Source organism: Scomber japonicus, chromosome 4 (assembly GCF_027409825.1).
Source record: "Scomber japonicus isolate fScoJap1 chromosome 4, fScoJap1.pri, whole genome shotgun sequence".
Taxonomy (NCBI): Eukaryota; Metazoa; Chordata; class Actinopteri; order Scombriformes; family Scombridae; genus Scomber; species Scomber japonicus.
The window spans coordinates 34,674,267-34,746,355 of NC_070581.1; the positions used below are offsets into that span (position 1 = coordinate 34,674,267).

Below are 72,089 nucleotides of genomic sequence, written 5' to 3' on the forward strand. Positions count from 1 at the left end.
ATCTCATGGGGGAGTTGTTTACAGCAGCGGCCTTGGCCAAGGCTGATGCTGCGGAAGGCCGAAATGCAGATTAGATTGTGATTGTTTGGGTTAAGGCGAGCAGTCGCATTTCAGTAGACAAGACTTACTCTCTTGTCCATTACTGGTCTTCAGATTGATCCCTTTGCCGTCAAAAGCCGAAAGCTTCTCCAAGATAATTCCCATCTTGCGATCTATGACCACATTCTGAGCACTAATAGCTCTGTCCATGTTTTCCATGTTGCGGTTCATAATTGCAGTCTGAGTGCTAACAGCTCTGCCCACTCCCTAACCCTATCATGTCGGGCAGCTTCGTGGAGATTTGCACTGCTGACACCGACCCCCGAATTTCCCGATACACCAGGGCAATGCCTAATCCAATCAGCAGATAGCCTGTTATCATGGTTCCGAATATGTAGACATCCTCGATGTCCTCAACGGAAAGAATCGCCAGGCACACGACCCTCCACCTCTCCCACGAGTCTATCGTGTAGCCAGCGGCGAATGTTCCATCAGGACAGACAGGTTCCCCCGAACCCAGGCTTCTCGTCGAGAAAATTCTGTCAATTGCGTTGAGAGACCAGTTGACCAATTCCATGATTTCAGATTTAGAGAGCAATGCAGAGAGAGGCTCCAAGTTGAGACAAGACAGCACGAGACGTGAGAAGAAGAGGAAGATAAGGGAGAGGGAGAGAGAGGGAGAGATGCGACCGCCTTCGTTGAGAGCAGAGAAGGACATGAAAGATAATGAAATACAGTGCTCACGTCCCGGTGATCATAAAATAAGAAATAAAATAATGAAAATCTACACAATAAGACATAATAAGTCAGTAAATAAATAAGCAGTCTGAGCAGAACAATGTGCTGGAAAACAATACAATCCTACAGACCAAAATGCACTGTATGCATGATAGCATATATAATAATATAGTTAAAATCACAGTACCTGACTGCAGTTCAGGATCAGTGTGGTGCAGAGTTTATCAGTCTTAGAGCAGCAGGAAAGAAACTGTTCTTCAGTCCGGTGGCTTTTGCCTGGAAAGTACACAACCTCCTGCCTGAGGGGAGGGGCACAAAGTTCATGCATCTCCTGATGTAAATGTCTCAGATGGTTGGTAGGCAGCAGCCAATGATTTTCTGTGCAAACTTCGGTGCAGAGCGTCTCCACTGCAGTCACCAGAGCTGATCACTGCCACTGATCCCACGGTGGAAATTACAGGTTAATCCCCTGTTGCAGTGCCTCTCTCCTTTCTTAACAATGCTGGCTGTGTTGCAGATTCAGGTGAGGTTGCTTGTGATGTGCACCCCCAGATATTTGAAGCAGGAGACAACGTCAGCTCTCCTTCAATGTAGAGTGTGTGTGAGGGTTGATGAGGTTGTTAGCACTTCCTGATTATTGGGATGAGTGCAGCTGGGTGATAATGCTGGTAGTCTTCAGAACTGATCGAACATATTTTATTTAAGATTAGATGAATTCATCACAAAACACAACATGCTATGTGAACAGCAGTATGGCTTCAGAACCAGCAGGACCACTTCATGCACTATTTGACTTTGTTAATGAGATAACAACGGCTATAGAAAATAAGGACTATGCCGTGAGGGTATTCCTTTTTTTTTTAAAGTATTTGATACAGTTAATCATGACTTGTTACTGTTGAAACTTAAATAAATATGGAATCAGAGGAATAGCACTTGAACGGCCACATGTTGAAATGAATCATATTAAATCACAGCTACTGAAGGTCAAGTGTGGGGTTCCCAGGGTTTCCCACAAATTTAATTTGCAGTGGGTATTACTTGGAGCAACTCTTGGATACAGTAGGGAATGAACTATAAAAGCTAAAGAGATGGTTTGGTTTAAATAAATTGACACAAAAATTAAGCAAAACTTAATTCATAACATTTGGTAACTTATGCTGCTATAGGCTTAGACTGCCAGGGGACTCCCATGATGCACTGGTCTCCTCTCTCTTCCTCCCTCTCTCTCTCTATCCATCCATCTATATCCATTAACATTCATGTTCTATTAATGCATTCAATAAGCTAAACTTCTTCCCTGGAGTTGTCTGTGCTTTCTGGTCTCACAGGTAATCTGGGCCTGTAGACGTCCGGATGACAGATTCCAGTCCCGGACCTTCAATGTGCTTCTCTCTCCTCTCCTCTCCTTCCTCTCTCTCCTCTCCTTCCTCTCTCTCCTCTCTAATCCAACTGGTCCAGGCAGATGTTCTCCCACTCTGAGTCTGGTTCTGAGGGTTCTTCCTGTTAAAGGGAGTTTTTTCTCTCCACTGTCACCAAGTGCTGCTCATGTGGGAATGTTGGGTCTCTTTAAATGAAACCTGAAGAGTTTGGTTAGACCTGCTCTATGTGGAAAGAGTCTTCACATGACTCTGTTGTGATTTGGTGCTTTATAAATAAAGATTGACTGATTGAACACATGCAAGAAACTGGCAATAAATGACGTAGAAATAGAAAGAGTATCTGAAATTTTTGGTTTGCGGACTGCTGCTCGGAAGCCAATGGTTTCGGATCTAGGCAGCGCCATCTTGAAAATTTCAGGTGCATGCTGGGAAAAATAAAAGCATGGATTCTTCTTATATGGGCATGAGGCGGGGCCATGGGCGGAGTGGGGAGGTTGCTATGGTTACGAGGGCTGGATCTCCAGGACATTGGTCAATCAACCTGTCAATCAGGACGTAGCCACGCCCTAATGCATACCCTGCTTTATCGTCACATATAAAAGCAGGGAGGCCAAAATGTCCCAAATGAACATCATACTGCATTGAAGAAGGCTTTAAACTAGCGATTGAGACCATAAACACATTTTGAAAACGTTTACTGAGGTTAGAAATCAAGTGAGAAGTTGGAAAATTCTCCATTGACTAGTAGCCTTTTGATAGAATGCAGCTCTAAGTTACTTCTGCGTTGGCCTCATTTCAGAGGACTGGAACTCCCCGCCTGGTAAAAACAAGCTACTTATGGTTTACATGTCTCTCTCTCTCTCTCTCTCCCTTCCTAGCCGTCTCTGATGTCTCTTGTCGAGGTTACTTCTGGCCTCTGGTTGTGTGTGTTCCTGTGATTGTTGTGCTGGTTGCTGTTGTTCTGCTGTTCGTCTACAAACTGAAGATGAGGAGGACATTTAGTTTGAACACCAGAGAAACTTCAGACAGCAGAATCAAGGAGGTGACTTTCTTTACCTTTTTTAATTCTCATGTTTCAATGCAGACTCACAACAGTTCCTGAAATACTCCAATCAATAGATTTGTGTACGTGGACTCAAATTTTTCATATTTTTTTGTGACACACGTCTGACTGTTATCAGACCTCTCATCTGTTGAGTTATCATAAAATATCAGCAAATTATCGAAGAGGAACACAATCTGCTTACTGCTGTATTTTAGGTTTGATGTTATTCCTGTTTGATTTTCAGTTATGTGTCAGCTTTGTGAACCGTACTCCAGTGTCAACATGTGAAGACAACTTATACTCAAGCATGGATCCAGACCAAACCTACTCTGCACTTAGAGATACAACGAACATGTGACGGTGTTTGGATTTGGATCTGGATTCTGTACTGAGCAGGTTAACATGTGCTGCAAGGTTCCAGTTTGTTCCACTTTATTTCTTTATTCTTTGTTTAATCAGCAGATATTAACTATAAACATTGTTCACCTCTATGCCAATGATACATAACTGCTCATGTTTTGTCTTCAAATATATGGATTATTTGATATTGTTCTTCTACACTTTGAGTCAACTCTGTGTCCTACAATTGATGTTAATCTTTAACTAAATAACAGCGGATATTTTTGTTAGAAACGTAATGCTGCTGAATCACAATCTTCTCTCAGCATGATGAGAATATGTGATGATGTGATGTGGTGATTGTAAAGACATGATGTTACTCTGCTGCAGCTTTTGTTTCACACATGATTAAAAAAACTGTTTATTAATTAGAAATGGTTGGACTACTCTATAAATAAGAAATGTGCAATACATTTAAAGCTCATGAGAAAGCTTGAGAAGTAAACTGATGCAAGCAAACACATTCTTTCATGTGGTAATCAATGAGTTAACCACCAGGACACTCTCATTCTGATGGCTGTCTGACCTATTTTAGAAATAAGGAAGTTTGCAGTCAGCAGTTTTGATACTGCTTTTATAGAAAGAGGAAAACACTCAGTTTCCTCACCAACGGTCAGGAACAGCCAAGATATATTTCACTGACAGAACTATTCTTTTGTTTCTTAAAAATGTGTCACTGAAAATGTTTTTATTGCTTCCTTTGTTTGATTTATGATTTTAAAATATATTAATAGCACTTGACGTTAACACCTTCCGCAAATCAAGCATTTACAAACAATATATCCATATTTAATAAGTTTTAACACACACACACGTGTTTGCTGCTGTATAAACAGACAATGACAATATAGTAATGTATTCATATTAAATAAAAATATGATGATAATAACAATAATAGTGATGATAATCAGTCATGTTAGTCAAAGAGGATTCACAGCAGCTTCATCATGAAACCACTGATACACATTAATATTATACTTATTGTGTTCATATAGTTGATGCTGTGTGTTTGTATTTAATCTTCATTGTTGGATATCTCCTGGGATATTATACACTATGTAAAGATTGTATGAGGTCAGAGACACACACAGAGAGAGAGAGAGAGAGAGAGAGAGAGAGAGAGAGAGAGAGAGAGAGAGAGAGAGGAAGAGGAAGTAATGTTAACTTAAGGCGTCTCCATCTTCCTGATTGATCAGACAGACACTTTGAGGCAGTTCTCTGACAGTTTGATGATTTTCTGCATCAGGATCAAACTCAGAATGAATATCCACCAGGTTCTGTTCTTCTGCTTCTTATCAGGTGAGGACTGATTACCTGACTGTGTCTGTAAAGCTGCAGCACACACTGCTTCTGGACATTCATTGTGGACATTTTAACTAATGTCACATTTGTATTATCTGCTGCTGCAACATCTCTATAATCTAATCTAACTAAACTAAATGTGATCTCATTTAACAAAATATATTGATTGATGGACTGTATTGTAATACAGTGTACACTACTTCGGCTCTCCCAAAGTACAGCAAAAGTACAAACACTACACATAGTACAATACGCCATTAAAAAGATACAAAATACACACATATATACAAGAGTGCAAACATGCAGAAAGCAGCAGATAGATTATAAAATAAAACCAGAGAACAAATCATTTAAAATAAGAAGTGTTTCCTGTTGCAGTCATTGTGTGATCAGTGTCTATGTGGTATAGGGAATAAAAGCCTTTGTGTATATGTAGTGGATGGCTCCTGGGACCCTGAATGGATGACAGGAGTGTAGTGGTGTAGTATAGACGTATCTGCAGTTATATGTTTAGTCTTTCTGTGTACAGCACTGTCTAATATATTGTAAAGTTGTTTTGTGACTTGAAAATCACCTTCCCTGCAACATGAACAGTTTTAGAGAGTTTGTTATGAATCTAATCCTAAAACAAGCACTGCAGGCCTGTAGCACTGCTCTAGATTGTCAGCAGTATTTCAATCTCTAAAGGTGAATCATTTTAGTCCCTAGTTCCACAAAAAAAGCTTCATTTAATCAATTCGTCCTTCAAAGTGCCATCTGAAACTAAGCCTGGGTCCATGAAATGTGAACATTAAAACTGTCATAGAGCTAAACAAAATATTGGAAATGTCTCAACCTGGAGAGACACATATGTCAGTATGAAGAGTCTACGTGGCTCTGGCTTTAAAATACTGACCTTTGAACCCTGAACTTGGGGCATATTTGAAAGTTTATAATTTGGCAATAAAAGGGGATATAGACATGGGACCAACTGTTATGGAGAGCTTTTGACCTCAACTATCATGTGAGTATATAAAATAAGGTTAAAATACATTTTCACTCATTTAAAAATTAGATATTTAAAATCTGATTACAGAAATGTGTTTAGCTCATCAGTGTACTCTCAACTTCCAATTCTATGAAAAAATTAAGTAAAACTACAATTCCCTGAAGCAGCACTATGCAGTTTGATACAGGTAGTTCTTCCCAGTTGCTAAATTGTGTTGAAATGATATATTTATTGAATATATGAAATATCTACTAGAGCCAAATTAATAATTGCATTGCATCTAGATGATCTGCGTTGAGAAGAAGTAAAGGTGTTGCTTTATTTCAGATATTATAGCCAAAAACATAACTAGCCTAACAATACTGGGTTGAGTCCTTAGCAACCACCATAGCAACCTGATGAGAAAAAATCTGAATGGGCTCGAGTAAAAATGACCTGCTCCATGTTGTGAAGAGGGCCGAAGACAAGTGGGAGGGAGTGAAGGAGACCGCTTCTGGTAACGCACTGGGAATTCCCACTGACCTAAATTTCTTGATTCACAGCCTTATCATTATCCTCATAGTGTATCTGAAGCGCAGAGACTGTAGACGACGATGAGCAGAAGATTTGAGATACAAACTTTTTTTCTCTTTTTATTCCTCACAAGTAACGGCTGCTGAGGATCATGGGTAGGCTAATATAGCCACTTTAACTATTGTCCTTAACTTCAAAAACAAAACCTATTTCTCACAATCGAAATCATCAGTGAATTATCCAGTCTTCATGGGACTGATAAAGGCACAACATGGATAAACTCTCATGGTTAAATGTTGAATAATATAGTGGTTTATTTATGGAATGGACATGAATCAAATGGATAAAGTTTCGTGGCTATTTTACAAACTGCTGTGAGACTTGGTTATGCAGGTGCACTGATCACTTCTTTGTATGATAACGTATGAAAAGTAGTGAACAGCATTTTAACAATATCATACGAATAGAGAATGAGAATAGCCTGCTTTCTGTGTTATTTAATCTTAACCCTTGCAAGTGTGCTTTAGTCTAGAACAGTTAGTATACACTAGAAAATTCCAGGGAAAGTTTGAGTGCCACGGGGCTGCTGCCGGGATGAGTACATGATTTATTTCCAGTGTTCAAAAGCCACCCTGATCATATTCTGGTTTCAAGAATTTCACTAACACTAACTAAGTAACTTTTACTGTGGCAGTATTAAGTACATCTTACTGGTCAGTATCAAGTGTAACAGTAGATGTAAGTAGAGAGTATATATTCATGTATATATATATATATATATATATAGAAAGAGAGAGTATCAATACTAGCTTGGTTAACTGGCAAAACACACAGACAGGAATTAGCCAATCACAAAAAAGTAGCTCAGTTTCTGCCCCGCGACAGGTTGCTAAGGCCCTACGGTTGCTTCCCTTCTGACAACTTTGAGAAAACCGTAACTCCTGTCCGAAAACACCGTGAGAGACACAGAAGCCGGCAGATTCTGACAGTGTTTATTTTATTCACATATTCCTTAAAATGAGCGAGTAAGCTCAGTGCGAACACAGAGTGAGATTCTTTTTTTCTTTTTTTTTAAGTATATTTTTTGGGCTTTTTTGCCTTTATTGTATAGGTTGGTAGAGATAGACAGGAAACAGGAGGCAGAGAGGGGGGAATGACATGCAGGATGAGACCGCTCGGTGCGGAATTCGAACCTAGGTCGCCTGCAGCGAGGACTGTATCCTCTACACATGGGGCGGGTGCTCTACCCACTGAGGTATGCTCAACCCCAAAAGAGTGAGATTCTTTTGGAAAAAAAAAAAGACGATTACATTAGGGTCAATGGGGAGCGAGACAGGTACTGCCGCCGGTCTCGGCCCCCCCGTTTAAATTTTGTGCAGACCCCGCCTGTCCAAGTCACATTTTATGAATCCCAACACCTATGTCTACATTTTGACCAAAAATTATTTGTCTCCTTTTTACGGTTTGGCCGTGAGGTCGAGTTAAAAATAAAAATTAAGGTTATTTTTTATTGCTTCTCACACTCAAGCTAACTGATACTTCCACTCTAACTTTGAAGAAAAAGTGATTTCCACTCCTCGTTTGACTGCTCATAGTTTTCCTCCGTTTTAAAGTTTGCATTACATTTCTATGTACAGGTATGAGAGAGCTAGGTGACTCAGAAAAAAAGTGAAATTTTGTGAGTTTAAAAAAAGAAATCCTGTTCATTCCAATGGAGAATTATTCACATTTTTTGGGAATAACTTTGGGAAAAAATTTCAACACCAAAAGTCATAGCACCTCTTTCCCGATCGAGCCACATGTTTTGATGTATATATTGTCGGGTTTTCTCAAAGCTGCGGGACAAGTTACCCTCCAAAATTTGGCGGAAGAAGAAGAAGTATGGAGAAGATTAATAGATGCTTCGCGACGAGGCACCTGTGGCACTAATAAGTATACAGTAAGTCTATAATACACAATGTATTGATTCACTGTTCATCTTTCCAACAGCACTGCAGGATGGAGACACTGGACTCACCAATGCAGTAGACCTTTATGCTGGAGCTGAAGGAGGAAGTGGTTCATTACAAAGCACCCTGACTTCATCTGGAAACACCAAGTTCTTCTGTAAAGGAGAATGTAAAGGAGAAAACATTCTCATTAAAACAGATGGTGTCACAGCTCAGAGCGGCAGATACAGCATCACATCTGAAGATGAATCCTCTGGAAGAAGAAAAGTGACTGTGACCATCACACAGCTGACCAAGTCGGACTCTGGACGGTACAGATATGGTTTGGGTCGATCTTTGGTTCCAGATGATTACAGTGACTTTGACCTCAGAGTTACAGATGGTGAGTTTCTACTGAAAGTCACAAAACCTGATATATTTACTATGTTCATCCCATTTAATGATTGTGAAGCATAAGAATAAATGAAGTCAGATAGAATGTAATTAAACTGTGTGAAGACTGTGAGACGTTTATGATATATTGACTCAGTGTATCCAGCAGTCAGACTGTGGTTGAACTGGGCAGCTCCCAGTGTGACTCTGTGGATCTGTGTCAATGTGAAGCAGGAAATATTGTGATCAGACTGCAGCATCTTACAGGAAGTACAGACACTAACTGTTGATTGTTCATCTTTTCAGAAGCAACGTTGGGGTTAAACACTCATTTCACCCGTGCAGTAACTGAGGGAGAAAGTGTCAGATATGGATGCTTTGGTACTGTCAATGGAAGAAGGAAGTTCTTCTGTAAGGGTGAATGTAAAAAAGAAGAAGACATCCTGGTTGAAACAGAAGGGAACAGAGCTCAGAGTGACAGATACACCATTGAATATATAGAAGGATCTGAACATGGACTGGAGGTGACCATCACACAGCTGAAGAAGTCGGACACAGGATGGTACAAGTGTGGTTACGGCAGACCTTCGTCTCCAGATTCATCCCAATCATTCCCGATCTTTGTTGTAGATGGTGAGTTTTATATTGAAAATCTTGAAAACATTTATTCTTAATTCATGTACCTTCTGGTGAGTCCATATGAGTTCTTAAAGAAAAATAATAATGGAATTATGTCTTTCTTTAATCTAAGAATCTAAAAAGTGAATTGTAATTTAAAATAGAAGTATGGAAATGACAAGATATAAACAAACAGTTCCAGCTAGTATTTGATTGGTGTGATCTAATGAATGGCAGTGAGAGGAGCACTAAGGTCAGAGTTATTAAAAAAGATACAGCTTACTTATTTAAACATTTGGAAATGATGCTGCATCCTGTAGATAAGTGAGATACTGTGAAACCACTGGTAGGATTGTATATCACATCACAAAGTAGCTACTTATGGTCAAAAGTCTAAACCTTACACTACATGTCTCTCTCTCTCTCTCTCTCTCTCTCTCTCTCTCTCTCTCTCTCTCTTCCTTCTCAGCTGCCTCCGATGTCTCTCGTCCACGTCACTTCTGGCCTCTGGTTGTATGTGTGCCTGTGATTGTTGTGCTGGTGGCTGTTTTTTGGCTGCTCTTCTACAAGTTGAAGATCAGGAGGAACACTAGTTTGAACACCAGAGAAACTTCAGACAGCAGAAACAAGGAGGTGATTTTACTTAACTCTGAGGACCCTGTTTTTATGATGTATAGCACATGGTCATCTCCCCTTCTCTTTAAAAGCAAGGAGCGCATACACTTTGGCAGATAATTGTCCTTTTATAATGGCAAATGCATTTCAAGAATAAAACAGTTACTTTTGCTGAAAAGAAAGTTACCTGATGAGCTTCTAACCCAACATGTAATTTATATAAAGGGAGAATATGGAGGTATAACTGGCCTGATGAGTGTAGAGGTGGTTGTACTGTAGCAGCCTGGTGTCATCAGCTGATTTAAGGAACAGTAAATTGCTGTGTGTGATGGCACTGCGCTCTGCTACAGTAGAGGCTACAGATTAATCAACATATCACGGAAGAAGAAACTTTTCATACAGTATAAACAGCTGTGATAAGAGACACTGATAGAAACACTACATTCATTAAAAGATCAATACAGATGCTTTACCACAGAAGCAAAGATGCTTCTCTTGTTGATGAAATCACTAAGTGGCAGCAAACAGGCATCGTGGTGCTCCTAACCCTTTAACCCGAGGCATTTTATTTTGTAATTAGGAAGCAACAATTTCATGTATGCGACTACGTCACTAGTATATACAAAACTATTATTAAATAAAATCATAATTACTATTATTAGACATCTGACCTGTTGAGTTGTTATCACTAAAATATCAGCAAACAATTATCTAAGAAGAACACAATATCTGTTCTGTTACACTGCTTACTGCTGTATTTTAGGTTTCATGTTATTCCTGTTTCATTTTCAGTTATCTGTCCACTATGAGAACCGTCCTCCTGTCCACTATGAGAACCGTCCTCCTGGCTCCATGAGTGAAAACCCTGACTACCAGAGTCTGGATGCAGCCGGCATGGATCCGGACCAAACCTACTCTACACTTAGAGAGACAGCAAACATGTGATGATGTTTGGATTTGGATTTGGATTCGGATTCTGTACTGAGCAAGGTTCCAGTTTGTTCCATTTTATTTCTTTATTCTTTGTTTAATCAGCAGATATTAACTATAAACTTGCTATTCTTCACTTCTATGCTGATGATACACATCAATTAATGTTTCTGAGAATGTTCAACAACTTATTTCTTTCTTATAGTGAAGTGTTCATTCTGTCTTCTAAACTGTAGATGTTGTTTGATATTGTTCTTCTACACTTTGAGTCGATTCCGTGTTTGAAACATAACACTGGTGAATCCCATTTTCTCTCAACATGATGAGGAAATGTTGTATACTGAAGGTATGAGTTAAATGTTCAAAGACAATGTACCTGGTTAGGGTTTTTTCACCAAAATATCTGATGAAATCAATTAGTTGGATTCTGATTCCCTAAAATCATCATCAGTGTTGTGATTATAGTTGTCTGGATCAAAATGTTCAGTGTCCTTATCTATAAACTCAAGCACTGTGAGGTCACTTCTGGTGAAGGTGAAAACAAGCTAGCACTGCGGTGGACCTGTGCATCATGTGCTTCAGTTTTCTCTGATTGAGAAGCAACAGCTGAACAACTGAACAGAGTCTGTTTCAGTGCTCAGCTGCTCAACATAAAGAGTGGAAATACTCCAATGAACTTATTAACTGTAGTGGAGTAGCTAAAATATGGGAGGAAAATGTGTTTAATTACTTCTCAGTAACAACAGTTAGCTTCTTTCAAGCAAAAGAGGAAGACTATGGTTTTGTGCTGGTGTATTGTACTTGAGCCTGCCAGCTGCAGATAACAGTACAGTTGTGGTTGTTACTGAACTGCTGGTACTGGGTAATTCTTAGTCTCGCATTTTGCCCTTAAAGTGTCACATATGATAAATAAAAGATGATAATAATAATAATAATAATACTATAATAAAAAAGTACAAATTCAATTCATTGAAGTACACAGATTACGGATATGTTTTATTTGTCTGTTCAGCAATTTGTGCTTCTTGTATCAAACTTTCACTACCTCTTTTAAAGCCATGTGCAAATGTCTCTGGTTTGGCAATCATTAGACAGTTCAAATACATGCCTCTTCTCATGAGCATTTATTTGATTACATCTTGTGTGTTTTCACTCTTACATAGAAACAGGCACATATTTGCCAATATTTGTGATAGGCATATCAGATCCCTCCTAAAGCTGAAAGGAATAATTATATTAAACAACACATTTATTAACAATCTTAACAGATGGAAAAACATTTCCCACAAAAGCCTCAATACTCAAAGTTAAACCAACATTTGTACATACATACAGGACGGGACATGAATAACAGGATATCACAATAAGCAGAACATGTCCCATTTAATTGTACTCAAGTGCAGCACTGGGGAAGTGCAGTGTACTTAGCTGCTTCCCACTAACACGAGACAACTTATTTCAAGAAAGAGGAACAGTGTAGTTTTGTGTTGTAATATATTTCAGAGGCTGCCAGCTGCAGGTCACAGTTCAGGCTCTGGTTCTGCCACTGCAGACGTTCATGAACAACACCAAAGACATTGGCAGTGTCTTTTAGTGTAGATGTACTGTGGGTTGCATCTGTGCTAGCTGATGCTGAGTGGTTTGTTTGCTGCAATCAGGGGAAGCTAATATGAAGCTTCAGCCGTCCAAATGAGTCAAATCTGAGAATCATGGTTGAGTAACAATACAAGGAATGTTTGTGATTTCTATATCTCAAAAGCTTTAAGATAATTTTGGCTTAAAACACAGGAGGGAGTTTTAGATGTATCTACAAATAAGGAGCTGCATAAAGAATGTAGTATCAAGGGAAAAAAGGAGAACACATCATATTTTGATTTGCTTGAGAGTGAACAATTACCATCAGTGGTTTCTGCCTGCAGACTTTGTCCCTCTCTGTTATGAAGAGTCGTAGGGCTGACTGACGTTTATCTGCTGAAAAGCTCTTGCAGGTTGATGACAGTTTAATAAGTTTCTGGAGAGATCTCAGCAATGGCCACACGTCACAATACTCAAACATGTCAAAAACAGGCTGAATGCAAAAAAGTAAAAAAAGAGTAAGAGTGACAAAAGTTGGAGTGTGTGAGGTGAAAAGAAGAAACAAAAAGCAAAGCCGGTTTCGGTGCAGCTGTTTTTTTTTTCCTGGGGAGGGCTCGTGTGTCAGCCAATCAGATTCATTACAGCTACTATAAGGATCTAATTTTCAACTTTCTACCGCAAAACTTTTCATCATCATCATTCATTCATTATTTAATCCTGATTATAAATGTGATACTATAACCTATTAACACAGAACACAGGATGCATCATTCTGGCATTGATATGACATCAGCTTGATTCATTAAAACCTGAAAATAATTAATATGATCAAACATAACACATTGTTATTCTACTTATTCCATGATAGATAATTGATTATCATCATAATGTAAACATAACATCAGTGTCACATTAAGTAAACACATTAAGTTCTCATACCAACATTTGTGTTTATGAAAGGAGAAAGTATAATGACAGTTCTTAAAATACTAGTTTATCTGTGATTGCTGTAACAAATGCAATAATGGAGGTTTTCTTTAGGTAATAGGTAATACCAATTACTTATATCAGAATATATAAGTAATTGGTATTGTGCTTAAACCCAAACTATTAACCAAGATGTATTTATGTATATGTTTAACACTCTAATTTTCTCACTGGAATTGAAAGCACTCATGTAGTTTTATTTCAGGTACCCTTTTCATGCTGTGGCATTTGTTGTCCACTAGGTGGCTATGTCCAATAAATAAAATGCATTTAGCTGATGTAGTAGAAACCATAGCTCTTATATACAGTCTGAAACACCTTCAAGGTTACTCAACATCCCTGTTCAGTTTCATTTAGTCTTCATTCACTAAATGATTATGATGATGATGAATATTATTACTGCTGTTTTGTCATGTTAATCACGGGTTTGAGAGGCTGTTTAAACTATTTAATGAAAAGAGTAAAACATGCAAGTTATGAAAAGGTGTTCTTGATAAATCATAGCTCTTTGCTTCATATCGAACAAATTGAGAGAATTATGGCATCACTGTTATAACTAAACAATATGTGTGAATATATTTGAATATCTTTAAATCTCTCTCTCTCTCTCTTTCTCTGTGTGTGTGTGTGTGTGTGTGTGTGTGTGTGTGTGTGTGTGTGTGTGTGTTGGTGGTTTACTGATAGCATCCTGATAATGTGATCTTTGTAAAATCATCAAGCTGAAGTTTTGATTGGCTATGAGTTGGTTTTTGTAAGTAAAGTTTTCTGTTGTGTGTTTCAGCTGATTCATTCTCTAATCAAATAAAAAAATAAAATACAGCCAGTGTTTCCTTCAGATACTGTGATGTACAGATGTGCACACATTAACTCACTTTATCTGGAACATTTTCAAGAAATTGTCATCACATTAAATTCTTCATATTTCATTATTTTTAAAATATATATTTTATACATTACACGTTTCATTTTTATATGATTAAAATTGGATGTTTTATTGTCATTAATCTTCTTTGTACTTTGCTAAATAATGAACATGAACATGACAAATAATTTTTATATTTTATTTGCATTTGCAGATTTGTGAGTAACAGACCTCAGATCAGGACAAATCTACTCATTAAAATAAAATGAAATGAATAATAAAAATGAAAGTCAGAGCAGCAGAGGCAGATCACCTGTTAACACAAACATGGACTCACATCTGAAACTACTCATCTCAGATTTGGAGGTGATTCTGCTGTTATGCAGCAACATCGACCCCCGGTGGCAGAGAGCTGAACTGCAGGCCAGAGACGATCAATGTTAATATATGTGCAATACTTTTCCTCCTCTTAACAAACAGAAATACATAAAGTTTCCTCCCTTTAATAAAGCTGCTGTCACATAAACACAACATTTGTGGTCATGTCAGAAGTGATTTGGTCTATTCACTCAGCTGCACCTGCAAAGCGTCGCATGTCTCTGTAAAAGACGTCACACAGCGTCTCATGGCGCCTTCTTACAAACAGTCACCGGAGTCAGAGGACGTGAGACGTGCCGGTGAAATAGTCCACAAACTGCGGTAAAGTTAGAGAGAAAGTCGAGGTAGCTTAGTCCCTCGTTCAGCTCAATTCTCCACAAGCGACGGACGTTAACGGGAAGGATTAAACTGGACGTGAGTGAGTTACAGATCGCTGGCTGGTTAACGAGTACTGTTCATCTCCTCACCACAACGGGAGATACGGCTCTGACGTCACATGACATGGGGGTTCAAATTATGTCTATATTAATGAAATGAGGTACACAGTTGATCAGGAGCATCAGTCATGCCGTCTGCTTTATTTACTTTCTGCTCTGCTCACACATACAGTCAAGCTACTTCCTTCTCTAGTTCTATCCAGTTCCTGTCCAGGTGCATTTCAAAGTAAAGGTCCTGCTGTAGCAGTACTAGTATTAAACACTACAAACATGACTATTCTATGTTTGCTGATGAACTGATAAAGTTACACCATAATTGTTTTATGTTATTTATTGACTGAGAAATGAACTCAGATACTGTTTAGCTTCATTTACAAACTGTAAAATAATTAATATCTTGTTGCAGTTAGTTCTTCTTTTGACAAGCAGATGTAAACCAGCAGTTAAAATACTTTACTTGTCCTGGACCAGCTCCTAGGCTCAACTTCTGACTATCCATGATGTATTTATAACGCTTTCTTGCTGTGTATTTCTCAGTCATGGTCACTCTTGTGGTCCAGTTCTTTCTCATCACTTCCAGTTTTGCAACTTAAATCAACTCCTATTTCAGTATTCCACAACTTTCACGACTGTATATTTAAAATTATAACTGCAATATATGCAGCCAATATTTTTCTGAAAGTGAGCACTTTTTAACTGCTACTTAAAAATCTCCAGTAATATCCTGTATTATGTATATTTGTGAATTTGTGATGAATCTGCTGACGGAAGCGCAACATAGCTGGAGCTGTTCGGTGAGGAAACAAGATAAATTGGAAACCAGTTGGGATGTAACGCTGGTGCCGGTGAGAAAATTCCCTTTGGATTTCAAGGCCTCACTCCGCCGCTGTTAACATTCATGTACTATTAATGCATTCAATAAGCTAAACTTCTTCCCCAGAGTTGTCTGTGCTTTCTGGTCTCACAGGTAATCTGGGCCTGGAGACGTCCGGATGACAGATTCCAGTCCTGGACCTTCAATGTGCTTCTCTCTCCTCTCCTTCTTCTCTCCTCCTCTCCTTCCTCTCTCTCTCCTCTTCCTCTCCTTCCTCTCTCTCCTCTCCTTCCTCTCTCTCCTCTCTACTCCAACCAGTCCAGGCAGATGTTCTCCCACTCTGAGTCTGGTTCTGAGGGTTCTTCCTGTTAAAAGATGTTCTCCCACTCTGAGTCTGGTTCTGAGGGTTCTTCCTGTTAAAAGATGTTCTCCCACTCTGAGTCTGGTTCTGAGGGTTCTTCCTGTTAAAGGGAGTTTTTTCTCTCCACTGTCACCAAGTGCTGCTCATGTGGGAATGTTGGGTCTCTTTAAATTAAACCTGAAGAGTTCGGTTTAGACCTGCTCTATGTGGAAAGAGCCTTCACATGACTTTGTTGTAATTTGGCGCTATACTAATAAAGACTGATTGATTGACAAGTTTTAAATCATACAATTAATATAAAGTGTCACATCTCCATTTTAATGGCAGAAGTGTTGATTGTCCACATTTGTCCAGTTTGTACTGTAACAAACCAGTTAAAGCAACAGGAAGCAGAACCCTGATGCAGACACTCAGACAGGCTGGTTGAGTCAAAGTCAGTTTTACTTTGAATTCAATTAACAGACTGTTTATTGAAGCAGGAAGTCAGGTGACCACACACACAGCAGGTCAAAGTGGATCAGCACAGCAGCTTTGCAGCACAGAGGATCTGGAGAAGTGATCATCATATTTATCAGTCTCCTCACTGATCTGTTGGCCTTGGTATTACTGTGGTGATTGGAAAGAGATAAAGTCACTCTGCTGCAGCTTTTGTTTTAAACACAAATAGAAAAACAGCTTCCTGTGGTTAACCATCACTGAACATAAATAAGTTCTCTGAAGTTTCAGTGGCAGCATTTAAACAGGTCATTGCTCATTCAGGCTCACTGCAGCGTTTCACATCTAATGTTTCTTAGTTTAGAAACAAATAAGAAATATGCAATACATTTGAAAGCTCATGAGAAACACTGAGAAGCAAATTGATGAGAGCAAACACATACTTTGACGTGATAAACAATGTGATAACCACCAGGACACTTTGATTCTGATGGTAGTTTGACCCATTTTAGAAATAAGGAAGTTTGCAGCCAGCATTACTTTCACACAAAGAGGAACACACTCTTTTTTTCTCTCATAGACTCAGAGGCTTCATTCCTGCCCTGTGTTTCCATTAACCTATTTCAATATATTCAATGCATTTCATATTTTAAGAAAATGTCTTCATACCTTCATCCATCCATACCCAGGTCAGTCTTCATGTGAAGGAGCAGCTCCAGCAGGCAGTAGAATGGAGAAATAGACATTACCAACCAACAGCAACTTCCCTTTTTGTTCTTGACTCTTGTCCACAGGAGAAGTCACCTCACAGGATGTCACAAAATTCAGGATGTCTGGGATCCAGTTGTCTATCGGGTGGTGAAAAACTTGGATCTAGAAGGAAGGGTCTACAAAATACACCTCAGAGATGGGGCTGGTTCAGAAAAGAGTCTTATTAGGTCAGAGCTCACAGTGTTACCAACAGCAACTACCAGCATGCCTATGACATAAAACCAACCTGTGTGTGACCCAGGCCTGACACACGAGTCACATCAACTGCTAAACACCAGCACAGCAGATGAGAGTGATTCAGAGGGAGTCATAATCACTATGGAGCTGGACCGGCGGTGAGTTCAGCCCCCCTCCCATACTCACATTGAGTCTTTTTATCAAACCATGAGCACCACATTACATACCCCTAGTACCTCACAGTCCATTTTGGATTATGAACAGGAAAATGACCTCAGTAACAATGTAAATGTAGAGGCAACATTGGAATCTAACTTAGTGCTAGGGCAGCCTAAAAGAAGTACAGCAGGACAGCACTTGAATCCCTTCTACTTTCCAAGGTGTGTAAATCAAACTCTTGCTACCTCACTTAGAAACCCACAGGTGTCTCAGGCTGAAAACAACCAAGTAGTCCAACATGTGTTTAGACCCTGCTGTAGTCTGTCACAGGGCCAATTGTAATGACGATGGCTTTAGGACCAAGGGGAAGACTATATAGGTAGGACAGAGGAGACACAACATGAGGGACACCAAACATTTGTTGGCAAGTTCAGAGAAATAGCAGTGATAATTATGGGATACTTTTACTGAGGTTTACCAAAACTACTTTACATCAGCCCTAACCCATTATGAAACTCACTAAGTCAGCTATTATTAGGTTTCACATCTCCATTTTAATAGCAGACGTATTGATTGTACACGTTTGTCCAGTTTGTACTGTAACAAACCAGTTAAAGCAACAGGAAGCAGAACCCTGATGCAGACGCTCAGACAGGCTGGTTGAGTCAAAGTCAGTTTTACTTTGAATTCAATTAACAGACTGTTTATTGAAGGGCAGTGGCGAAAAGAAAAAGAAGGGCACATACAGGTGACCGCCCCTACTGCCCCCCCCCGTGCACACCACTGCTGCAGCGTTTCACATCATTCCTAATTTAGAAATCGCTGCTACTCTACAAAACAGAAATGTGCAACACATTTGCAAGCTTCTCAGAAACCTTGAGAAGCAAACTGATGGGAGTGAACACATTTTGGGTGTGATACACAATGTGTTAACCACCAGGACAGTTTGGCCCATTCTAGAAATAAGGAAGTTTGCAGCCAGCATTACTTTTACACAAAGAGGAACACACTTTTTTTTCCCACCAAGGCTCAGTAAGTATCAAGATATCTCTCACCGTGTTTCTATCAACCTGTTTTAATGCTCACTTCAGGAGGATTTTGGAAATGTTTTAAAGACTTTATGTCCAAAATGGGTGATAGCTGAGAGAGAGAGAGAGAGAGAGAGAGAGAGAGAGAGAGAGAGAGAGAGAGAGAGAGAGAGAGAGAGAGAGAGAGAGAGAGAGAGAGACAGAGAGAGAGACAGAGAGAGAGACAGAGAGAGGAAGAGGAAGAGACAGAGAGACAGACAGAGGAAGAGGAAGAGAGGAAGAGGAAGTAATGTTAACTTAAGGCGTCTCCATCTTCCTGATTGATCAGACAGACACTTTGAGGCAGTTCTCTGACAGTTTGATGATTTTCTGCATCAGGATCAAACTCAGAATGAATATCCACCAGGTTCTGTTCTTCTGCTTCTTATCAGGTGAGGACTGATTACCTGACTGTGTCTGTAAAGCTGCAGCACACACTGCTTCTGGACATTCATTGTGGACATTTTAACTAATGTCACATTTCTATCACTTTAGTTTTTATGTTGCTGTCATGTTAATTAGTTATTCTGTTGTTCTCTAAATGATTCTGTTACTATTTGCTGATGCAACATCACAGTGTAATAGATTGTGTGTTACAGCTGATCTACTGAGAATAACTGTAAATGAAAACAGGAACAGACAGCAGTATTTAAATGAGGGTTTTGTGTCTTAATGTAAACTACTAAATGAACAGTGCGTATTATCTTACACATTTGAAAGATGCAAACCTCAGTGTGCTGCGTTAGTAGATCATCATTTTTTGGGTGATCAGGCTCAACATACAGTACAACATTATACAAACATGTATAAAACATGTTTAATTCACTTTTATTTTACTGATTCTGAATGTCCTTGCTTCCAACACTCAATGTGTCCTGTTGAATTCACACTGGACATCACAGAGTAGCAGAAAGACTCTTCACAAAGGGAGAAAATCATCTGGGCTGTTGCAGAGAAATGTTTTAAATGACAACTTACAGCCTCAGGCCTGTGAAACAGATGCTGAGTTTTCCAACCAAACTGTATTGTTTCAGCTTCCTGAACGCCCCACTCCAACCCACCTACTCCAATCTCACCCTCCCTGTTCTTCCTGCTGCACCCCTTGTCACACCTCGCTCTGTTAGTTAAGTTAGTTCTCCCAGTGTCTTGTCTTATGTTTCCTGTTTTATTTTGAAACTCACCTCACCGGTCTGATTTCAGGTCTTTTACTTCCTGCCTGTGTGATTAGCTGCTCTGCCCTAATGTGTTGCATCTGTGTCTCATTGTCTCCCATCTGTGACTACATGTACTGTTAATCGGTCAGTTGGGGCCTTTCCAACTAAATTTGTCCTATGTCGGTCATTCTGCTGACCGACATAGACCATCTGGCTCCTAGCCTGAGCCACTTGACCATATATAGAAATACATCTTAACAGATGAACAATGTGTTAACCACTAGGACACATTTACTCTGATGGTTATCTGACCCATTATAGAAATTAGGAAGTTTGCAGTCAGTGTTTTTACACAAAGAGGAACACTCTTTTTTTCCCACCAAGGCTCAATAAGAGTCAAGATATCTCTCACTGTGTTTCTATCAACCTGTTTTAATGCTCACTTCAGGAGGATTTTGAAAATGTTGTAAAAGACTTTATGTGCAAAATAGGTGATAGAAACACATTTGTTGAAATATTGATGCAGCGAGTGTGTCTCTGGATAGCATGAAGCATGACCAGTACTAGCTGACATGAAGGAACCAGAGGGAGAGAGAGAGAGAGGAAGAGGAAGTAATGTTAACTTAAAGGTTGAATATGTAGAATATTTATTAAAAGCTATATTTAAAAAAAAAAATAATACAGCCACGGGGCGTTTTGAGGGGTACAGAATGAAAGTATTGCTTTTCCATAAAAAAAAATATTTAGTCTGAATTAATATTTTTAAAATTTTTTGACGGGTTCGACAATGACGTTCTGACACGTTCTGTGTACACTGTACCAGCCAATTAGCGGCCAGAATTGCGGGTTGCCATGGTTGTCTGTTGTACCGGTGCAGCTACTGTAGGCTGGCACTGGGTGAAATGGAGTTGTAAACAAGTAGAGCCGTGTTGGACTTACTAAAACCAGCGTTTTTTGCTCTCAAGTACAACTTTTCATCACAAAACTTCGAAGGTAAGACAGAATATCTGTTAGTCGCTGTAAATAAGTGGTTGTTTAACTTTGTATTCTTCTGCTGGTTCACTGAGTTTTAAGCGCAATAATAGTGGTACTGTTGAACTCGCCAGGGTCTTAGCTTTCATATGAGATGCTATTTGTTTGTGTACCATGAAGTATCAAAACGGTAGCAATGGAAATGTGGAGACTGGGTTGACTTTCTGACGCTATTCGGATTTTGATATTTGATCATTAACCTCTTAACGCACGCTGTTCCGTTCACGGGACGGGACGGATGTTAGGAGGTAGCTACACGTTATTCTGAATGTTTTAAACACCAACCCTTAAACATATATACTCATGCCGTACATCGTTGGAAAGCTTAGATTGTTCTGATTCATTCAAGACCACTCACGACTTATATGGTTGCTCACAGCCGTAATAGTATTAGCGATTAGCTTGGCTAGCCACTCAGCTAAGTGAGAAAAGCTATAATGCTACATACCTTCAAAGTCTTCCCTTTATCCACAACGATCATCTTATGACTCAGCACTTTCTGTACAGCTCGCCAAGTATCCATTCTGATGAAATATGAAATCCGTTTTCCATAAAACCGGAATACTTTCCTCAATATGTCAACATGTATTTAGTCCAACACGTAACGTAATAACACAAATAACAAACCATATACGGTCCGTTTACGTCATTTCCTGACCTGCACGTCCATCTCAGAGTACACGTGACTAGATGTTTACGACCGTGAGCCTCTTCTGCTTCTGACGACACCACACACCAGCCAATCGGTGTTTAGGATTAGGCAGTACACGCAGAGACATTGCTGCTACTCCCACTGGCGTGTTACAATGTAATGTACCTCGGTGGTTTCAAGTCAGTTACAGCGAGGGTATGTTCGCTTCCTGTTTTCAAAATAAAAGCACCAACTCTATCGTTATGGTTTTCTTAATAATAAAAGGCAACAGGTGTTTTATTTTGTGAAAATGACCGGAAGTGCGTTACTAGCTACGGCTAACTTGAGTGGCTCCGAATTCGCAGGAACAAAACTTTAAGCAGATGTTATTTGGACAAATTAGCATCACATTGTGAATCTAAAGGGCTACTTTACTTTCTCGCCTAAAAAGGTTAGACATGTGGATAAAGTGGTATATTTACAGAGTTAGAGCTAAAATAAAATCCGGCACCGGACCTGGCAACCCGACTACTGGAATTACTTTTTGGTTGTTGCGACTACGATCTCGAGACATTAGATGGCGTTGTTCTGCTCATTCTACATATTCTACCTTTAAAGTGTCTCCATCTTCCAGACAGACACTTTGAGGCAGTTCTCTGACAGTTTGATGATTTTCTGCATCAGGATCAAACTCAGAATAAATATCCAGCCTTTTCTTGACTTTTCTCGTGTCTTTTTCAGTTCCGATACCGATTCTGGGCTTTGCGTATCGGCTGATACCCGATACCGATCCGATACCATTGTTGATTTGAAAAACTACAAACCTCTACAGGACAAAAATACTGAGGGTATTGGGTGTGACTACCTTTCTTTCCTGAGACAAATGTAGCAAGATTAAACAAATGAATGCAATGAATGATAAAATTAAAGCAATGAACCATTTATTTATTCATATCAAAGTAAATAATACAAGTAAAAAACACAAAATAAGCATTATCTGCATTCTGTTCACAAAGTGCAAAGTACAAAAAAAAACTAAGAATAAACCAGTATTCTCGTCAAATACAGTAAAAAATATAAATAAAATACAAAATAAATACAAATGTTAAAGCTCAAATTAGTGAACTGAGCTAACATAGTTACAAAATATTTAAAACAAATAGCCTACTTCACATGGTGCAATTCAACACCATTCATGGCTGGATCTCTAAGTGGAAATTACAAATAACTTGAACCTGAGATTGATTATAAATAGAAGTCAAAACACTCTGAGGATTATCTGCATTATGTTTGCAAAGTGGAAGTATTAATAGTAGTTTTAATATTCCACTCAAATGTTGGCATCATATCACATCAAATACCATACATAATAGGGCTGAGCAATTAACTGAAAATATACCGGAAACCGACATTTAAACCCTCTAACTGACATAACTTTACTCATGTCAATTATTTTGGGTCATTCATTTCAAGATGTTATTTTGTACTATTTATGTAACTTGCTTTTTAGTTAAAAATAAAGTATGACCTCATAAGACATTTTGATGTCAAGCTTTTGATTTCATTGGTGCAAATTCTCAATAAATATCTATAAATAACTGATATGCCATCTTTAATAGTTGAACATAAAAAAATAATAAAAATGATTGTTAATCGAAGTAAAAGCTTCAATTAATCGTGATATTGATATTAAGCAAAATCACCCAGCCCTAACTTATAATGTACTATTTAGTATGTTAGCTTGATGCCTTACCGGTAATTGTACCTTGGGTCCAACAAGGTGGCAATGGCGTACAAAGGCTCCAGCTCTATGTTGACAAATCGTCTGGTGACAGCATCCAGAAGAGTTTTCTTCATAGTTTGAACGCCCGCGTCTGCGTCCCCTTCCCTGGACAGGATGCGCTCTGCCATTAGTGACTGCGTCATTCACACTTCTTTGAGACAGCAGACCCTCATTTACCACCAGCTGCAGAGTGTGGGCAAAACAACCTAAGCTGCTCACGCCTAGCTTGCGCATGGCCTTTTCCATGTTTTTCGCATTGTCCCTTAGCATCACATGCACTTTGCTCAGTGGGATATGCCAGTCGTCGAGCATTGCCTTAACAGCAGCTGCAATCCTGTCACCGTTAAGGGAACCGGGGAAATGCTTTGCCTGTAGCGCAGCACTACGAGGGGCCATATCTGCGTCCAACCAATGTACTGTCAGGCTTAAAAGTGACATAGGGCATACATCAGAGCTCCAGATGTCAGTTGTAAAGCTCAAATTATCTAAGTCTTGCAGCTCTTTCGACAAAAGTTCGCGTGACTTTTTGAACATTTCTGACAGTGCATTTTCGGAAAAATACTTCCGAGATGGTATGTTGTACCTTGGCTCTAGGTGTTCCATTAAACGTTGAAAGCCCCTCTGTTCTACTGATGACATCCAGCACCAGAAATTCCAGGACTTTCTCCGTTATGCCCATAGCCTTCGCGCTGTTACTCAGCATTTTCTGGCATTTATACAGCGCATCGACTCGCGATTGCTGTGTGCTGGTGCTGCTGCTAGCACCTCCATCAGCTCCTTTTGATTTATTGAACTGCAGAAACTCCGCGTGCTCATTACCGTGGTGCTTCTGCAAGTGCTTGATTAAATTGGTGGTGTTAAATTTTGCCATTTTACCACCACCCCTCGCAACACTTATTTTGCAGACATTGCACACGGCTGTTGCACTACCTGGCGTAGGAAGGGTGAAAAACCTCCAAATGAACGACCCCGTCTGCTCCATGCTTCTTCTGACAACGGAGTTGTTGTTTTGTTTTTTTGACGACTGACCTGCGCGTAACGGGATGACGTAGCATGCATGATCACACATTTAAAGGGAACATAAATGGATCGGTCTCATGGATCGGTTGATTTTCAACGATACCGATCCAGCTAAAATGATGATATTGCCGCTGATATCCGATCCTAATATCGGATCGGTGCATCCCTATTTGCCATAATGAATATGTAATATGGGGCGTTTTTATGTTAGTGTGCAAAATACAGAAAATGTAAATATGTGTGATTCAGCACATGCATTGCGTACAGATGACTGCTGTTACTGTGGTGAAGAGGAGACAGAGGCACAATGACAGAATACAAAGAGAACAGATTCTTTCCACCCATGTTAATATTTTTGGTTTTACTAGCAGCATTGAAATGGTCACTAATACTCTGCTATATAGTCTCCATTAAGACACAGAAGTCTCAGTTAAACACTGCTGTCTGCACCTGTTATCATTTCATTGTCATTTGGGGTCTTAGTAAATCAGACCCTTTGTGTATATGTAGTGGATGGCTCCTGGGACCCTGAATGGATGACAGGAGTGTAGTGGTGTAGTATAGACGTATGTGCAGTTATATGTTTAGTCTTTCTGTGTACAGCACTGTCTAATATGTTAATACTTGAAAATCACTTTCCCTGCAACATGAACAGTTTTAGAGAGCTTCTTATGAACCGTCCATCATGAATAGTTGTTGCTCATTAATGTGTTTGATATTAAAACAGTGAAAAACAGACATTACAGAGACACTGTGACTTCAACTGCAGCTGAGAGTAGAACAACATCAACCGCTGTACAGTCAGTGAACACTTTGCTGTCTGTAGTTAAAATGTTCTACTAAAATAAGAGACTCACAAAGACACAATGTCTTTCTGTGTTATTTAATCAAAACACTTGCAAGTGTTTCAACCTATAACATTATATGCATTAGGCTGAGAGCAGCAGCCTCTGTTAGTTCCTGGTTTTATACAGCAGTCTACAACCACACACACAGGAAACAGCAACATGTTCCTCATTATAAAATGACAACACCCTTATGTGTTTCTCAACTCATATTTTCAGACAAGGAAGAAAAGTGAGAATCATTATCACCATATATAGTAAACAAAACCCAGACACATCTACCTGTGAAGCAAAGCTTTCATATAAGGTGTTAGGATGATGTTTAATTATAAGACACAGAAGAGTATGTGCTGTTTCTTCCACCACACTGCCTCTGTTTCATCTCTGCTTCTCTGTGAAGTGATGGATTAGCTCTCATTAAGCTACAGTCTGTTTTACAGTAAGTCTACAATACACAAAGTATTGATCATCAGTATTCACTGTTCATCTTTCCAACAGCACTGCAAGATGGAAACACTGGACTCAGCAATGCAGTAAGCCTTTATGTTGTAGCTGAAGGAGGAAGAGGTTCATTACAATGCCACCTGACTTCGTCTGGAAACACCAAGTTCTTCTGTAAAGGAGAATGTAAAGGAGAAAACATTCTCATTAAAACAGATGATGCCTCAGCTCAGAGCGGCAGATACAGCATCGAATATGAAGACGGATCCTTTGGAAGAAGTGTGACTGTGACCATCACACAGCTGACCAAGTCGGACTCTGGACGGTACATATGCGGTTTGGGTGGATCTTTGGTTCCAGATTCTTACAGTGAATTTGACGTCATAGTTACAGATGGTGAGTTTCTACTGAAAGTCACAAAACCTGATATATTTACTATGTTCATCCCATTTAATGATTGTGAAGCATAAGAATAAATGAAGTCAGATAGAATGTAATTAAACTGTGTGAAGACTGTGAGACGTTTATGATATATTGACTCAGTGTATCCAGCAGTCAGACTGTGGTTGAACTGGGCAGCTCCCAGTGTGACTCTGTGGATCTGTGTCAATGTGAAGCAGGAAATATTGTGATCAGACTGCAGCATCTTACAGGAAGTACAGACACTAACTGTTGATTGTTCATCTTTTTAGAAGCACCGTTGGGTGAAAACACTGGTTTCATCCGTGCAGTAACTGAAAGTGAAAGTGTCACACATGGATGCGGTGATATTGTCAATGAAAGCAGGAAGTTCTTCTGTAAGGATGAATGTAAAAAAGAAGAAGACATCCTGATTGAAACAGAAGGGAACAGAGCTCAGAGTGGCAGATACAGCATTGAATTTAGAGAAGGATCTGTATATGGACTGTATGTGACCATCACACAGCTGAAGAAGTCGGACTCAGGACGGTACAAGTGTGGTTATGGCAGACCTTCATCTCCAAATTCATCCTATTCGTTCTCGATCTTTGTTATAGGTGGTGAGTCCCTTCTGGTAAGTGCATATGAGTTCTTGAAGAAAAATAATAATGGATTTATGTTATGAGAAAGATACAGCTGACAACACATACACAGGGCCTGAATTTCAGTGATTGTGGTTATTGTGCATAGTTTAATCGATAAATCAGAACAAATAATCAAAGTTCACGTCAAATACATTTTTCCAAAAGATAGTTTCTGTCAATTAAGTTTGTTCTTATCACGCTCATGTTTGTCCATGTCCTCATTTTTCTGATAAATTAGTTTTTAAGTAGTTATTTGACATTAGAAAAAAGGGGTTGGATGTAGTGGTGTTGATAGAAAGGACTGATCAGGATCTGATGTTAATTCATGTTCTGTGTTCTTTCTTGTCTTTCCAAAATGTTCTCACACTTAGCTTCATCCAGTATAGTTGCTTCCTCATTTAGTATATTCTGATAATTATTATTTCATTTAATGGGCTTAGAATGAGACTTACGCTAGTGTCTTTGACAATAGCAAAAAAAATATTGTTTTGAATAATACTGTTTGTGTTTTCATGTTTGGAACTCTTTACGTCACAGACAACAATAAGTTTCCTGTGAGGAAAACTCTCCACAGGATTCAAACTGTCAGTGTGTCATGACGGGGAAAGCTGCGTGTTTAAAGAGGATCAAAGTACAACTGTGATTGGCCACGACTGTCACAGCCTCCAACATGCATACCAGTAATAATGTTTCATCACAGGTGCATCCAGCAAACCTGGTCACCAAATGACCACAAGTGCATTTGACCTGCTCCTGATGGTCTGGGCAGAGTGCATCTCACTATGATATAAACAATCCTTCATGTTATAATAATAATAATCAATAATCTCATATCAAACTTTGTCTCATCAGAACAAACAGAACAAATAATGCTTAATTGAATAAAACCTCATTCCTCTGCTTTATTGATTCAGTATCTGATAGTTTCATTGTGTTTTCATTGTTCACAGCTCCAACCACTGAAGAACCAACATCAGTCCCATCAGCCTCCACACCAGCAACAACACACAGTTTAACCTCCAGTTCAGGTAGCTTCACACCTTCATCATCTTTCCCTGAAACCACAGAGCAGTTTGCAGATACAGGACAGTTCATGTCTGTCCATCTGTCCATCACTGTCTCTCTGCAACTAAATGTCTTCTTAAAACAGTAATGATGTCTCTCTCTCTCTCTTCCTTCCCAACCGTCTCTGATGTCTCTCGTCCAGGTTACTTATGGCCTCTGGTTGTATGTGTTCCTGCGATTGTTGTGCTGGTTGCTGTTGTTCTGCTGTTCGTCTACAAGCTGAAGATGAGGAGGAACTCTGGTTTGAACACCAGAGAAACTTCAGACAGCAGAAACAAGGAGGTGACTTTCTTTAACTCTGAATGTCTCATGTTAACTCTAACTGTTGGCAGACATTTTATTGTTTTTGTAGTAAGTAATAAACAATCTCATGTCTGCAAATACTTCACTAATATGAACAAAACTATAATGAAATAAAATCATAATGACTATTATTAGACATCTGACCTGTTGAGTTGTTATCACTAAAATATCAGCAAACAATTATCTAAGAAGAACACAATATCTGTTCTGTTACACTGCTTACTGCTGTATTTTAGGTTTCATGTTATTCCTGTTTCATTTTCAGTTATCTGTCCACTATGAGAACCGTCCTCCTGTCCACTATGAGAACCGTCCTCCTGGCTCCATGAGTGAAGACCCCAACTACCAGAGTCTGGATGCAGCCAACATGGATCCAGACCAAATCTACTCTGCACTTAGAGAGACAGCAAACATGTGATGATGTTTGGATTTGGATCTGGATTCTGTACTGAGCAAGTTAACATGTGCTGCAAGGTTCCAGTTTGTTCCACTTTATTTCTTTATTATTTGTTTAATCAGCAGATATTAACTATAAACTTGCTATTCTTCACTTCTATGCTGATGATACACATCTATTAATGTTTCTGAGAATGTTCAACAACTTATTTCTTTCTTATAGTGAAATGTTCATTCTGTCTTCTAAATTGTAGATGTTGTTTGATATTGTTCTTCTACACTTTGAACCAACTCTGTGTCCTACAAATTATGTTTATATTTGACTAAATTACAACAGCAGATATGTAACATTGCTGAATCACATTTTCTCTCAACATGATGTTAAAATATTGATACTGAATGTATGAGTTAAATGTTCAGAGTCAATGTACCTGGCTGTTTTATATTCCACCAAAATATCTGATGCTATAATAAAATCTCTTCTGATGCAGTAAAATCTCTGTTGTTATAGTACAGTCTGTGATGTTACAGTAAAATACAGCCACATGTGCCACATGTGAGTCTGCAGCTCCTCTCAGCTTTACAGAGCTTTATAGTAAGTTTCAGCTCATTGTTTAACTGTCCAGCCGCAACTTTACTGTTCTGGTTCACTCTCAGCGCTCTCATAGCATCAATTTCAGAGAATAAAACTCCACTGTACACTACCTGCTCAGCACCAACCAGCAAACACACACAGTTAGCTGTAGACTAGCTGGTGAACATAGTGGAGCATTTAGCAGCTAAAGAGCCAGATATTTCCCTCAGGAGTTGGTAGGGAGTAAAAACAGAGCTAAAACAAAGTGAATATTATAAACACACCTATTGACACAGTAGATTTATGAGCCGCTGACCCTGATCTTGACCTGGAGAGCTAAATGACTAAACCCAACCCTAAACTGAATCTAAACCCCAATGCCAATCCTAAAGGATGAGTTCACTATTTGTCCAGTGTCTTAAAACATGTATAGTAACAAAAAAAGACAGTCTGAATAATTATGAACATTTCCTTTAACTCTAAAAACCAAATCTTAACCCTCAAACAGACATTTGAAGGCCTGTCTCAAAGTGTAGAAGTACAAACAGTTTCATCAGTATTCAGATCAGCTGTTTCTCTGTCAGTGTGAACTCAGCCGATTCACAGTAAATCCTCCACCAGGGGGCAGCAGAGCTGAGAGTCAGTTTAAATGTGTGTGTGAGAAAGTGAAAGGCAGAAAGAGGAAAAGAAAGTATGCATGCATGAGTGTGTGTGTGTGTGTGTGTGTGAGTGTGAGTGTGTGTGTGTGTGTGTGTGTGTGTGTTGTGGTTGTGTGTTTCAGCTGATTCTCTAAACATCAGACAGACATCACGACTCTCAAATAAAAAAATAAAATCCAGTGTTTCCTTCAGATACTGTGATGTACAGATGTGCACACATTAACTCAGTTTATCTGGAACATTTTCAATAAATTTTAAAAATATATATTTTCTATATTATACATTTTATTTTTATATGATTAGTATTGGCTGATTTGGTGAACTCTTCTGTTCATTTTGTGTGTTTCTTATTGTCATTAATCTTCTTTGTACTTTGCTAAATAATGATTCATTTATTAATTGAGGGCTTTTTATTCCTTTTTTTCTTTTACATTTTTGGAGATCCTTTGTATCAGTGGCTCTCCTGTCACATCTGTTTTATTTCTATAATCTGGGTCATGTCATCTGTATATATGTGCAAATTAATAAAATAATAAAACTCTGAAATGAACCATTTTAACTTAACATTTCAGTCTTAAATTTCAAAGTTAAATTAAGTTTGACAAAAGTCTAATTATGCGAGATAGAATATTTTACATTATTTTAAAGTAACTTCTGTTCATCTTGTGTTGAGTTTGTAGGTCTTTGTGTGTTCAGCTTCCTGCACACACATTTAGTTACTTTAAATTCATGTACAGCTGATTATATTTGGGTAAAACTGCTTTTTAAACTGTAGATATGAAAGTCTTTGTGGACATGACAAATCATTTTTATATTTTATTTGTATTTGCAGATTTGTGAGTAACAGACCTCAGATCAGGACAAAAATCTATTCATTAAAATAAAATGAAATGAATAATAAAAATGAAAGTCAGAGCAGCAGAGGCAGATCACCTGTTAACACAAACATGGACTCACATCTGAAACTACTCATCTCAGATTTGGAGGTGATTCTGCTGTTATGCAGCAACATCGACCCCCGGTGGCAGAGAGCTGAACTGCAGGCCAGAGACGATCAATGTTAATATATGTGCAATACTTTTCCTCCTCTTAACAAACAGAAATACATAAAGTTTCCTCCCTTTAATAAAGCTGCTGTCACATAAACAGAACATTTATGGTCATGTCAGAAGTGATTTGGTCTATTCACTCAGCTGCACCTGCAAAGCGTCGCATGTCTCTGTAAAAGACGTCACACAGCGTCTCATGGCGCCTTCTTACAAACAGTCACCGGAGTCAGAGGACGTGAGACGTGCCGGTGAAATAGTCCACAAACTGCGGTAAAGTTAGAGAGAAAGTCGAGGTAGCTTAGTCCCTCGTTCAGCTCAATTCTCCACAAGCGACGGACGTTAACGGGAAGGATTAAACTGGACGTGAGTGAGTTACAGATCGCTGGCTGGTTAACGAGTACTGTTCATCTCCTCACCACAACGGGAGATACGGCTCTGACGTCACATAGTATTAGGGTTCAAGCATGAAAAAATAGAACTGGAAAATGAACCGAGAGAGAGAGAGAGAGAGAGAGAGAGAGAGAGAGAGAGAGAGAGAGAGAGAGAGAGAGAGGAAGTAATGTAAACTTAAGGCGTCTTCATCTTCCTGATTGATCAGACAGACACTTTGAGGCAGTTCTCTGACAGTTTGATGATTTTCTGCATCAGGATCAAACTCAGAATGAATATCCACCAGGTTCTGTTCTTCTGCTTCTTATCAGGTGAGGACTGATTACCTGACTTAATTTAACTAAACTAAATGTGATCTCATTTAACAAAACATATTGATTGATTGACTTCTCGCTTTAGTGGAAATCTTCTTCTCAGCTTCTCACAAAGTACAGCAAAAGTACAAACACTACACATAAGACCTGATTTACTAAGATCCCAAATAAAGGTACTACATAACGTGCACAGTGCAATAGATTGTGTGTATTTTACAGGTGATATACTGAGAATAACTGCTTAATGAAAACAGGAGCAACAGGAGCAGACAGCAGGAATAAAATAAGGGTTTTGTGTCTTAATGGAGAGTTTGGACGAGTAGAAATGTGATCAGCTTCTAGTGAAGAGGTTAACTAATATATTGAGTTATAACCAGTGTTGGGAGAGTTACTTTAAAATATGTATTCTGATACAGTTACTAGTTACTTGTTAAAAATGTAATCCAAGTACCACAATATTAAAGTAACTTGATTACTTTCTGTTACTTTAGGATTACTGCAATACTAAATACAATAAGGGCACATTCAGTGCAAAATTGGCTAATTTCTATTAAAATAAAAACATCTAATTGACAAAGACCAGCACAAATTCCCACACGCAGTTAGGGAGGGAGTTGGTGTTAACTAAAATCTTCAGTCAGACTCTGGGTGTACTTAAAATCATTTCAGCTACTTAAAAATAAAAAGTCCTGACAGCTCGGGTAGAGCTCAGGTTCATCCATAAATTTTACTTTATTACAAATAATCCCACATTTAAACCTGAGTCTGTGTAACAGCTGATCTGTGTAAATGTGCAACAGAACATTAATTGCCATTGGATCCTGATTGATCTGGTGTTAATGAAGTTAGTAAATGCACACAGCATTATAGTTTGGAGACACACTCATTGTTTCAGCTGCTCTACGATGCTGCAGCCAGCTGTGATGTACAGACAGCTGTGTGATGCTCTCAGCTGCAGATTAGGTAGAAATCAAATGGAGCAGATAGTGGGTGCAGTTACCTTTGACTCATTCAGTATTGAAAGTGTTCGGTGACCAGTGACCCTCTGTCAGGTCAACATGTTACACACACACAGTCATATCAGTGGAGAGCAGTAATGTGCACTACAAGCTGTCTTCAAGCTGTTATCAACTCAAGCTCTCTTATAACATAAACATCCCTGCCAACTTTTAAGTTCAATGTGTGTGTGAAGTGTGTGTATGTGCGCCTGCTGTGGTTCATGCGCTATCATCCTCTACTCAGACCATCGTGGGTCAGAGAGATAATTTCCCCTCTCACTTTTGCTCTGCTCACATTTGTGACTTTTACAGTTCATGGTAGTATAAAGTTCTTTATTGTAAAATGTGTTGTAAAATTGTAATCCTACTAAATAATCCCCATTTTTACTAAATCTACCTGTAATCCGATTATGTCTTTTTTATTGTATCCTAATTACTTAAAGCTGTTACATGTATTCTGTTACTTGCTAAGCCTGGTTATAACAAAAACAAATATTACCGAAAAAAACAAAAATATTTCACTCCAAAATTATTAACACAGGTGGAAAAAAATCTGTCCTGTGTTTATTCTGTCATTGTGTCTCCGTCTCCTCGTCTCCATAGTAACAGCTGGTTAATACCTGCCCTTCAAACGTATTATTTACAGACACAGTTACCGTCAGCAAAATTACCTCCCTGTATTTTACACACTGAGGTTAAAACGCCTCATATTACATATTAATTATGGCAAACATACTAAAAGAACAGCGTGTATTATCTTACACATTTGAAAGATGCAAGCCTCAGTGTGCTGCGTTAGTAGATCAGCTTGCACAAGTTTTCAAACATTTTCACACATGCAGACCTTTTAGTCAATCAACCCCTTTGCACAAAGGGAGAAAATCATCTGGGCTGTTGCAGAGAAATGTTTTAAATGACATCTTACAGCCTCAGGCCTGTGAAACGGATGCTGAGTTTTCCAACCAAACTGTATTGTTTCAGCTTCCTGAACGCCCCACTCCAACCCACCTACTCCAATCTCACCCTCCCTGTTCTTCCTGCTGCTTGCTATCTGGTTGTTTAGTTTCTAGGATGGAAGTATGTAGTATGCGGTTTTGAACACAGCCCAAGTGTCTTGTCTTATGTTTCCTGTTTTATTTTGAGACTCACCTCCTGTCTCGTTTCAGTTCTTTTACTTCCTGCCTGTGTGATTAGCTGCTCTGCCCTAATGTGTTGCACTTGTGTCTCATTGTCTCCCCTCTGTGACAGCGTTCCAGCCTTTTCTTGACTTTTCTCGAGTCCTTTGTGTTTTTGACCAGTCGCTAGCTTTTTGACCAGTCGCTAGCTTTTTGACCTCGCCTTTTTGGCTTGATTAAAGGCAGTTTTTCTGATTACCCTTGAGAACGAGTCTGCATTTGAGTCCCAGCTCACGTCAGCCTTCACACCTCTCTCCCTTTCTTCTTTCTTCTAAGACCATGCTTATGAAAATATGTTTGTTGTCAGTTTTTTTACCTGCATCTTCCCCAGGCTTGCTCACTGCCACTCGCCATTTGGGATCTTAGTAAATCAGACCCTTTGTGTATATGTAGTGGATGGCTCCTGGGACCCTGAATGGATGACAGGAGTGTAGTGGTGTAGTATAGACGTATCTGCAGTTATATGTTTAGTCTTTCTGTGTACAGCACTGTCTAATATGTTAATACTTGAAAATCACCTTCCCTGCAACATGAACAGTTTTAGAGAGCTTCTTATGAACCGTCCATCATGAATAGTTGTTGCTCATTAATGTGTTTGATATTAAAACAGTGAAAAACAGACATTACAGAGACACTGTGACTTCAACTGCAGCTGAGAGTAGAACAACATCAACCGCTGTACACTTTGCTGCCTGTAGTTAAAATGTCCTACTAAAATAAGAGACTCACAAAGACACAATGTGTTTCTGTGTTATTTAATCAAAACACTTGCAAGTGTTTCAACCTATAACATTATATGCATTAGGCTGAGAGCAGCAGCCTCTGTTAGTTCCTGGTTTTATACAGCAGTCTACAACCACACACACAGGAAACAGCAACATGTTCCTCATTATAAAATGACAACTCCCTTATATGGTTCTCAATTCATATTTTCAGACAAGGAAGAAAAGTGAGAATGATTATCACCATATATAGTAAACAAAACCCAGACACATCTACCTGTGAAGCAAAGCTTTCATATAAGGTGTTAGGATGATGTTTAATTATAAGACACAGAAGAGTATGTGCTGTTTCTTCCACCACACTGCCTCTGTTTCATCTCTGCTTCTCTGTGAAGTGATGGATTAGCTATCAAGTATTGATCATCAGTATTCACTGTTCATCTTTCCAACAGCACTGCAGGATGGAAACACTGGATTCACCAATGCAGTAGACATTTATGTTGGAGCTGAAGGAGGAAATGGTTCAGTAAATTGCTACTTCACTTCGTCTGGAAACACCAAGTTCTTCTGTAAAGGAGAATGTGAAGAAGAAAACATTCTCATTAAAACAGATGGTGTCACAACTCAGAGCGGCAGATACAGCATCAGATATGAAGACGGATCTTCTGGAACAAGAATTTTGACTTTGGCCATCAAACAGCTGACCAAGTTGGACTCTGGACGGTACAGAATTGGTTTGGGTGGATCTTTGTTCCCAGATTCTTACTGTGACGTTCGCGTCATAGTTACAGATGGTGAGTTTCTACTGAAAGTCACAAAACCTGATATATTTACTATGTTCATCCCATTTAATGATTGTGAAGCATAAGAATAAATGAAGTCAGATAGAATGTAATTAAACTGTGTGAAGACTGTGAGACGTTTATGATATATTGACTCAGTGTATCCAGCAGTCAGACTGTGGTTGAACTGGGCAGCTCCCAGTGTGACTCTGTGGATCTGTGTCAATGTGAAGCAGGAAATATTGTGATCAGACTGCAGCATCTTACAGGAAGTACAGACACTAACTGTTGATTGTTCATCTTTTCAGAAGCAACGTTGGGGGTAAACACTCATTTCATTGATGCAGGAACTGAGGGAGGAAATATCACATATGGATGCAGTGCTACTGTCAATGGAAGCAGGAAGTTCTTCTGTAAGGATGAATGTAAAAAAGAAGAAGACATCCTGATTGAAACAGAAGGGAACAGAGCTCAGAGTGACAGATACAGTATTGAATATATACTAGGATATGGACTAGAGGTGACCATCACACAGCTCAAGAAGTCGGACACAGGATGGTACAAGTGTGGTTACGGCAGACCTTCGTCTCCAGATTCATTCGACTGGGTCCGGATTTTCGTTATAAATGGTGAGTTTTATGTCAAAAATCATGAAAACATTTATTCTTAATTTATGTACCTTCTGGTAAGTGCATATGAGTTCTTAAAGAAAAATAATAATGGATTTTTTCTTGTTTTCATCTCTGATCAAAAATGGGATATACATTATAAAACTGAAATATGGAAATGACAAGATATAAACAAACAACCAAAGTTCCAGCTAGAATCTGATTGGTGTGATCTAATGAATGGCAGTGAGAGGAGCACTAAGGTCAGAGTTATTAGAAAGATACAGCTGTATGTGGGACAACACACCTCCAACTGATGAAAAAACTTTTCATAGCAGCAGAAAGTGGAGACACGTGGTCCATATTTATATACAGTCAATGGTGGCGCTAAAATCATGGTGTCAATCAAACTGGTATTTTCCTCCTGTGGAGCACTGAGGCTCTTTCCTCGTTATTATTGAGCATGAAGGTACAAAATAAAAAATTAAACATGAAGTTTAAACAGGCAACTTTCATTCTTACACTGTTAGAAGTTAACTTGAGATACAAAACAGTCAAATTGAACTTTAAAAATAATTTAGAAATAAAAACATCATAATACAGATCTAATTATGTGGCTATTATAAGTATGATAAATCCTACTTTCATTTTATATTATGACACTATGTTGTTTTTAACTGCAGATATTGTACAGTACACACTGCTGGATCATTGTGTCCAGATTCAACTTAAAAAGACTCATCATCTGCTCTTTTCAGTATATTTGAGCTGCTGTATTCATGTTTGAAACTCTTTACGTCACAGACAACAATAAGTTTCCTGTGAGGAAAACTCTCCACAGGATTCAAACTGTCAGTGTGTCATGACGGGGAAAGCTCCGTGTTTAAAGAGGATCAAAGTACAACTGTGATTGGCCACGACTGTCACAGCCTCCAACATGCATACCAGTAATAATGTTTCATCACAGGTGCATCCAGCAAACCTGGTCACCAAATGACCACAAGTGCATTTGACCTGCTCCTGATGGTCTGGGCAGAGTGCATCTCACTATGATATAAAAACAATCCTTCATGTTATAATAATAATAATCAATAATCTCATATCAAACTTTGTCTCATCAGAACAAACAGAACAAATACTATTTACTTTGATATTCAACTGAATAAAACCTCATTCCTCTACATTATTGATTCAGTATCTGATAGTTTCATTGTGTTTTCATTGTTCACAGCTCCAACCACTGAAGAACCAACATCAGTCCCATCAGCCTCCACACCAGCAACAACACAGAGTTTAACCTCCAGTTCAGGTAGCTTCACACCTTCATCATCTTTCCCTGAAACCACAGAGCAGTCTGCAGGTACAGGACAGTTCATGTCTGTCCATCTGTCCATCACTGTCTCTCTGCAACTAAACGTCTTCTTAAAACAGTCAAATTCAGCATAACAACGTTGTGTAATAACATCTCTGTCATTACTACTGCTGACATAATACACACAGATGGTGAGTTAAAGAAATGTGTGACGGCCCCTGTTACAGTGCTGTCATTGCACTGTAACATAAATAACATCCTGAAGGCATGATAACAAATCACTAATTAACATAAACAACATCGTTGGGGATCATATGAAATGAACAACATTAAAGTGACGTGACCATCAGACTATTAAAGAGACATGAGCGCTGTCATTATATGAGACATTATGATATACATTTTTACATTTACAAAACAAGCTACTGGTCAAAAACTCCACAGAGAACCTTTAAGCTTCCAATACAAGACAAAAGATTCCAGTCTGTTAAACTATACACTACATGTCTCTCTCTCTCTCTTCCTTCCCAGCCAACTCTGGTGTCTGTCGTCCAGGTTACTTATGGCCTCTGGTTGTATGTGTTCCTGCGATTGTTGTGCTGGTTGCTGTTGTTCTGCTGCTCGTCTACAAACTGAAGATGATGAGGAACTCTGGTTTGAACACCAGAAAAACTTCAGACAGCAGAAACAATGAGGTGACTTTCTTTAACTCTGAATGTCTCATGTTAACTCTAACTGTTGGCAGACATTTTATTTTTGTAGTTAGTAATAAACAATCTCATGTCTGCAAATACTTCACTAATATGAACAAAACTATAAGAAATAAAATCATAATGACTGTTATTAGACATCTGACCTGTTGAGTTGTTATCACTAAAATATCAGCAATCAATTATCTAAGAAGAACACAATATCTGTTCTGTTACACTGTTTACTGCTGTATTTTAGGTTTCATGTTATTCCTGTTTCATTTTCAGTTATCTGTCCACTCTGAGAACCGTCCTCCTGTCGGCATGGATCCAGACCAAACCTACTCTGCACTCACAGAGACGACAAACATGTGATGATGTTTGGATTTGGATCTGGATTCTGGACTGAGTGCGTTTACATGTGCTGCAGTTCCAGTGTGTACTACTTTCTTCATTTATTCTTATTTTAATCAGCAGATAACAGTTTGGATTGAAAACTGGAGTAAGAATGATTACACCAAGAAAAACTTCTTTGTTCATTTGAAATCCTGACTATTGGTTTCTCTGTCAGTGTGAACTCAGCCGATTCACAGTAAATCCTCCACCAGGGGGCAGCAGAGCTGAGAGTCAGTTTAAATGTGTGTGTGAGAAAGTGAGAGCCAGAAAGAGGAAAAGAAAGTATGCATGCATGATTGTGTTTGAGTGTGTGTGTGTGTGTGTTTGTGTTTTACTGATAGCATCCTGATAGTGACCTTTGTAAAATCCTGACGTTGAAGTTTTGATTGGCTGCGAGTTGTTTTTTGTTTTAAATAAAGTTGTCTGTTTATTTATGTGTGTTTCAGCTGATTCATTCTCTAAACATCAGACAGACATCACGACTCTCAAATAAAAAAATAAATTACAGCCAGTGTTTCCTTCAGATACTGTGATGTGCACACATTAACTCGCTTTATCATTTTCAAGAAATTGTCATCACATTAATTCTTGATATTTAATGCTTTTTTAAGATATTTTTAATACACTACACATTTCATTTTTAAATGATGATTGATTGATTTGGTGAATTTCTGCTCATTGTGGTTTTTTTTTTCTTCTACTACTAATGTCATAATCATGAGAAACTTTTAATGAGGTTCAACAAAAATACTTTACTGAGTCATTTTGAAACTTGTCCTAAAGAATAGAATAGAATATGTTTATTGTTATTGAACAGCAACTGTACAACAACATTTCAGTGCTTCTCCTATCAGTGGCGTATAAAAGAACAAACTAATAACTACCAAAAAAAATGCAGGATTAGAAAGAACACAATCAATCATCACTCGAATGTAGAATAAATTAATCAATAAATAGGCAAATAAATGAATATATATATACAGTGTAGCTAGCAAACCACATCAGGATGCCATAAGAGAAGATACTTTCAATTGAACATCTGTAGATCTCCACAGAGTCCTTGAAAAACAGAGCTGCTGCTGTGCCTTCTTCACTAGAGCAGTGGTGGGAACAGTCCATGTGAGGTCCTGGGTGATGTATGTACCCAGGAACTAAAAATCGGTAACTCTCTCCACCATGTCTCCTTTAATGTAGAGGGGCAGGTAGCTCTCTCTTCCTCCTGAAGTCAATGACCAGTTCCTTTGTTTTTGTGGGGTTAAGTGCCAGGTTATTATCAGAGCACCAAAACAATACATTTTTGGACTTCCTCTCTATATGCAGCCTCATCGTTGTTTTTTATCAGAATTACCACAGTCATTTCATCAGCAGACTTGATGATCTGGTTGGTGCTATGGATCAGGGCCGGCCCGTGGCATAAACGGTCTATGCAGTTGTTTAGGGCCACAACCACTAGGGGGGGCTACACGATCAGTGGGACTTTATATTTTGCCAGCTCTTCACACTGCAGTGCGGGATTTTTACATATAAATGATAAACCATTACATTTAAGATCTTCCCAAACGAGTTAACACAATACCAATTACGCCTATCACTGCCATATAAATCTCTGTAGTTCACATTATCTTCAGTCTGTGGAACTTTCCTCTTTCCTGAACTGGCTGGATGAATGTCTGCCAGTTGAGAAGTTAACTTCCGGTTAGCTACCCGCTAACGTCAACCCGGAAGAAATCATTTAATTGTGCGGCTCTTCCATCTGTCCAGATGTTACCGGACAGATGGATAAATTCTGCTTACAGCGATACGAGTCGTTTCGCGGGAGTTATATGATGTTCAAACTACTTATTTACTGTTTTACAGCCGCAGCAACGAACCCTGTGTAACCACAGTAACTAAGATACGCAGTAGGTGTAACCATGGTAACCTAGATACACAGTAGGTAATGCTACGGTAAGGATGTTATAAGGACTATTAAGACTCACAGGCCTCATTAAATTAACTTCATCAACTATATAAATGTGATATTTAAACACTTGGTGTTTTAATTTTTCATAAATCATTTTTAAATCCAAATGAAGAAGAGAGGAGAGCCTCTGCTGTCCAGGAGGGAGAGTGTGTGTTTCTATCAGCAGCTGCTCTGAACATTTAGAGGCACTGAAGGGAGAAAGAAGAGAAAACTGGAGATGGAAAACTATCACAGTATAAAGGTTTGTTATTGTTTATTGAATCTGATTAAATGACCCGACAGCCATTTTCTTGCATATTATTATTTTTAGCTGAAACGTTTAGCATTAACAGCTAACATCAGTAGGACTGTAAACTCATTTATAATTCATAACGGCTAGCTTAACTAGCACCCAATGTTTTCTTGCAACAATGAAGTGGTGATTTGATTTATTATTTTTATTTATTTTATTATTTTAATTCACCTACCTATCTAACCTTGTGTGTCCAAAATGCCCCAAACAGTTTCAGGCTAACCATTAGCTTTCTAGTTATCTTGTTATGTAAATTGTATTTCCTTAGATCATATTTGGACATATTTAGATAACTGGATCATTTGAATATTTTGATCAAATTGTATTTGTTGTGTGGTTAATATAAAGGTCTGGAAGATACATGTAATGCACCTTTGTAATGTCTTCCAGCCTATATTTAAATATGAATAATAATGTAATGTATAATCTTTTCTTTGCATTATTTAAATATTTTGGAGCAACCTGTAGTGCAGCAGGAGCATGTAGCTCATCAGCTGACTGCTGCAGAGGGAACATGGTCAGAGACTTCAGGCTCATCTCCTGCAGCTCCAGAGCTCATAACTGCTGAACCAACATCCAGTAGCAGCACTACCTAAACATCCATTACACACATTTTATTTTTATTTTTTAAATACAGACAGAGAGTTGTTGTTAATTCATGTTCCATCTCTAGTGTGTGTGTTCATGTTTGTTCAGTTATGAGCAGCGTGTGTAGTTTGATGCTTGTGTCTGAAGTATTTTGGGGCCACAAACAGAATTTTGTTGAGGGCTGGCCCTGCTGTGGATGGTGTGCAGTCATAGGTGTTCAGGGTGAAGAGAATAGGACTCAGAACAAACAACCCTGTGGGGCTTCAGTGCTGAGTGTCAGGACTGGGGAGTGATAGAACCCCATCGTGTTAAGAAGTCCTTAATCCATCTGCACGTGTCGGCATTTACATCCAAGCGGAGCAGTTTGTCCACCATTCTGCTGGGGATGATGGTATTGAAAGCAGAACGTGTTAGGGTGCTCCAGGTGAGTTAGTGCAGAGTGCTGTGTTGACCCTCTTGTCGTCCCCTGTTGATCTATTGGCTCTGTAGGTAAATTGATGTTGGTCCAGGGTTGGTGGGGTTGAAGATTTAATATGGGCCAGGACCAGTCTCTCAAAACACTTCATCACACTAAGAGCGAGAGGTCTGTAATCATTCAGAATGCTGATAGATGTCTTCTTGGGGACAGGCACAATAGTGACAGACTTGAGGCACTTAGGGACAGTGCATATTGACAGAGAGAAGTTGAAGATGTTGCTAAATACCTCCGCCAGCTGGTGTCCACACTCCCACAGTACTCTCCTTGGGATGCCATCCTCTGGGCTCACAGTGAATGCCAGGTCATCGGCGCTCAGTGATGGTGCAGGCACAGAGTCGGCCTCAGTCACTTCAAAACTGCTGGTATTTGAATCCTTGTTGCCCTTATAGTTGGTGAGGTGCTGAATACCCTCCCAGACATGCTGGGGGTCCCTCTCTTTAAAGTGTCGCTCTATTTTTCTCCCATAGTCTGCTTTAGCTTTTCAGCAAACATACAGAGAAAAGGCCTTTAAAGTAAACACGTCATTAAGTTTTGCACTCAGCCTGTTTTTGACATTTTTGAGGATTTTGACATGTGGCCAACGCTGCGATCTCTCCAGAAAGTCATTAAACAGTGAACGAGTTAAATTGGACTTTTTCCTCCATCTGTCATCAACCTGCAAGAGTTTTTTGGCAGATAAACGTCTGTCAACCCTACGACTCATCATAGTCGAGAGAGACACCAGACCAGGCAGTCTGACAGAAGGCCAGCCGACCCGGATCATCCTCACCCTGCCCATACCTGGGACGCTCTCTGAGATCTTCCACTTGGTGTGCGTACGTGTGGTTCTGAAGGACAGATAGCTGAGGCCCTCCATGGATGAAAGTAGGTTTTCTTAGTTTCCACATAATTACATATTCTTCATTTAAATCCATCAGTCACCATCATGTTTCATTCATGTCGCTGTATCGAGTAACAGTCTGTTGAATTCACTTTTACTCATTAATGTACACTTAACCATCATTATCATTGTCTTTATGTTGTAAAGAGAGAGAGAGGGAGAGGGAGGGAGAGGGAGAGGGAGGGAGAGAGGAAGAGGAAGTAACGTTAACTTAAGGCGTCTCCATCTTCCTGGTTGATCAGACAGACACTTTGAGGCAGTTCTCTGACAGTTTGATGATTTTCTGCATCAGGATCAAACTCAGAATGAATATCCACCAGGTTCTGTTCTTCTGCTTCTTATCAGGTGAGGACTGATTACCTGACTGTGTCTGTAAAGCTGCAGCACACACTGCTTCTGGACATTCATTGTGGACATTTTAACTAATGTCACATTTCTATCACTTTAGTTTTTATGTTGCTGTCATGTTAATTAGTTATTCTGTTGTTCTCTAAATGATTCTGTTACTATTTGCTGATGCAACATCTCTATAATCTAATCTTTGAATTTAACTAAACTAAATGTGATCTCATTTAACAAAGTATAAAAACCGTCCATCATGAATAGTTGTTGCTCATTAATGTGTTTGATATTAAAACAGTGAAAAACAGACATTACAGAGACACTGTGACTTCAACTGCAGCTGAGAGTAGAACAACATCAACCGCTGTACAGTCAGTGAACACTTTGCTGCCTGTAGTTAAAATGTTCTACTAAAATAAGAGACTCACAAAGACACAATGTGTTTCTGTGTTATTTAATCAAAACACTTGCAAGTGTTTCAACCTATAACATTATATGCATTAGGCTGAGAGCAGCAGCCTCTGTTAGTTCCTGGTTTTATACAGCAGTCTACAACCACACACACAGGAAACAGCAACATGTTCCTCATGATATCTTGACAACTCCCTTATGTGGTTCTCAACTCATATTTTCAGACGAGGAAGAAAAGTGAGAATCATTATCACCATATATAGTAAACAAAACCCAGACACATCTACCTGTGAAGCAAAGCTTTCATATAAGGTGTTAAGATGATGTTTAATTATAACACAGAAGAGTATGTGCTGTTTCTTCCACCACACTGCCTCTGTTTCATCTCTGCTTCTCTGTGAAGTGATGGATTAGCTCTCATTAAGCTGCAGTCTGTTTTACAGTAAGTCTACAATACACAAAGTATTGATCATCAGTATTCACTGTTCATCTTTCCAACAGCATTGCAGGTTGGAGACACTGGACTCACCGATGCAGTAAACCTTTATGCTGGAGCTGAAGGAGGAAGAGGTTCAGTAAATTGCCACCTGACGTCGTCTGGAAACACCAAGTTCTTCTGTAAAGGAGAATGTAAAGAAGAAAACATTCTCATTAAAACAGATGGAGTCACAGCTCAGAGCGGCAGATACAGCATCAGATCTGAAACAAGATCCACTGGAAAAAGGGTTTTGTTTGTGGCCATCAAACAGCTGACCAAGTCGGACTCTGGACGGTACAGATATGGTTTGGGTGGATCTTTGGTTCCAGATGATTACTGTGAATTTGACGTCATAGTTACAGATGGTGAGTTTCTACTGAAAGTCACGAAACCTGATATATTTACTATGTTCATCCCATTTAATGATTGTGAAGCATAAGAATAAATGAAGTCAGATAGAATGTAATTAAACTGTGTGAAGACTGTGAGACGTTTATGATATATTGACTCAGTGTATCCAGCAGTCAGACTGTGGTTGAACTGGGCAGCTCCCAGTGTGACTCTGTGGATCTGTGTCAATGTGAAGCAGGAAATATTGTGATCAGACTGCAGCATCTTACAGGAAGTACAGACACTAACTGTTGATTGTTCATCTTTTCAGAAGCACCGTTGGGGTTAAACACTCAATTCACCCGTGCAGTAACTGAGGGAGGAAGTGCCACATATGGATGCATTGCTACTGTCTATGGAAGGAGGAAGTTCTTCTGTAAGGATGAATGTAGAAAAGTAGAAGACATCCTGATTGAAACAGAAGAGAACAGAGCTCAGAGTGACAGATACAGTATTGAAAGTACAAAAGGATCTACAGTTGGACTGTATGTGACCATCAGACAGCTGAAGAAGTCGGACACAGGACGGTACAAGTGTGGTTACGGCAGACCTTCGTCTCCAAATTCATTCAACTCATTCCCGATCTTTGTTGTAGATGGTAAGTTTTATATTGAAAATGATGGATTTAAAAAATTAAAAAATGGATTTGAAATATGGAAATGACAAGATATAAACAAACAAACAAAGTTCCAGCTAGAATTTTTTGATAGTTGTGATCTAATTTATGGCAGTGAGAGGAGCATTGTGGTCAGAGGCTTCACACAATCAAACAGGTATTTTCTTCCTGTGGAGCTCTGGTTTGGTAACTCACTGTGCACCACAGTGGGCCGAGAGTTGTCGGAGAAGTTGTGGTACCCATCAACAATCATGATGTATAATGATGGATGTCATGACAGCCCACCCAAAGTGAAAATATCAGGATTACCTCTGGGACATGAGCGAAATTCAAGATTTAGTTTAGTTTATTCTCAGCACTGATATTTATACAACTTCTCATTTTTATGATTAATTTGTTTTTGAGTAGATATAAAAGAGCGTTTGATATCATTATTGGCAGCTGTATATAGCAGCAGGAAGTGGAGACACGTCGTCCATATTTATATACCCGTAGTGGTGGCACTAAAATCATGGTGTCAGGATTTCACTTGGTCTACTCTCTGTACAGTACACACTGTTGGCTCATTGTGTCTATATTCAACTTAAAAGGACTCATCATCTGCTTTTTCAGTATACTTTAGCTGCTGGCCTGCTCTTCATATTATAATATTGATCAACAATCTCATGCCAAACTTTGTCCTCATTCCTCTACATTATTGATTCAGTATCTGATAGTTTCATTGTGTTTTCATTGTTCACAGCTCCAACCACTGAAGAACCAACATCAGTCCCATCAGCCTCCACACCAGCAACAACACAGAGTTTAACCTCCAGTTCAGGAAGCTTCACACCTTCATCATCTTTCCCTGACACCACAGAGCATTTTGCAGGTACAGGACAGTTCATGTCTGTCCATCTGTCCATCACTGTCTCTCTGCAACTAAATGTCTTCTTAAAACAGTCAAATTCAGCATAACAACGTTGTGTAATAACAATTACAAATATAGCTCTGAGGCACATCTCTGTCATTACTACTGCTGACATAATACACACAGATGGTGATTTAAAGAAATGTATGACGGCCCCTGTTACAGTGCTGTCATTGTACTGTAACATAAATAACATCCTGAAGGCATGATAACAAATCACTAATTAACATAAACAACATCGTTGGGGATCATATGAAATGAACAGCATTAAAGTGACGTGACCATCAGACTATTAAAGAGACATGAGCGCTGTCATTATATGAGACATTATGATATACATTTTTATATTTACCATTTTTCATAAGAAGTTTGCAGACTGTGCATATCAACATGTTCCCTCAGTCATAAAATATTTGCAAACTCCATTCGCTCATCTGGGACCGGGTCGCGGTGGCATCAGGCCAAGCAATGTGACCCAGACATCCTTCTCCCCAGCAACGTTCGTCAGCTCCTCCTGGGGGATTCCAAGGCGTTCCCAGGCCAGAAGGGAAACATAATCGCTCCTGCGCTTTCTGGGTCTCCTCCCAGTTGGACGTGCCTGGAACACCTCCAGAAGGCGGCGTCCAAGAGGCATCCTGACCAGATGCCTGAACCACCTCAGCTGACTCCTTTCGATGCGGAGGAGCAGCAGCTCTACTCCGAGCCTCCCCCTGGTGTCCGAGCTCCTAAACCTATCTCTGAGGCTGAGCCCAGACACTCATCGTAGGAAACTCATTTCAGCCGCTTGTATCCTTATTATCTTATTCTTTCGGTCCCTACCCAAGCTCGTGACCATAGGTGAGGGTTGTTACATAGACTGACCGGTAAATTGAAAGCTTTGCCTTCAGGCTCAGCTCCTTCTTCACCAAGACAGTCCGGTGCAACGCCTGCATCAATGCTGACACCGCACTGATCCGCCTGTCGATCTCCCGCTCCATCCTACCCTCACTGTGAACAAGACCCCGAGATACTTTAAGTCCTCCACTTGGGGCAGTGACTCCCTCCCAACCCGCAATGGCCTCCGATTTGGAGGTGCTGACTCTCATCCCGACCACTTCACATGTAGAGTCCAACAGAACAACATCATCCACAAAAAGGTGATTCTGAGGTCCCCAAACTGGACTTTCTCCTTTATGTCAAACACAACTGATTATTTCCTGCAATCCTGCATTACTTACTGTCTTCTTTTCTCATGCTTTTATTGGTGCATTGCTTGCATTTCTGGGCACGTTCCTGCATCCTATAGATCAGTGGGATAATATGAAACCACTGGTAGGATTGTGTATCACATCAACCACATGTTCACAACATAAATCCACATGTAAAATGTACCCATGGTCAAAAATAAGCTCTGAATACAAACTATACACTACATGTCTCTCTCTCGCTCTCTTCCTTTCCAGCCATCTGGGATGTCTCTCATCGAGGTTACTTCTGGCCTCTGGTTGTATGTGTTCCTGTGATCGTTGTGCTGGTTGCTGTTGTTCTGCTGCTCGTCTACAAACTGAAGATGATGAGGAACTCTGGTTTGAACACCAGAGAAACTTCAGACAGCAGAAACAAGGAGGTGACTTTCTTTAACTCTGAATGTCTCATGTTAACTCTAACTGTTGGCAGAAATTTTATTTTTGTAGTTAGTAATAAACAATCTCATGTCTGCAAATACTTCACTAATATGAACAAAGCAATAAAAATAAAATCGTAATTATTATTAGACATCTGACCTGTTGAGTTGTTATCACTAAAATATCAGCAAACCTCAAATGTGATGTCATTCCTGTGTTATTTTCAGTCATGTGTCCACTTCGAGAATCAGGATGCAGCTGATCCAGACAACATCTACTCTGCATTCGTAGCGACAGCAAACAAATAATGATGTTTGGATTTGGATCTGGATTCTGTACTGAGCAGGTTAACATGTGCTACAAGGTTCCAGTTTGTTCCACTTTATTTCTTTATTCTTTGTTTAATCAGCAGATATTAACTATAAACTTGCTATTCTTCACTTCTATACTGATAATACACATCGAATCATGTTTCTGAGAATGTTCAACAACTTATTTCTTTCTTATAGTGAAATGTTCATTCTGTCTTCTAAACTGTAGATGTTGTTTGATATTGTTCTTCTACACTTTGAGTCAACTCTATGTGCTACAGATTATGTTCATATTTTACTAAATTACAACAGCAGATATGTTTTGTTAGAAACATAACACTGGTGAATCCCATTTTCTCTCTACATGATGAGAAAATATTGTTACATGTTCAGAGATAATGTACCTGGTAGCGTTTCTTCACCAAAATATCTGATGTTACAGTAAAGTCTCTGATGTTGTCATTGTATCTAAACACATGAACAGCTTTAGAGCTCGTCTTCCACACAAATCTAACTTTCTCACTTTTGGTTGTATGAGGCATTAACTAGATTGTATTCTGGTTCCCTAAAATCATCATCAGTGTTGTGATTATAGTTGTCTGGATCAAAATGTTCAGTGTCCTTATCTATAAACTCAAGCACTGTGAGGTCACTTCTGGTGAAGGTGAGAATAAGCTTGCACTGCGGTGGACCTGTGCATCATGTGCTTCAGTTTTCTCTGATTGAGAAGCAACAGCTGAACAACTCAACAGTCTGTTTCAGTGCTCAGCTGCTCAACATAAAGAATGGAAATACTCCAATAACCAAAAACTTATTAACTGTAGTGGAGTAGCTACAATATGGGAGGAAAATGTGTTTAATTACTTCTCAATAAGAACAGTTGGCTTCTTTCAAGCAAAAGAGGAAGACTGGTTTTGTGCTGGTGTACTTGAGCCTGCCAGCTGCAGATAACAGTACAGTTGTGGTTGTTACTAAACTGCTAGTACTGAGTAATTCTTAGTCTCGTCCTTGTCATTTAAAGTATCACATATGATATCCACATAGAAATAAAAGATAAAGGAATAATAATAATAATTCAGAATAATAATTAATAATAATTAAATAAATATATATCTGCTTCAAAATGATCAACTGAAAATACAAGCTAGAAAAAACCCTGAAAGCCAGAACCTGAAAGTGGTAGCAGAGCCAAGTCTGGCATCACACCTGGATGTACACCTGTAGTGACCATCCCAGAAATTAAAATTAATTCAAGCTACTTTCAATTTTCTGAGAGGTTTGTTAGACTTTCAGCTGCAGCATCTATTTCTGTTACTAAGAAACTTATCTCACTCAGACAGCTGCTCGTTGTCTGCAGCTCTCTGTCCGGCATCATGTTGCAGCTGACAGTGAAACATCATCTACTGTAGGCTGTAATACTCTCACATGTAATACCTCTACAACTATCACATGACCGCCAGTCATCTTAGCCATGGAGTGCTTTGCTTTGAAAAGATCTTTTATATTTTATAAAACTTCATGTCAAAATGTTCCCTCTTTATTTCTTTATTTCTGTCACAGTACAGATACTCTGATGAGATTATGTATTCATACTTTGGAACTATTTTTTCCATATATATATAGGCCTATATCTATATACACATTATATTTTATATGCGTTTGTACACAGTGTATTATGTATTTATAAACTGTGCCGTTTCCTCGCTATAATGTGATTGACTGACATGTAATTTGCAAAGACGCCACTAGATGTCATTGTTCCGTCAGTTTTCACTCCTGCCTGCATCAAGTGACACAAAGTGCAGTACTTCTGAGTACAGTATTTGGCTGGATCGGTTATAGACCAGAGTGTTGGGTTTTCCTCATTGTCTGTTGCTCTAAAAATAAATCAGTGTGAGATGATGAAGGACATACAATGGAGTATTAGGGCCAGGCAAAAAAAAAAAAAATCCGGCACAAGAAAAAAAAAACAGGCAAAAAAAAAAAAAAGTCCGGCACAAGAAAAAAAACAAACAGGCAGTTTAAAATCAATTTGAAACGGTTTGTTTCAACAAGAATGATTATTTGTTAAAATACTTTGAAGAAGCAGACAGTGGTGAAATAAATACTACCTACTACAGTAAAAGTACTGCAGTATTATGAGTGATGTAGTATGCAGTATTACAGTAAAAGTACTGCAGTATTATAGTGATGTATGCAGTATTACAGTAAAAGTACTGCAGTATTATAGTGGTGTAGTATGCAGTATTACAGTAAAAGTACTGCAGTATTATAGTGATGTAGTATGCAGTATTACAGTAAAAGTACTGCAGTATTATAGTGATGTAGTATGCAGTATTACAGTAAAAGTACTGCAGTATTATAGTGATGTAGTATGCAGTATTACAGTAAAAGTACTGCAGTATTATAGTGATGTAGTATGCAGTATTACAGTAAAAGTACTGCAGTATTATGAGTGATGTAGTATGCAGTATTACAGTAAAAGTACTGCAGTATTATAGTGATGTAGTATGCAGTATTACAGTAAAAGTACTGCAGTATTATAGTGGTGTAGTATGCAGTATTACAGTAAAAGTACTGCAGTATTATAGTGATGTAGTATGCAGTATTACAGTAAAAGTACTGCAGTATTATAGTGATGTAGTATGCAGTATTACAGTAAAAGTACTGCAGTATTATAGTGATGTAGTATGCAGTATTACAGTAAAAGTACTGCAGTATTATAGTGATGTAGTATGCAGTATTACAGTAAAAGTACTGCAGTATTATGAGTGATGTAGTATGCAGTATTACAGTAAAAGTACTGCAGTATTATAGTGATGTAGTATGCAGTATTACAGTAAAAGTACTGCAGTATTATAGTGATGTAGTATGCAGTATTACAGTAAAAGTACTGCAGTATTATAGTGACGTAGTATGCAGTATTACAGTAAAAGTACTGCAGTATTATAGTGATGTAGTATGCAGTATTACAGTAAAAGTACTGCAGTATTATGAGTGATGTAGTATGCAGTATTACAGTAAAAGTACTGCAGTATTATAGTGATGTAGTATGCAGTATTACAGTAAAAGTACTGCAGTATTATAGTGATGTAGTATGCAGTATTACAGTAAAAGTACTGCAGTATTATAGTGATGTAGTATGCAGTATTACAGTAAAAGTACTGCAGTATTATAGTGATGTAGTATGCAGTATTACAGTAAAAGTACTGCAGTATTATAGTGATGTAGTATGCAGTATTACAGTAAAAGTACTGCAGTATTATGAGTGATGTAGTATGCAGTATTACAGTAAAAGTACTGCAGTATTATAGTGATGTAGTATGCAGTATTACAGTAAAAGTACTGCAGTATTATAGTGATGTAGTATGCAGTATTACAGTAAAAGTACTGCAGTATTATAGTGACGTAGTATGCAGTATTACAGTAAAAGTACTGCAGTATTATAGTGATGTAGTATGCAGTATTACAGTAAAAGTACTGCAGTATTATGAGTGATGTAGTATGCAGTATTACAGTAAAAGTACTGCAGTATTATAGTGATGTAGTATGCAGTATTACAGTAAAAGTACTGCAGTATTATAGTGATGTAGTATGCAGTATTACAGTAAAAGTACTGCAGTATTATGGTGATGTAGTATGCAGTATTACAGTAAAAGTACTGCAGTATTATAGTGATGTAGTATGCAGTATTACAGTAAAAGTACTGCAGTATTATAGTGATGTAGTATGCAGTATTACAGTAAAAGTACTGCAGTATTATGAGTGATGTAGTATGCAGTATTACAGTAAAAGTACTGCAGTATTATAGTGATGTAGTATGCAGTATTACAGTAAAAGTAGTAAAAGTACTGCAGTATTATGAGTGATGTAGCTAGTTTATACTACTTTATATACAGTTAGCTAGTTTAGTCCAGTGGTTCCCAACCTAGGGGTGGGGCCCCTCCAAAGGGTCAGCAGATAAATGTGAGTGCTGGTGAAATGATTAATGGGAGAGGACAGGGGGACAGATTTTTATGTACGAGTGAGTTTTTAAAAAAATGTTGCATTCATCAATAGTCTTATATTTAGATTTTCTCTTCGGTACAAAATAAGCCTGTCATACTACACTCTCATTGCAGCTCTCTGTCCAGCATCATGTTGTGTTGCAGCTTACAATGTAACATCACCTACTGTAGGCTGTGATATTCTCTCCTTTCATGTCTCTGTGACTGTCACATGACCGCCTCCCATATTAGTCATGGAGTGCTTTGCTTTAGAAAGATGTTTTTTAGCATCTAACTTCTGTCTGAATAACTGTCAAAGCATTCTTTCTTTATTTCTGTCGCAGCGCATATTTTCCTAATTGTTCCAGCTCCTCTTGTCACGATTTCTGCCTCTGTTCTGTTTGTCTTTCTGTGGCCCCTTTCTGCTTCTGTCCCTGCCTTTGGTGCCACTTCTCTTTTCTGGTCTTTGACCAGTTCTAGCCCATTCTTACCTGTGGTTTAGACCTTCTGCCTGTTTGTGAGGTGCCTAGACCCAGCAGTCATTCACTTGCACCGTCTGCCATTTACATGGGAGGATTTTGGTGCGTAAAAAGACATTTTCCTTAATGAAGAGCCAGGCTGCTTTAGGTACCTCACTGCCTTCTGGTAACAGGCACTGGAAGTTCAATTTTAACCCTGTTCCTGATCCTGTTCCTCTTGAGGCCTCCGTTCACAAACAGAACATAACATGTCACCTTACATTGACATTTAAGCAGCATTGATGGTGCTAATTATGAGATCTCATGAACGTTCACCTCCTCATGCACAGGTGACATTTATCAGGCTGAAACCAGATTTACTACAAGTTTGTCACGTTTACAGTTTGTTGAATTTGACTTGAAACACCGGCATGAACAAACCTCATGGAGTCCCTTTTAATGTGATGTTAGATTGTAAACTTCTAAGTAGAACGACCTATTTTAACTTCATTACTGCACACACTGTGAGACAACAGGGAGGCTTTAATAAGAACAATATGGCAAAACAAACAGGCCCAAACACCAACGGCAGGATTTTATAGGAATGGGGGACAAAATCTGCAGTCCTAATTCTACAGTCCTCCTTCGGTGAAGCTTATTAGAAGCTTCAGACAAAACTTTAAATAGACTTTAAAGAGGGAATTAGATGCTAAAAAAGACTGTAAATGTGTCAGATATCACTTGATATGACTAACTCAGACTGCTGAAGCTGAATAGAAGCTGATCAGAGACTTTAAATTACTGTGTGGACACACTGTGGATTTAGTCCTCCATCACTTCCATTAAAAACAAAGGAAGATCTTTCGATAGTCAGTATGAACAGGAGAAATTAAACAAGGGAAACCTCTTTCACTGTTATATGGATATGGATATGGACACCTGACTGCTGCTTTAAGACACATTTGATAAATTGTCCTTTAATCAGATTTTAGCAGTACACAAATTGGACTGTGCAACTTCGGAAAATCACCTACAGGGTCTGTTTATCTGATACTGAATAAGATTGTTTTTGTGAACAGTGGTGTCTTTGCTATTCATTTTATTTCTATGGTGACTGCTAATACTGCTAGCAGGTTAGGCTTCCTGACTGTGTCCCAGTAGGTTTATATCCTGCTGCTGTTCATCTGGCAGCTGGAGAGAAAAGAACGTGGAAAATCAGTTTATACAGCCCCACTGTGAAACACATACACACACATGCATGCACTCACACACATACACACACACTCACACACACACACACATACACACACATACACACACACATGCGGTTGGATTGAGAAAGACACCAACACGCAAAAATAAATATACAAATAAATATAAAGATACACAATGTTAAAGCCCGTGGCATGCAGTCTAAAGGGGACCCATAACCTTGGATGAGGGGAATAGAAAGTGTATGTGCGTGCTAAAAAGTGTGTTTGTGTGTGTGGTAATGAGAGAGTGGGTGGGTGCAGAAAAGGAAGTGGCAGAGAAGGTAGAAGTAAAAGACAAACGACAGAAAGCAACAGCAACAGATGAGAAGAGGAAGAAGAAAATAGAGACGTGGACCGGAGAGAGTAGGACGAAGACGGACGACACGAGCGGGGAGGATCGAGCGAGCTGGAGAAACACGAAAAAAGGTGAGAAAGAGCAAACGACAAAGGCTGAAACTTGGTGACATGACGGATAACTTTCAGTGTACGCGTAGATGAATGAACGTCGTGTGTTTGCTAAAAGTCTTTGTGAGGTCATTTTAGTATATTCTACAGGAGTCTAAGAGTGAAACGTTTCTCATCGTCCGTATCACCGTGATAATAAGTAAAGAACAGGTGGAAATACTCACATGTTTTACATGACTAAAAGTAGCACACCACAAAGTAGTAATAGTGCAGTAGTACGTAGTGATATAGTACTCATCACGTAGCAGGATTCTGTCAGTCATATTGTTATAGCTGACTTATTATTGGATTGTTTCACTAATATGTAAACATGTAAGCAGCATTTTCATATTCATTTAACTACTTTCCATCATGTTTTGGGTCATTTAACTAACACCAACTTAACATAAGCTCATCAAAGGTTTTGTAAGTAACACAATCTGCAAACTAAACAGTAACTACAGTAGTAAAGCGGATGTAATGCAGTAAAAAGTACATTTCCCTTTAAACTTTAGTGACGTTGGAAGAACTATATGGAAAAACCCGAGTAAAGTACAAATACAATAGAGGTGCAATGAAATGTACTACTTGAGTAAATGTTCTTTTAAGTACAAACAACAGCTGACAATGCCTCCTGTACATTACAAACACCGATCAGCCGACACATCTAAACCACCTGACTAATGTTGTGAAGGTCTCCCTCATGCTGGCAAAACAGCTATAACCCTTTGATGCACGGACTCTGAAGGTGTCCTCTGGTATCCGGCACCAAGACATTAGCAGCAGATCCTTTAATTCCTGTGAGTTGTGAGGTGGGGGTCCCATGGATTTGACTTGTTATTCCAACACATCCCGAAAGATGCTCGATTGGACAGAGATCTGGGGAATTTGGAGGCCAGCACCTTGAACTATTTCTCATCTTCCTCAAATCATTCCTGCAGTATGGCAGGGCTCATTAGCCGGCTGAAAGAGGCCTCTGCCATCAGAGAATACTGTCGCCTTGGTCTGTAACAATGTTTAGGTAGTTGGTTCATGTCAAAGTAACATCCGCATGAGTGCAGGACCCAAGGTGTCCAAGCCAAACATCACTCAGAGCATCAGACTGCCTCCACTGGCATGCCTTCTCCCCATAGTGCCATCTATTTCCCAGGTAAATGATGCATACACACCTGGCCATCGACATGATGAAAAAGAAAAAGTGATACTTCAGACCAGGCCTCCTTTTTCTGCTGCTCCATGGTTCAGTTCTGATGTCCAGTGGTAGCCAGGTATCATGGTCACTCTGACTGTACGCTGTGTGTTCTGCCTGTCTATCGTAGATCACATGCATCAGTGAGCCCTGAGCACCCATGACCTTTTTAGGGGGTTCACCGGTTGTCCGTCCTCGGGCCACTTTTGGAAGATACTGACCATAACATACTGGGGAGACCTCACAAGATCTGCTCTGACCAAGTTATCTAGCCATCGGTGTGGCCTTTGTCAAAGTTATTCAGATCCTTACACTTGTACAAGAGCTACTTGTACTTGAGTATTTCCATTTGATGCCACTTTATACTTCCACTCCACTACATTTCAGAGCGAAATATTGTACTTTCTACTTCACTACATTTGACAGCTTTGATCATTATAGTTACCTTTAAGATTTAAAAAGAAATTACACATTATAATGTAATAATTCCCTTTTTTGCTTGTGGTTCCTTTATAAAAAGGTCAGTGTGTCTCTCTGCATGTTTCGGTTGTCTGATTAGTTTCCCCTCACAAAGATTAAATAACATTTCTGCAGACTAGCTTCACTTTGAGCAGCTACAACAATACAATGCTGCTTATGCATTTACTCTTAGATGTATTGAATATTAGCCTGTTTTTTCTGCAAAATAAGCACTTTTACTTTAGTACTTTAAGTATATACAGCTGATAATACTTCAATACTTTTACTAAAGCAGATTTTTTACTTCTAAATATTTTTACTTTGTGGTATAGACATTTTAATCATAATGAAAATGTGAATGAATACTGACTCCACCACTGCACACTTTCCATTTAATTCCTGTTTCTCTTGTGTTTTTGGTTTTAAGAGGCCAACGTTTTGTATACAGAGTGTTTCTCTTGCTGCAGCTGCATGGCCAACATGTGTTGAAATAACTGACACACCTGTTGTGACTAGCTATGGTTGCTCAGCTATGATTGGACAGTCGCTGTTAGAGGGAGGGGTTTACATATAAACAATTAAAACAGTGAACTCAGTCTGGTTGTCAGGTAACATTTAAAGGGAGTAATAGCCGGACCTCAGACACGTTTGGAGTCATAAGTTTTGAGTGCAAAGTTCAAAAAGGAACAAGTATTTTCCGTTGTGGACGGTTGAGTGAAAAACAGCGTGGAGGTGTGAGGTTGAGTCACTGTTTGCTCATAAAAGAAGTCATTGTTTTTTTAAACATATTTCCTCTGTGGTAAATGGCCATAACTGTCAGGTGGTGCAGAGTCACATTAGTGTTATTCTATTATGTTAATGTGTGTTGTATTAGTGCATGTTATTGTACTGCTGGTGTTAGTGGAGTGTTTGTATGATTTGACATGAATGATTCATGAGCAGCTGCTGTTGGTGTGTTAATAATCAACGCCTGGAGCATCTCTCTTCCTCTCTTTTATTATCTGTCTATCTTTTTATTCGCTCTCTGACTCATTTTCTCTCTCTCTCTCTCTCTCTCTCTGTCTCTCTCTCTCTGTCTCCCCTCAGGTCTCTCTCTCTCTCTCTCTCTCTCTCTCTCTCTCTCTCTCTCTCTCTCTCTCTCTCTCTCTCTCTGTCTCCCCTCAGGTCCCTCTCTCTCTCTCTGTCTCTCTCTCTGTCTCTCTCTCTCTCTCTCTCTCTTTACCTGAACATCTTGAATCAGGGTAATAACAGCCAGAAAAACAGGACATGTCTATTCCTGCTGCTGCTTCTCTCTCTTTCACCTCATATACTGTTTTTCTCTCCTTCACTATCACTTTCTCTCCATTCACTTGTTGTTTCTTGCCCCTGGTTTTGTCAGTAAGTCATCGATTTCATTTGAGGAGGAATGACACAGAGGAAATACAACTCTCCTGGGTTTCCCCGCTGAGTTAGATAGTTAGTCGGCTGGTTGGTTAGTAAGTCAGATGCCTGTGAAGCTCTGGGTTCAGTAAAGTTAGTTATGTTGTAGCTGAGTTGGGTGAAGTCAACAGGAGTCACAGAGGACGATTTACAGCTTTCTGGCCTGAATTAGACATAAAAATAGAACATCATGGCAGTGAAATGACAGGTAAGCCCGATCAATACATTTACTAGTAAGACTTACTGACAGAGATATCGCTGTCAATACTTTACTTTTTATCTTTTTATTTCTGTTACTGGTCTATTTCATCTTATATAAAAACGTGCTTTCAAGTTTGGTGTCTGTGCTTAAAAGAGTCAATTAGTGACACACACAGCTAACATTCATAATGATGAAAACTATTAATAAAATTGATATAAAAACCTACTACTAAATTGAAATTAAGTTCCAAAGCTCCCTTTGAGACTGTAGCATTGATTACAGGTAAAACAGATTGATTATGATACCTGCTTTTTAGCACAATTTAGTTAAATTAGCTAACATTAGCCTAATGCTGTGTTTCAAATCACATACTTCTCTTAGTACACTGTGTACTTACTTGTGTAATGTGCATATTTCGACAGGTTAGTGTCTCAAATCAAACACAGCTGTTGGAAATGACGACTAGCTAGTAAGCAAGCTAGCGTTAGCATTCACGTTATCATTGCAGACTGCGAAAACTAGCCCATAAACCTGGTTTATATGTGACAACAGTATAGTGGAGCTTAGTATGTATAATGTACATTTGTATAACATGTCCTCAGTCGCCATTTCCTGTTTGAAAAGTGTTCCCTCCCCGTCCGCTACGGAGCCAAGATGGCGACTGTTGAGGGAGAGAAGTGTCCATAGTTCCTCTCTCAACCTTTTGACCGTTTTGAGTGAAACCATCCAGGTACTCATAGTGCTGCATGTTTCCATACTTCTCAGTGAGAAGTGTAAGAACAGAAGAAGAGTAAAGAGACACAGCATTAATGTGTTTAGTGTTTCCAGTAAGCTAGCATTAGCTTGGTTTAAAGGTAGCGGGACGTGTTTCCTTCACTCCTTATCTGGAGGGTCCTGGGTCAAGTCTGGGCTTCAAACCAGCTCCAATTAAATCAACAGATGACATCACACCTCGCTGCATCTGCACTGGGTGACATGCGCTTTCTTTATTAAAAGTTTGGTCACGTTAGTTTATTAAGAAACGGCTCCAATGAGTAAAAACAGCAATAAAACAGTAACCTGCCACTAGCTTGTGATGCTACATATCATAACGTCTTGAGTTTGTGCTATATTGTACAAAGTAAAGAGGTTATGATATCTAGCATGAAGGAACATGTGACCCAGTGCAGCAGTTTGGCTCACTGATGTGTTTTTAATAGTTTTTGGACAACAACAGAAGAACTAGATATATCAGATCTGATACACACACAATACTTGTCATCAGTTCATTGTTGGTTTGGATCCAAATGTGCTTGTATCCTGCAGCTTCAGCGAATGTGCGTCATAAACATACAGGAGAGGGACTTGGGGGTCCTGACACACACATGGTCAGTACATCCGTGGCTGAAGAAAAGAACACGCAGCACAATCAGCCGATGCAAATCACTCAAGGCAGAAACTCACCTAACATTTATTTCTCTGGTTTTGGATATGAAATCATTATTTGTGCTCAAAAATTTGAAAAAAGTTGTTTTCAGGCAGGAAAGCAAATAAATCAGCTTCTTTTTCTTCATTGTGAACGTTGTTTTAGGTCACCATGGCTAATACCACATCAATCACCAATACTGATATCAATACTTCAACTTATCATGTAGTGATGCAACATTATTTCATCATAGATTAATCGTTTGGTCCATAAATTGTAAATCACCAGTGGTCAAAAGTAACTAAGTACATTTAAGATACTTTACTTGAGTATTTCCATTTGATTCTTACTTCCTCTCCACTTTCTACTACGTTTATTTGAGAGCTTTAGTCACTTATTCCTTTTCAAGTGTAGATTTCACATGTAAAACAGCTGATATAGTCACATTTTTTAATATTTGTACTTAATTTTAATCACGTTTCACAATGACATTAAAGGTCTTTTTCTGCTTGTAGAAAAGGAATATACAGTAAGAGACATAAGTATGTTTTATTTAGTGTGTAATCAACCTGAAAATAAGAATTGTTATCATCATGTTTCTACAGTAGCCCAGAACGGACAAACACAGGGACAGGGTCTTTGGGTTTCACAGCAACAAATACTGTAGTTTGAGTACTGGGGGACTTTGACTGGGCTGAAGGTACAATCATTGCACTTTAGTGTGAGTTCTTTTTTTAAATTGTGGAGTTTTAAAGTGGTTTTCATATCAGCAGTGTTAATGAGTCTCAGTTCTCCCTTCTATAGTTTGAATCATTATAAACTCTCCAGGTTTCATCATCAGTACGAAAGATGAACATCTGTGTAAGAAGATATCTGCTTTAGGGTGGAAGTTATGAGGAGTTCATTATGCTCTGATTTGCACCCATGGTTTCATCGCCATAGCAACGGTAGCCGAGGCTCATGGGTATCACAGTATTCTGAGCTGTCCCCCAAAATCACAGACAAAGCGTGAGAAATGAAATGTAGATACTATAAACCCGTGAACCTGGATTTCTGTGTTCAGTAACCTCCTCTGTGTTCAATGACTGCTGGAGTAAATGTAGTGTGCAGTTCTTGGATTCTCCAATCTAAGATCTCACTTAGGGCACCAACCTAGCCAGTGCCAGCCCTGCAAATAAAATACTAACATCTTATTTGCCAACAAATATTTGGCAACTATTCTTTGTAAATGACTCAATGACATGCATGTTAAAACACAGGACAGGCCGCACACAGCAGCAGCAGCAGGAAGCACAGTCTGCAGCCCTAAAGAGGTCTAACCTGAGCCCCAAAGAGGTCTAACCTGAGCCCTAAAGAGGTCTAACCTGAGCCCCAAAGAGGTCTAACCTGAGCCCTAAAGAGGTCTAACCTGAGCCCTAAAGAGGTCTAACCTGACCTGACCTAACCTGAGCCCTAAAGAGGTCTAACCTGAGCCCTAAAGAGGTCTAACCTGAGCCCTAAAGAGGTCTAACCTGAGCCTTAAAGAGGTCTAACCTGAGCCCTAAAGAGGTCTAACCTGAGCCCTAAAGAGGTCTAACCTGAGCCCTAAAGAGGTCTAACCTGAGCCCTAAAGAGGTCTAACCTGACCTGACCTAACCTGAGCCCTAAAGAGGTCTAACCTGAGCCCTAAAGAGGTCTAACCTGAGCCCTAAAGAGGTCTAACCTGAGCCTTAAAGAGGTCTAACCTGAGCCCTAAAGAGGTCTAACCTGAGCCCTAAAGAGGTCTAACCTGAGCCTTAAAGAGGTCTAACCTGAGCCCTAAAGAGGTCTAACCTGAGCCCTGAAGAGGTCTAACCTGAGCCCTAAAGAGGTCTAATCTGAGCCCTAAAGAGGTCTAACCTGAGCCCTAAAGAGGTCTAACCTGAGCCCTAAAGAGGTCTAACCTGAGCCTTAAAGAGGTCTAACCTGAGCCCTAAAGAGGTCTAACCTGAGCCTTAAAGAGGTCTAACCTGAGCCCTAAAGAGGTCTAACCTGAGCCCTAAAGAGGTCTAACCTGAGCCTTAAAGAGGTCTAACCTGAGCCCTAAAGAGGTCTAACCTGAGCCCTAAAGAGGTCTAACCTGAGCCCTGAAGAGGTCTAACCTGAGCCCTAAAGAGGTCTAATCTGAGCCCTAAAGAGGTCTAACCTGAGCCCTAAAGAGGTCTAACCTGAGCCCTAAAGAGGTCTAACCTGAGCCCCAAAGAGGTCTAACCTGAGCCCTAAAGAGGTCTAACCTGAGCCCTAAAGAGGTCTAACCTGACCTGACCTAACCTGAGCCCTAAAGAGGTCTAACCTGAGCCCTAAAGAGGTCTAACCTGAGCCCTAAAGAGGTCTAACCTGAGCCTTAAAGAGGTCTAACCTGAGCCCTAAAGAGGTCTAACCTGAGCCCTAAAGAGGTCTAACCTGAGCCCTAAAGAGGTCTAACCTGAGCCCTAAAGAGGTCTAACCTGACCTGACCTAACCTGAGCCCTAAAGAGGTCTAACCTGAGCCCTAAAGAGGTCTAACCTGAGCCCTAAAGAGGTCTAACCTGAGCCTTAAAGAGGTCTAACCTGAGCCCTAAAGAGGTCTAACCTGAGCCCTAAAGAGGTCTAACCTGAGCCTTAAAGAGGTCTAACCTGAGCCCTAAAGAGGTCTAACCTGAGCCCTGAAGAGGTCTAACCTGAGCCCTAAAGAGGTCTAATCTGAGCCCTAAAGAGGTCTAACCTGAGCCCTAAAGAGGTCTAACCTGAGCCCTAAAGAGGTCTAACCTGAGCCTTAAAGAGGTCTAACCTGAGCCCTAAAGAGGTCTAACCTGAGCCTTAAAGAGGTCTAACCTGAGCCCTAAAGAGGTCTAACCTGAGCCCTAAAGAGGTCTAACCTGAGCCTTAAAGAGGTCTAACCTGAGCCCTAAAGAGGTCTAACCTGAGCCCTAAAGAGGTCTAACCTGAGCCCTGAAGAGGTCTAACCTGAGCCCTAAAGAGGTCTAATCTGAGCCCTAAAGAGGTCTAACCTGAGCCCTAAAGAGGTCTAACCTGAGCCCTAAAGAGGTCTAACCTGAGCCTTAAAGAGGTCTAACCTGAGCCCTAAAGAGGTCTAACCTGAGCCTTAAAGAGGTCTAACCTGAGCCCCAAAGAGGTCTAACCTGAGCCCTAAAGAGGTCTAACCTGAGCCCTAAAGAGGTCTAACCTGAGCCCTAAAGAGGTCTAACCTGAGCCCTAAAGAGGTCTAACCTGAGCCTTAAAGAGGTCTAACCTGAGCCCTAAAGAGGTCTAACCTGAGCCCTAAAGAGGTCTAACCTGAGCCCTAAAGAGGTCTAACCTGAGCCCTAAAGAGGTCTAACCTGACCTGACCTAACCTGAGCCCTAAAGAGGTCTAACCTGAGCCCTAAAGAGGTCTAACCTGAGCCCTAAAGAGGTCTAACCTGAGCCTTAAAGAGGTCTAACCTGAGCCCTAAAGAGGTCTAACCTGAGCCCTAAAGAGGTCTAACCTGAGCCTTAAAGAGGTCTAACCTGAGCCCTAAAGAGGTCTAACCTGAGCCCTAAAGAGGTCTAACCTGAGCCCTGAAGAGGTCTAACCTGAGCCCTAAAGAGGTCTAATCTGAGCCCTAAAGAGGTCTAACCTGAGCCCTAAAGAGGTCTAACCTGAGCCCTAAAGAGGTCTAACCTGAGCCTTAAAGAGGTCTAACCTGAGCCCTAAAGAGGTCTAACCTGAGCCTTAAAGAGGTCTAACCTGAGCCCTAAAGAGGTCTAACCTGAGCCCTAAAGAGGTCTAACCTGAGCCTTAAAGAGGTCTAACCTGAGCCCTAAAGAGGTCTAACCTGAGCCCTAAAGAGGTCTAACCTGAGCCCTGAAGAGGTCTAACCTGAGCCCTAAAGAGGTCTAATCTGAGCCCTAAAGAGGTCTAACCTGAGCCCTAAAGAGGTCTAACCTGAGCCCTAAAGAGGTCTAACCTGAGCCTTAAAGAGGTCTAACCTGAGCCCTAAAGAGGTCTAACCTGAGCCTTAAAGAGGTCTAACCTGAGCCCCAAAGAGGTCTAACCTGAGCCCTAAAGAGGTCTAACCTGAGCCCTAAAGAGGTCTAACCTGAGCCCTAAAGAGGTCTAACCTGAGCCCTAAAGAGGTCTAACCTGAGCCCTAAAGAGGTCTAACCTGAGCCCTAAAGAGGTCTAACCTGAGCCTTAAAGAGGTCTAACCTGAGCCTTAAAGAGGTCTAACCTGAGCCCTAAAGAGGTCTAACCTGAGCCCTAAAGAGGTCTAACCTGAGCCCTAAAGAGGTCTAATCTGAGCCCTAAAGAGGTCTAACCTGAGCCCTAAAGAGGTCTAACCTGAGCCCTAAAGAGGTCTAACCTGAGCCCTAAAGAGGTCTAACCTGAGCCCTAAAGAGGTCTAACCTGAGCCTTAAAGAGGTCTAACCTGAGCCCTAAAGAGGTCTAACCTGAGCCCTAAAGAGGTCTAACCTGAGCCCTGAAGAGGTCTAACCTGAGCCCTAAAGAGGTCTAATCTGAGCCCTAAAGAGGTCTAACCTGAGCCCTAAAGAGGTCTAACCTGAGCCCTAAAGAGGTCTAACCTGAGCCCTAAAGAGGTCTAACCTGAGCCCTAAAGAGGTCTAACCTGAGCCCTAAAGAGGTCTAACCTGAGCCTTAAAGAGGTCTAACCTGAGCCCTAAAGAGGTCTAACCTGAGCCTTAAAGAGGTCTAACCTGAGCCCCAAAGAGGTCTAACCTGAGCCCTAAAGATGTCTAACCTGAGCCCTAAAGAGGTCTAACCTGAGCCCTAAAGAGGTCTAACCTGAGCCTTAAAGAGGTCTAACCTGAGCCCTAAAGATGTCTAACCTGAGCCCTAAAGAGGTCTAACCTGAGCCCTAAAGAGGTCTAACCTGAGCCTTAAAGAGGTCTAACCTGAGCCCTAAAGAGGTCTAACCTGAGCCTTAAAGAGGTCTAACCTGAGCCCTAAAGAGGTCCAACCTGAGCCCTAAAGAGGTCTAACCTGAGCCTTAAAGAGGTCTAACCTGAGCCCTAAAGAGGTCTAATCTGAGCCCTAAAGAGGTCTAACCTGAGCCCTAAAGAGGTCTAACCTGAGCCCTAAAGAGGTCTAACCTGAGCCTTAAAGAGGTCTAACCTGAGCCCTAAAGAGGTCTAATCTGAGCCCTAAAGAGGTCTAATCTGAGCCCTAAAGAGGTCTAACCTGAGCCCTAAAGATGTCTAACCTGAGCCCTAAAGAGGTCTAACCTGAGCCCTAAAGAGGTCTAACCTGAGCCTTAAAGAGGTCTAACCTGAGCCCTAAAGAGGTCTAACCTGAGCCTTAAAGAGGTCTAACCTGAGCCCTAAAGAGGTCCAACCTGAGCCCTAAAGAGGTCTAACCTGAGCCTTAAAGAGGTCTAACCTGAGCCCTAAAGAGGTCTAATCTGAGCCCTAAAGAGGTCTAACCTGAGCCCTAAAGAGGTCTAACCTGAGCCCTAAAGAGGTCTAACCTGAGCCTTAAAGAGGTCTAACCTGAGCCTTAAAGAGGTCTAACCTGAGACGGACCTTTCTAGTATCAACGTACTGACGCTAGTATCAGTAGTGGAAACAAGCGCCTGTAGTCAGTGTTGCAGGTATTGATCCGCTCACCACTGATGGACTGCTTGATGACTGACATTGTGGGAAAGTAAAAAAGAAGAAGAAGGCGTGTGTTGCGTTCGTGTTTGTTGATATGGTGTGTAGATTATCTGTCATGTGCTCAGCAGTGAGTCAGCGTTCAGACGTTCAGAAGATCTGTGATAAGAGTTTTAATAATCCATCAACTGCTAAGGAAGCCAGAAGTTTAAACTTATCGACACTCATCAGAAAGAGGCACCAATAACATATTGTATTTATATTTTAGTATATCTACTCACTTAGTGTGTGTGTGTGTGTGTGTGTGTCTGTGTGTGTGTGTGTTGAGTCAGCGTGGGTGTGCTGACTTCCTGCTGTGAGGAAACTCTCTTCCGATGGAGACACACAGAGACATTTCAGATCTGAACTCATGTGGAAATACACTGAATCACACACACTAACACACACTAACACACGCTAATAAACACTAATACACACTAACACACACTAATACACACTAACACACACTAATACACACTGACACACACTAATACACACACAGAGTTTTGTTTTCATGCTTCTGCGTCACTAACAGCCGTGGCCTGAGGCGTTATGTTTTCAGCTTGTCCGTCGATCCCATCTTCTTGTGAAAGTGATTTCTGAGGACCAGCTTGAGGGAATTTCTTCAGATTCGGCACAAATGTCCTTTTGGGCTCAACGATGAACTGATTGTAATATGGTGGTCAGAGGTCAAAGGTCACTGTAGCCTCTTGGCCATAATATTGACTGTATATAAAAACATGTCTCCACTTTCTGACACTGAAGCCAAAAAAGCAGCATTCCTGAAACGGCCATCTTGCTTGTGTGATGTGAGCCTGTGCTGTCGGCCAACCACCTGACGCAGGTGTCTATCATGACATCACCTACTGTCATGGTTACAACTTCATGTTACTCAGAATCGGCTTTATTTGCCAATCATGTGAACACATACAAGGAAAATACTCTTCATAACATTTATTAAATTCCTTCTTGCTTCACTACAAATATGGTAGAGATGTAGAAAGACATGGATGAAAACCACAGCTGTGGTATTTCTAGTTTATGTCTTCATCAGGCAGGTTTAGTTTTCAGAAGTGCTCGTCTGGGATGTCGGCATGGCATCGGTCCCGTATCACAGCAACAAAGTGAATCAGTTACAAGAGCTGTCATCAGATTTAATGAAATTTATCTGAGATTGCTGGAAGTATCAGTTTGCATTTATGGGGCACTGCTCTATAAAATTAATTACAAACAACAATAAATCTCATATTAAAAAGAGAATGAACTGGCTCTCCCTCTCTGCTGTGCAGCTCGGTGCTGTGATGAAGGTCTGACACACTGAAACACACCATGAGTACGTCAGCAGAGGACCCGGTCACGCCCCCTCCCATGACCACGCCTCCTCGCAAAGCTTCGGTCCGTCTACAAGAGAGGTGGGTAATCAGCACACACACACACACACACACACACACACACACACACACACACACACACACACACACACACACACACACACACACACACACACCCATAAGGGTTAAATCCCTTGGGTCCCATGTGGGTTTGTCTGCAGTTTCCATGGTGACTCCACCTGTGTTTGCCCATATGGGCTTCAAGTGGGTTCTGACTGGGTTTCAGGTGGAGCCCAGCTGGTGAGACCCATGTAGGCCCCATGTGTTTGGCCATATGGGGTCAAAGTGGGATCAGAATGGACCTTAAATGGGGACCATTTGTGAGACCCATGTTACTGAAACAATATGGGACCCGTACAATTTGTTTTATGCCCCACTAAGCTCACTTACATCCCTTATGGGGATCATACAGTCTGCCCACATGGGCCTCACATTAGCCCAGTTCCAGCCCATGCTCACTCAGTACCCATGTAGACCACATTTAACCCATGTGGGGCCCACATGGACATGCTAGCTGGGTGTTTGCACAGACACACACATATCGTCACGCTGTTTCCTGATTGTGCTTTTTCTGTAGGCGGGGCTCCAACCTGTCGCTGCTATTGGATGTGAGTACTCTGGGGGCGGAGCCTGTCTGCTCCGTGTCCACCCCTAAGGAGGTGTGGCTCCAGCTGCTGCACACCTCCAGTCGCCCGCTCACACACACACTGCTGCAGCAGGCCGCCACGGACACCAACATACTGAATGTAGAGTACCAGGTACAGCACACGAGAGGAAAATGAAGTTATTTTGAATAATCATGGCATGAGGTCCGTTAGTTTCAATGTGCAGTGTGTCCCCGTTCCACAGAAAATCCCTCCCAACTTTGTGAGCGCCGCAGAGCTTGATGTTCCAGGACACATGATCAAGGACCGATACAAAACCATCCTGCCCAGTCAGTACTGTGCTGTCTGTCCTCAGTAGAAGTACGTTACAAACTGTTTCTACTCTGCTTAACTTTGTTTGTTTGTTTGTTTTTTAGACCCTGAGAGCCGGGTGATCCTGAGGAGCCCAGAGGAAGAGGCAGGGCCAGACCGCTACATCAACGCCAACTACATTCGGGTCAGAGTCTTAACTTAATCTCAGTTTCAGGCAGTTTAAGCCTACAGAGGACGACAGTGTCTCCGTGTCTCCACTCTGTCCTTCACTGCTGAAACAGTCAGTGACTTCATGTCTGATTTCTCTCAGAAGAAATTACCTCTTAACTTGTTCCGTCTGGCTCTCCACTCCTGGTCCTGGCTTGTCTGTTGACTGCTTGATTGTATTTGGGTGACAAGGTATGAAATTAATATCTGTGGAGACGATCCAGCGTAGAAAGACATTTCCTCCCCACCCGTGCCGTCCATGGGGAAGTGTTTGCTAACCATTCACCTCCATGAAAGGACTTCCAGGCTTTAAAGGTATCATGTGTAATTAGACAGCTGTAAAAATGTCCCAAATGTCTTTTACCCTGACATTTGACTTTTCCTAAAGTGGCACAAAATGCATGAAAATGAAAGTATTATAATATGTTATACTTAAGTAAAGATTCTTATGTTATAAATAGTTTTCTAAGGGGTTATGAGGTTCAATAGAGTTCTTGTAAATACATTTAAATCATTATTGTTATGATATATTTTCATGTCTTTGGTAAAATAAGATATGATAATGTGTGATAGTAGTGGTGTAAAACCTAAATACTCTCTCTGCTCTGAATGTTGTCAATTAGCAGATTCTGTGCAAAAATAATCTTTAAAAAGTAACTAAAATATAAATGATCTATTATTTGTAGGTTGATAAGCTGTGGTTTTACTCATCTGACCAAGTTGAGATCAAATTAGGTTGAATGTGCCCCTGAACTAAAATGAGTTAGGGTGAGGTTCATCCGGCCTCAGGAGGTAGAGCTGTGCACGTGTCAAAGTCTTTCTGTGCAAAACACTGAAGCCCAGTTTTCTTGTCACATGATTCGTGAATGAGAGGCCAGCGGTGAGGTGACAGAGCGTGGTCACTGTGCTGACCGACACTGTGCATCAAAAATAACCTCAGAGTGAAGTCCAGATACGTAGCACGACAAGCTAGTGAAGCTGCACATGCTCAGTAGTGTCTGACCAAACGGCTCATAATGAAGGATCATGATCAGCTCCTCGTTGGTTTGGATCCAGACGTGAGATTTGATCCTTCAGAGAACCTTTGAAACGGCTGCTGTCACTTTATTATTTTATTATTCATGAATTAGTGAAAAAAATATGTTTCCTGCAGGCGCGAGCTGATAGAGAGAGTGACAGCGCTGTCATTCAGCGTGGGCGTCTTTTCATATGTGTGTGTGTGTGTGTGTGTGTGTGTATGTGTGTGTGCGTGTGTGAATGTGCGTGTGTTTGTGTGCATGTGTATGTGTATGTGTGTGCGTGTGTTTGTGTGTGTGTGTGTGTGCGTGTGTGTTTGTGTGTGTGCGTGTGTGTGTGTGTGGGCTTGTGTATGTGTGTGTGTGTGTGTGTGTGTGTGTGCGTGTGTATGTGCTTGTGTGCTTGTGTATGTGTGTGTGTGTGCTTGTGTATGTGTGTGTGTGTGCGTGTGTATGTGTGTGTGTGTTTGTGTGCGTGTGTATGTGTTTGTGTATGTGTGTGTGTGTGTGCGTGTGTTTGTGTGTGTGTGTTTGTGTGCATGTGTATGTGTATGTGTGTGTGTTTGTGTGCATGTGTATGTGTATGTGTGTGTGTTTGTGTATGTGTGTTTGTGTGTGTGCATGTGTTTGTGTGCATGTGTGTGCATGTGTTTGTGTGCGTGTGTATGTGTGTGTGTGTGTTTGTGTGTGTGCGTGTGGGCTTGTGTGTGCGTGTGTGTGTGTGCGTGTGTATGTGTGTGTGTCTGTGTGTGTGTGTTTGTGTGTGTGCATGTGACGGACAGCTACACAAACAGAAACTCAGATATGAGTTGTCGGTTTGTCTGCGTGGGAGTCTGACAACCAGGAAAACCACAGGAAGTGAGGGAGGAAGTGACATGGTCCTGACTCACCCCCCACCACCCCCTCCCCTCCGATCCCCCCTCCTCCCCCCCTCGGCCCACGCAACCCTCAAACTCTGCTACGTGTGTGTGTGTGTGTGTGTGTGTAATTAAAACTAGTTTTTATGAAGAAAATAAGACACCTGCTTCACAAAACACGCTTCTGTATATTTAGTCTTTGCAGATGTGTGATTATGAATTTATGCCAATGCTGGTTCTTGTTTTTCATATGTTGGTGTGTTGCTGCAGGGGCGTGTAGTGGTTGTTATTGATGAACAGTCTTAATCATTCACATCCTGTCTAATGAGGTCAAGGTTGCAGGTTTGGTTGCAGAAGTCGAGCGGACACAGTCTTGCAACATTTGACACCGTGAGACAGAAACATGCACAATAACACCAAATCCCCCTTATTGCACAACGCATACTTTTACTTTTGATGCTTTAAGGACACTTTGCAGCCAGTTACATGTGAACTTTTACTTGCTTAATACTTTTCATTATAATATTGCGACTTTCACTTCAGTAAAATAGCTCCGTGCTTCTTCCTCCTCTGCTGCTCCTGTTTTTACCAAACATTAAAAGTTAAGTTTGAGTCTCCTATAAAACAATTCTTGTCTCAGGAACAGGGTCCTTACTGTCAGAGATGAGCCATGAGAGGGTGAAAAGTTAGGACCCTAAAAAATATAACATTTTGAGTATTTAGTTGTAGTAGTACAGAGTTACAAGCCTTCACAGGTAGAGGTGTGGTTACAGAAATAGTGCCTGGTTGGTGTGACCTGTGTGGTGCTTACTGTTGACTGATCAAAATATAAAAATGACACGTTGCCATCTGTTTAAACGACATGCAGAAGCTCCTCTCATACACACCACGCTCCACTAATCCAAAGTTATGTTCACATAGTAATATACTACACAGCCACACAACACCCTCTTTCCTTAGACTCTCCATTCAGATAAGAACACATTCCCTTTGATGAGGAAAAATGAAGAAGGAAGAAGCCTCAGAAAGATGAACAGAGTAGGAATCTCTGTGCCAGGACTGACTGGTTGATGTTGTGTTGACAGAATAGAGATGCAGTGTGCTGGGATCAGTGTCTTCATAGACGTGGTGACGTGTGAACAGGATGAGCAGCATTACAGTGACCCACTCTGCCACAGCTCATTACGGTCCTGTTAGCTTCAAATATGTTCACAGTGTATTTTAACTGTGTGAACTCGGTTTACACTGCAGCAGAGCAGAGCGTTATAAAGGTCATGACTTTCTGTTCCTCAGCGTTGCTGTCGAGGCAGTATGTGGAGCCAGCGGTGAGGATGTGTCTGAAAGTCTTTGTAGGTTTACCTTGCATCAGCTGATCACACCCACTTCATTGAAATGAGTTTCACTCTTCTATTTCAGGGGTCATAAAGTTTCATGTTCTCATTTATCTTATGTGTTCTTATCTATTCATGAATGAACTTAATGAACAATTACACAAAAGCCCAAATACACCAATGTAACAGCTTTCTCTGTTCCTGTTTGTACCAAACTACACCCACTCTGTAAAATGTCCTAAAAATGAACAGTTAGATTCTCCTAGTCAAGAATCAACCATCAGACACAACAAGTATCTAGTTTCCTTTGCTTTCAGTCATTATTACAAATGAATCCTGTTGTTTTCCATTTCTTTGGTCCGGAAGTTGAAGTTGTGAGTTGAAGGTGAGCTGCTCTCTCCATCCTGCAGGGTTACAGAGGAGCCCAGAGGTCCTACATCGCCACCCAGGGGCCGATGCTGCACACTGTGGGAGACTTCTGGGACATGGTGTGGCAGGAGAGGAGCAGCATCATCATCATGGTTACAAGACTGAAGGAGAACAACGAGGTGAGGGGACACAGTCTGCCCTCCTCCACACCACCAAAAACTCTCTTCATCTGAGTTCATGTCATAAACAAAACCCGACTGTGTGCTCGTTCCAGAAATGTGAGCTGTACTGGCCTCAGCCGAAGGAGAGGGGGACAGGGGTGAAGGAGGAGGAGGAGGACGACGAAGAGGAGGAACAGAAGGAGAAAGAGGAGGACGAAGGAGAGACGGGTCGATTCGGCAGATTCATCCTCAAAGTCAAAGACAGTCGAGAGAAAGACGGGTTCACTGTGACTGACATGGAGGTTCAGGTACAACATACTGACATCCGTCCACAGGATGCTTTATGATAACAGCTGCTTACACGACACCTCGACTCATTTGATTACGTGTGTGTGTGTGTGTGTGCGTGTGTGCGTGTGTGTGCGTGTGTGTGTGTGTGTGTGTATGTCATGTGTGTGTGTGCGTGCAGCTGTGTTCAGAGCGTCGTCACGTCAGACACTACTGGTTCACCTCTTGGCCCGACCACCACATCCCACAATGCACCGCTCCTCTGCTGGGACTGGTGGAGGAGGTGGAGATGTACAGCAAGTCCCTCCCACCAGCCGGTCCTGGACCAATCATCGTCCACTGCAGGTTGGTTCCTTATCAGACGCAGTTTAGAGTCCATGTAAATGTACATTATCATAGCTACATGTGCCTTTTATTGTAATACACCACAAAAAAACCACAAAATCAACAGATCAAACACACTTCAGACTTTAAACCTTTACATAGTTTGTGTATGAGTGAAGTGTATCACAACTCACAGAGCTGGAAAAACTAAGAAACACAAAGTGATGCAGTGCACTGTTAACATAAATAAACTGTTATACTGAAATAAAACAGGAGATTACTGCCTGTATTACGCAATAGTAAAACCATCAGCCTGTGATGTCTCAAACCAGAGCAGCGGATGTGTCGAAAGCTACTTCCTATTTAACTCGTGGACGGTTGCGCCTGAGCAGCCAACCACAGCCCTGAGGACTGATGAAAGAGTCTGAGTGTGCAGAGCTGCGGTGTGGAAATGACCTACGCAGGTTTTCACTTGCAAATACCCCGCTGCATGCATGAGGAGGCACTGAGCCTCTAGAGTTACCACTAGAAAGAGGAAGTAGATCTAACAATAAGCTTCCATACAATACTTCTCTCCTTCAGGTTTTATGTCCACAGTCTCATTAAAGCACCAGATATTTATATTTATATTTATATTTATATTTATATTTATATTTATATTTATATTTATATTTATATTTATATTATATGGCAGTTTAACCCTCCTGTTGTCCTCGAGTCAAGGGAGGGAGGAAGGAAGAAGGAAGGAAAGGAAGGAGGGAGGGAGGGAGGAAGGAACAAAGGGAGGGAGGAAGAAGGAACGAACGAACGGACGAATGAAGGGAGGGAGGAAGAAGGAAGGAAAGGTGGGACGGAAGGAGGAAGGAAAGGAGGGAGGAAGGAAGGGAGGAAGGAAGGAAGGAAAGAAAGGAGGGAGGGAGGGATGAAGGACAAAGGAAAGAAGGAAGGAGGAAGGAAGAAGGAAGGAAAGGAGAGAGGGAAGGAAAGGAGGGACGGAAGGAGGAAGGAAAGGAGGGAGGAAGGAAGGAAAGAAAGGAGGGAGGGAGGAATGAAGGAAGGAAAGGAGGGAAAGGAAGGAGGGAGAAAGGAGGAAGGAAGAAGGAAGGAAAGGAGAGAGGGTAGGAGGGAGGAAGGAAGGAAGGAACGAATGAAGGGAGGGAGGAAGAAGGAGGGACGGAAGGAGGAAGGAAAGGAAGGGAGGAAGGAAGGAAAGAAAGGAGGGAGGGAG

General features: G+C 40.3%; 2 protein-coding genes across 2 annotated transcripts in view; both read left to right on the forward strand.

Annotated features, from left to right (window-relative positions):
* The first annotated feature begins 30,806 nt into the window (after window positions 1-30,806).
* Window positions 30,807-36,103, forward strand: LOC128357746 (uncharacterized). Its single transcript, XM_053318116.1, has 3 exons — window positions 30,807-30,918; window positions 34,960-35,301; window positions 35,598-36,103. The coding sequence occupies exons 1-3, from the start codon at window positions 30,807-30,809 to the stop codon at window positions 35,957-35,959; spliced, it is 816 nt and encodes a 271-aa protein (XP_053174091.1). The 3' UTR covers window positions 35,960-36,103.
* A 17,535-nt stretch (window positions 36,104-53,638) lies between these two features.
* LOC128357315 (tyrosine-protein phosphatase non-receptor type 7-like) overlaps window positions 53,639-72,089 on the forward strand; it is a 24,949-nt gene continuing 6,498 nt past the window's right edge. Inside the window, exons 1-8 of the mRNA XM_053317640.1 lie at window positions 53,639-53,680; window positions 65,290-65,412; window positions 65,969-66,149; window positions 66,241-66,325; window positions 66,413-66,492; window positions 70,130-70,267; window positions 70,363-70,557; window positions 70,719-70,882. Coding sequence (XP_053173615.1) covers window positions 65,330-65,412; window positions 65,969-66,149; window positions 66,241-66,325; window positions 66,413-66,492; window positions 70,130-70,267; window positions 70,363-70,557; window positions 70,719-70,882 — 926 coding nt within the window. The 5' untranslated portion in view covers window positions 53,639-53,680; window positions 65,290-65,329. The remainder of the gene's footprint in view (window positions 53,681-65,289; window positions 65,413-65,968; window positions 66,150-66,240; window positions 66,326-66,412; window positions 66,493-70,129; window positions 70,268-70,362; window positions 70,558-70,718; window positions 70,883-72,089) is intronic.

Bases quoted from the DNA above. Each gene is read 5' to 3' on its own strand.
- LOC128357746 (XM_053318116.1), top strand. From the start codon at position 30,807: ATGGACTCACATCTGAAACTACTCATCTCAGATTTGGAGGTGATTCTG. The intron at 30,919-34,959 runs GTTAATATATGT...TCTTTCCAACAG, and splicing joins GCAGGCCAGAGACGATCAAT to CACTGCAGGATGGAAACACT. The intron at 35,302-35,597 runs GTGAGTTTCTAC...TCATCTTTTCAG, and splicing joins TCGCGTCATAGTTACAGATG to AAGCAACGTTGGGGGTAAAC.